The sequence below is a fragment of the Dendrobates tinctorius genome, unplaced genomic scaffold (genome assembly GCF_039654945.1).
Source record: "Dendrobates tinctorius isolate UK_male_01 unplaced genomic scaffold, ASM3965494v1 ptg000098l, whole genome shotgun sequence".
Lineage (NCBI taxonomy): Eukaryota > Metazoa > Chordata > Amphibia > Anura > Dendrobatidae > Dendrobates > Dendrobates tinctorius.
The window spans coordinates 23,756,271-23,817,218 of NW_027361766.1; the positions used below are offsets into that span (position 1 = coordinate 23,756,271).

At 45.4% G+C, this 60,948-nt stretch overlaps 1 protein-coding gene across 1 annotated transcript; it reads right to left on the reverse strand.

The window, feature by feature from the left end:
- Positions 1 to 16,733: 16,733 nt before the first annotated feature.
- Positions 16,734 to 60,389, reverse strand: RAB29 (RAB29, member RAS oncogene family). Its single transcript, XM_073587230.1, has 5 exons — positions 60,123 to 60,389; positions 58,817 to 58,888; positions 52,921 to 53,102; positions 34,662 to 34,783; positions 16,734 to 17,239 (listed from the first exon to the last, which is right to left on the reverse strand). The coding sequence occupies exons 1-5, from the start codon at positions 60,244 to 60,246 to the stop codon at positions 17,125 to 17,127; spliced, it is 615 nt and encodes a 204-aa protein (XP_073443331.1). The 5' UTR covers positions 60,247 to 60,389; the 3' UTR covers positions 16,734 to 17,124.
- Positions 60,390 to 60,948: the final 559 nt, after the last annotated feature.

Genomic DNA, 60,948 nt, shown 5'->3' on the forward strand with positions numbered 1-60,948 from the left:
TATGACGCGGTCAGGATCGCTGGTGCATCGCTTGGTGGTCGCTAGTGAGCTGCCACACAGGCAGATCTCACCAGCGACATCGCTGGGGACGGGGATCGCTACTTACCTGTCAGACGCGGCGATCCTGCGTCCTCCCGCCCGGCTCCACGCGTCGCTCGTCGTCACAGCAGGAAGCGCCACAGGAAGTGACCGACGAGGAATGGTCCAGCAGCTTCTCGCGCGATCAGCGATAACCAGCGGGGGGAGCCGGTCGGAGGTAAGTATCACATGTAGCGATATCGCTAGTAATATCGCTGCAACGTCACAAAATCGGTGACTTTACAGCGATATTGCTAGCGATATCGCAGTGTGTAACGGGGGCTTAAGACCTCACAGCTCACAGTGCATGTCAGACCAAATGAGAATCATGAGGTCAGAGAAACTGGCCAAGGAGCTCAGAGATAGAATTATGGCAAGGCACAGATCTGGCCAAGGTTACAAAACAATTTATGTAATACTAAAGGTTCCTAAGAGCACAGTGGCTTCCATAATCCTGAAATGGAAGACGTTTGGGACCACCAGTCTTCCTAGACCTTGCTGTCCAGCCAAACTGAACAATCATGGGAGAAGAGCCTTGGTGAGAGAGGTAAAGAAGAACCCCAAGATCACTGTGGCTGAGCTCCAAAGATGCAGTAAGGAGATGGGAGAAAGTTCCACAAAGTCAACTATCACTGCAGCCCACCACTTGTCCGGCCTTTATGACAGAGTGGCCCAACGGAAGCCTCTCCTCAATGCAAGATATATGAAAGCCCACATAGAGTTTGCTAGAAAACACATAAAGGACTTCCAGACTATGATAAATAAGATTCTCTGGTCTGATGAGACAAAAATAGAACTTTTTGATGATAATTCTAAGCAGTATGTGTGGAGAAAGCCAGTCACTGCTCATCACCTGCCCAATACAATCCCAACAGTGAAACATGGTGGTGGCAGCATCATGCTATGGGGGTGTTTTTCAGCTGTAGGTACAGAACTGGCTGCAATTGAAGGAAACATTAATGCGGCAAAGTACAGAGATATCCTTGATGAAAACCTCTTCCAGAGTGCTCCGGACCTCAGACTTGGCCGAAGGTTCCCCTTCCAACAAGACAATGACCCTAAGCTCACAGCTAAAATAACAAAGGAATGGCTTCAGAACAACTCTGTGACCATTCTTGATTGGCCTAGCCAGAGCCCTGACCTAAACCCAATTGAGCATCTCTGGAGAGACCTGAAAATGGCTGTCCATCAACGTTCACCATCCAACCTGACAGAACTGGAGGGGATCCCCAAATCCAGGTATGAAAAACTTGTTGCATCATTCCTAAGAAGACTCATGTCTGTACTAGCTCAAAAGGGTGCTTCTACTCAACACTGAGCAAAGGGTCTGAATACTTATGACCATGTGACATTTCAGTGTTTCTCTTTTGATAAATTTGCAAAAATTTCTACAATTGTTATTTTTCAGTCAAGATGGGGTGCAGAGTGTACATTAATGAGAAAAAATTTACTTTTTTGAATTTACCAAATGGCTGCAATGAAACAGAGTAAAAATTTAAAGGGGTTCAGTACACTATCATTCAAAAGTTTGGGGTCACCCAGACAATTTTGTGTTTCCATTAAAACTCATACTTTTATTAATCAAATGAGTTGCCAAAAAGACATTGACAAGGTTCAAAAAAATTTTTTTTTTATTTGAAATAATAATTTTCTCCTTCAAACTTTGCTTTCGTCCAAGAATGCTCCCTTTTAGCAATTCCAGCATTGCAGACCTTTGGCATTCTAGCAGTTAATTTGCTGAGGTAATCTGGAGAAATTTCACCCCATGCTTCCTGAAGCCCCTCCCACAAGTTGGTTTGGCTTGATGGGCACTTTTTGCGTACCATACAGTCAAGCTGCTCTCACAACAGCTCAATGGGGTTGAGATCTGGTGACTGCGCTGGCCACTCCATTACACATAGAATACCAGCTGCCTGCTTCTTCCCTAGCTCTTGCATAATTTGGAGGTGTGCTTTGGGTCATAGTCCTGTAGTAGGATGAAATTGGCTCCAATCAAGCGCTGTCCACAGGGTATGACGTTGCAAAATGGAGTGATAGCTGCAGGGACAGGATGACTGGTTTCAATTGAAGGAAACATGAATGCAGCCAAGTACAGAGATATCCTGGATGAAAACCTCCTCCAGAGTGCACTGGACCTCAGACTTGGCCAAAGGTTCACCTTCCAACAAGACAATGACCCTAAGCACACAGCTAAAATAACAAAGGTGGGCTGTAGTCCAAGCATCCTGTGCTGGAATAACAGCTGACAGGCGCCAGAAGTTGGTTGACGCTATGCAACATAGATGTGAAGTAGTTCTAAAAAAAAAACAACAAAAAGCTAGGTATACTACTAAATATTAGGTTAGTGAGTCACAGGAATGCTAAATCCTCCAAAAAAAAATAGAACATATTGTGATTTAGTTAAAAATGACATTTCTCTGCATGTTTTGAATTAGAAAACAGTGTGCAACATTCCCAAAGCATGTAAATAAAAACTAGAATAAAGATTGTGATTAACATGTTTAACACACTGCTATTATTTTGAACACTACTGTAGCTTTTCCAAAATAGGATTGATATATAATGCGTATGAGTGAAATAATCCAATATTCTGATGTAGTAACATAAAGGATGAACTTATCTTAAGGTAGAACTCCCCCTTAAGGTTCATCAGGGGATATATTTCGGGTAAAGAGCAGCATTATCATAATTCTGATGCCATCCAGACTGCATGCACCATAATGGAGCATTGCGTGCATTCCAGCATGCATGGGTCCCTTCTTAAATTGTCCCGCCGGCCTCTTACTGGAAATTATCTCAGATCTGGGTGGAAATTCATGCTGCCCTGCATCGCGGCATCGGAAATGACATCTATTGGAAGGTTCAGAAAGTTGTGGAAGCAGGGTGTGTTGCAGTCCGCGCTGCCAAGATTCACAAATCACCTGGGATACAAGATGTTATAGCAGTGTACTCCTTTATTTCCTCCTACGTGTTTCGGCGCCCTTCCTGGCACCTTCCTCAGGTGCCGAGGAAGGTGCCAGGAAGGGCGCCGAAACGCGTAGGAGGAAATAAAGGAGTACAATGCTATAACATCTTGTATCCCAGGTGATTTGTGAATCTCGGCAGCGCGGACTGCAACACACCCTGCTTCCCACAACTTTCTGAAGGTTTTTCCACGTGCGAGTGGTTGGTGGAGGTCCTGCAGCAGCTGATTCTGTGATATGCTCTCAAGCCAGTTGTGGGTTACACAACTGGAATAGGTGAGTGGAACTGTATTATTCCGCTCATACTTCAAGTGTCACTAGTGATAGGGCACTATTGCGCCTCTTGTTCCCCCCACCATTTTTGTATCTATTGGAAGGTGGAACACAAATGTGTTCCAACATACAGTGGAAGCTACCAGCAGTGACACATATTAGAAGGTGCGACGTAAACGCGCCTCACCAGAGAAACTGTAAGAGGGCACCAAACATACCATTAAACTACCAATGAAGGTATAGCTGGAAGGTTGACAGAAAGGTCCACTGAAAATACAGGGTAGGCCATTTATATGGATACACCTAAATAAAATGGGAATGGTTGGTGATATGAACTTCCTGTTTGCTATCAGTGTGTCAAGAGTGGGAGAAGAGGGTTGCATTGACAATCCAACACAATGGGCAGCACTTTGAACATATTTTATAAGTGGTCATAAACTTGTAAATAACTCATGAAAGAATAAAGTTCCGTTGAAACCAAGCACACCATTATTTTTCTTGTGAAATTCTCAATAAGTTTGATGTGTCACATGACCCTCTTCCCATTGAAAAAAATGAAGTTGGATCCAAAATGGCCGACTTCAAAATGGCCGCCATGGTCACCACCCATCTTGAAAAGTTTCCCCCCTCCCATATACTAATGTGCCACAAACAAGAAGTTGATATCATCAACCATTCTCATTTATTTAGGTTTATCCATATAAATGGCCCACCATTATTATTATTATTTATTTATATAGCATCATTGATTCCATGGTGCTGTACATGAGAAGGGGTTACATACAAATTACAGATATCACTTACAGTAAACATACTAACAATGACAGACTGATACAGAGGGGAGAGAAGACCCTGCCCTTTCGGGCTTACATGCTACAGGACGGTGGGGAAGGAGACAGTAGGTTGGTGGGTTGCAGCAGTTCCGGTGTTGGTTGAGGTGATATCACCGGTAGTGGTGAGAGAAGGAGGCAGCGGCGGGGATCATTGCAGGCTGTAGGCTTTCCTGAAGAGGTGGGTTTTCAGGTTCCGTCTGAAGGATCCAAATGTGGTTGATAGTCGGACATGTTGGGGCAAAGAATTCCAGAGGATAGGGGCTATTCGGGAGAAGTCTTGTAGGCGGTTGGGTGAGGAGCGAATAAGTGTGGAGGAGAGGAGGTCTTGGGAGGACCGGAGATTACGTGAGGGAAGGTATCGGGAGATTAGTTCAGAGATATAGGGAGGGGATAGGTTGTGGATGGCCTTGTAGGTCAGTATTAGTAATTTGAACTGGATACGCTGAGGGAATGGGGGCCAGTGAAGAGATTTGCAGAGGGGAGAAGCGGAGTAGCGAGGAGAGAGATGAATTAGTTGAACAGCAGAGTTAAGGATGGACTGGAGAGGTGCGAGGGTGTTAGCAGGGAGACCACATAAAAGGATGTTGCAGTAATCGAGGCAGGAGATGAGGGCATGCACAAGCATTTTAGTAGGTTGAGGAAAGGACGGATTCTGGAAATATTTTTGAGCTGGAGGCGACAGGAGGTAGAAAGAGCTTGGATGTGCGGTTGGAAGGACAGGGCAGAGTCAAAGGTTACTCCGAGGCAGCGGACTTCCGGTACTGGGGAAAAGCAGGATTACTTACCGGTAATGCTATTTTAATGAGTCCACGACAGCACCCACTGCAGAGAGGGATCCGCCCATAGGAACAAGAAACCTACAGAGATAAAAGAGGGCGGTCCGCCTCTCTTCCTCAGTTGGTTTTCAGAGTACCCGGAGGACCGCCAATTATTAGGCCATTATATTATTCAATATTTTAAATTTATCAATTTTATATCTAAGAAGGTGTATATAATTATGTTAACTTCTAGGGAGGGTAGTGAGCGGGTGCTGTCGTGGACTCATTAAAAGAGCATTACCGGTAAGTAATCCGGCTTTTTACCCTTCGCCACGATAGCACCTACTGGAGAGACTTTCAGAGACCTTCACCTGGGGGGACCATCGTGCTGAGGACCGCTTTACCAAAGGCTAGGTCAGATGAGCATGATAAATCAAGCCTATAGTGGATATAAAAAGTAGAGGGTGTCGACCAAGTTGCGGCCTTACATATAGTCTCGATTGTGATGTCTCCCCTCTCTGCCCACAAGGATGCCATAGCTCTGGCGGCATGTGCCCTGATACCCTCCGGAGGATCTTCATTTCTCACGGAGTATGCCAGACAGATCGCGTCCCTGATCCACCGAGACAGGGTACCCCCCTTGTGACTTTATATCCCTTCTTTTGGCCCTGGAAGGAAACAGAGCCCTACTCTTCCTCCAGCTGCTAGACCTCGATGTATTGTAATACCGCTCTTCTAACGTCTAGTGTATGGAATTTTTCTTCTGGAGTAGAAGGGTTACTGTAAAATGAAGGGGGTGGATCTCTTGCGACCTATGAAATTTCCCCGCTACTTTTGGCAGATATGAGGGGTCTGGTTTTAATTTCAACTGATCCTGGAATGTTATAAGGAACGGAGGTTGTATTGAAAGTGCTTGTATGTCGCTGACCCTTCTGGCTGAAGTTAGTGCCACTAGCAGTACCGTCTTAAGAGATAAGTGCTTAAGGGATATTGAGTCTAACGGTTCAAAGGGGGAGAGTGTTAGGGCATCTAGTACCAGATTCAAGTCCCAGGGAGGCACTCTGGGTATGTGTACTGGTTCGCTCCGCTCATAGGCAGAGATGAATCTGGTTATCCCTCTATTGCCTGCCACGTTATAACTACAGAAGGCCCCTAAAGCAGACACTTGCACTTTTAGTGTGTTGACGGATAGCCCTAGATCTCTCCCTTTTTGTAGAAATTCTAGAATGGGTGTTATCAGGATTTCTCTAGAGTCGGGAGCTGTGTGGAACTCTAGGAACTTCCCCCATACCCTGGTATAAATCTTTGTAGTAGCCAATTTTCGACTCTGTAGGAGGGTATTGACTAGTCCCTCCGTGAACCCCCTTGCTCTCAACATTTCCCTTTCAAGTTCCAAGCCATCAAGTGGAGATTGTCCACTTGAGGATGGAAGAATGACCCCTGAGAGAGGAGCTTGTGGGTTGAGGGGAGCACCCAAGGGTCTGTCACTGACATTGCTTGTAGGCACGAAAACCATGGCCTCCTGGGCCAAATGGCGCTATTAAGATTATTCTTGCCTTTTCTGCCTTGATCTTCCTGATAACCTGCAGTAGTATGATTGGGGGAAATGCATATGCCAATCTGAACTGCCACGGGGCTTGGAGGGCATCCAGAATTTCCAGTCTGTCACGTTCAGGGAGGCGAACCTTCGCCCCTGTTTAGTTTGGTGGCGACGAGATCTATCTGGGGGAAGACCCCACAGTGACACGATGTGTTTGAATATTTGCCGGCTCAGGGACCATTATCCTTGCCGTAATGTGTGGCGACTTTAGGAAGTCTGCTTCCGAATTATCTCTTCCTCTTATGTGGAGAGCCGAGAGAGACAAAAATAGCTTTTCGGCTAAGGATAAGATTTTTCTTGCAGAAGACATCAGGCTGTTTGATCGAGTTCCGCCTTGCCTGTTCAGATATGCTACCACTGTGGTGTTGTCTGAAAGGATTCTCACGTGTTCCCTTTGTAACTGTGGAAAGAAGTGATATAACGCATGACTAACCGCATTCAGCTCTTTAAGTTTGAGGAATCTTGTCTCTCGCTTATATCCCACTGGCCTTGGGAGAAGGTCCCTCCCTTATGAGCCCCCCATCATGTAGGGCTGGCATCAGTAGTAACTATACAGGAAGGTGTTATTACCCATGGCACTCCTCCCGATAGATCATTGTCATCTAACCACCATGCTACCATGCTAGGGAAGTTAGGACTGTGTGGGATAAGGTGATTTTCTTTGCCAAATTCCCTCGGACAATAGCCTTCTCTAGGACAATCTGGTGTTGCAGGTCCCTGGTGTGGAACTGGGCCCACTGAACTGCTGGGATGCAGGAGGTAAAGGACCCTAAGAGGGACATTGCTTCCCTCAAGGACATGCATGGTTTGTCCATTGCTAATGTGATATTTGTTTTGATCATTGCAATCTTTACCTGTGGTAGCAGACATTTTTGCTTTATGGAGTCTAGTTGGAGACCTAGGAAGGACTGGACGGATTGTGGCTCGACTCTGGACTTCTTGAAGTTTGTTATCTAACCTAGAGCCTGTAGGGATAAGATTGTGTCAGCAACTCGTCTATTACATTGTCGAGTTGAGTTCCCTATTATTAAGAAGTTGTCCAGATAGGGTATCATCAAGGTGTCTTTCTGGCGTAGGAAGGCCATTACTTCCAGCATCACCTTTGTAAAGACCCGTGGTGCGATGGAGAGGCCGAATGGCATGGCTGTGAACTGGTGTATGGTGCCATCGAGGGACACCGCCACTCTGAGGAATTTCTGATACCTGTAATGGATGGGAAGATGATAATAAGCATCCTTTAGATCTAGGCCCGCCATCATACAATTGGGGAAGAGAAGTTTAATTGTAGACCTAATAGACTCCATCTTAAATCATGGATTTTTGACAAATGTATTTAGCTTCTTCAGGTTGATGATTGTCCTGAAAGAGCCATCTGGCTTAGGTACCAGAAAAAGAGGGGAGTAAAATCCTCTCCCTTCCTGCCCTTTGGGCACATGGACCAATACTTTTCTGTCCAACAAGCTTAGAATCTCAAATTCAAGGGCCTGCTGTTGGATTGGTGAGTTGAGAGATGTTATAATAACTGAGTTATGGGGGACATGATGGAACTCTATCTTTAGCCCATTTCTAACAATGTCCAAAACCCAAGAACTGGCTGTGATTTTTTCCCATTCTCGGAGGAAAAATTTTAGTCTTCCTCCTACTGGAGGGACTAGTCCTTTACTTTCTGTCTCTACGGGACGAGGATCCCTTAAATATGACACCTTTGTTCTTGTCCTCCTTTGTGGCCCAACGATTCTGGTTTTCCGTTGGCCTTCCTCTGCCAAATGGCCATCTCCTAAACGCCCTTCTATAAAATGGGAGAGAGGGGTTAGGGAGGCCCTTTTTACTTTCTTTCGCCTTGGTGAGGATCTCATCTAAGGTTTTCCCGAACAGAAACTCACTGTTACGGTTGCTGTAGCGGGAAGGGACGTAGAGGCAACCCGGAAGTGAACCCTCTGGGTCACGGCTCCAGAGCCCCCGAGGGCGCGGACCACCCCCTATACAGGGAGTGTTAGGGGCAGACCCCCAGGGGATGGAACCGCGACAGCCGGAACCAAAGGGACGACTGGGGCTAGACACGAGTGGAGGCACAGGCATATCGTACAGTGAGCACAGGGGAGCACAGAAACCGTGGAGATCGGGCAAAGCGCAGGACCGGAGCGTAGCGGGTGGCAATGGCTGGAGGCTGCAAAAGAAGAGGCACGGATAAACACAAAGTGGGAGGATGGAAGAAGCAGGACAGGGAAGGAGTAAGGAGCAACAGAGGACTCCGTATAGCAGGAGAGCAGAGGGAGAACTGACGCAGGCAGCGCAGGCGGCGTCAAAGGGAGAGAGAGTCGAAGATACAGCACAAAGCAAAGGCAGAGGCAAGAATAGTGGAGCAAGGACCAGGAACACTGCGCAAACAGAGGCAGGGTAGAGGGGTCAGGAACACGGAGAGTGCTGCAATGTGACAGCGTCACCGTATTATAAGAACAGGCGTCTTACCTGTCCAGACGCCGGCCATAAGTAGCGCTGGGCGCTGCCATGTTGGAGGCGGGGCCAGCGTGTCATACTACCCAGGGGACTGCGTGCCAGGAGGGAGGCAGTGCGCAGGCGCCTGACACCGGGGGAGCCGGAGGCCGGGCACGGGGACGCGACGGAGAGCAGGAGCGCTCTGGGAAGTGCGCGCAGCAGGGTAAGTGGAGCCCGGGGGCGTAACAGTACCCCCCCTTTACGTCCCCCTCTCCTCACGCTGGAGAGAAATCGTCCCATGATGCGAGGAGCATCAATATTCTCTTGGGGTTCCCATCATCACTCCTCAGGACCGAAACCCTTCCAATCCACCAGAAACAGGGTCTTTCCCTTAATTGTCTTCATAGCCAATATATCCCGAACCTCAAAGGTGTTATCCGAGCTACAAGGTTGAGAGATTTGGGAAGGCGCAGAGTGGAATTGGTTTAATACTGCAGGTTTGAGGAGAGATACATGAAAGGTATTGGGAATCCTTAGTGAGGTGGGCAATTTCAATTTGCAGGCCACGTCATTGATTCGACTTAAGACCTCAAAGGGGCCAATGTAACGAGGACCTAATTTATAAGAGGGAATCTTCAATTTGACATGCCGAGAAGATAACCAAACTATCCCATGGGCAATACGGAGGTGCGTCTAGCCGACTTTTGTCAGCATACCTCTTCATCCTGAGGCTGGCATCCTCGAGGGCTACTTTGGTCTCCCTCCAAATCTGAGAGAAGTCCACGGACAAGGAGTCCGCTGCCGGTACACCCGAGGTAGGAGACACAGGAAGGGGAATGGCGGGGTGCTGACCAAAAACCACAAAAAAGGGGGATTTAGAGGAGGTTTCACTTGGATGGTTGTTATACGCAAACTCAGCCCAAGGAAGAAGTGAAACCCAATCATCTTGGTGCGCATTAGAAAAATGCCGAAGATAGGATGTTAGTGCCTGGTTGACTCACTCGACTTGACCATTAGACTGGGGGTGGTAGGCAGAGGAAAAATCCAAAGTGATCTTCAGCAACCCACAGAGGGCTCGCCAAAAACGGGAGGTAAACTGGTCTCCTCGATCCGAGACAATATGCTGAGGAAAACCATGGAGGCGAAAGACATGGAGCAGGAAGATCCTTGCCAACTCAGAAGCGGTAGGAAGACCAGGTAGAGCGATAAAGTGGGCCATTTTGGAAAATCAGTCCATGACTACCAAAATAACCGTACATTTAGAAGAAGGAGGCAAATCTGTGATGAAATCCATTGCAATATGAGTCCATGGATTGGTAGGTACAGGTAACGGATGTAGGAGTCCCGAAGGACGATGTCGATGTACCTTGTTCCGGGCACAAAAAGTGCAGGAGGCGATGAAGTCCTGGACGTCCCTGCGAAGCGAAGGCCACCAATAATGGCGGGAGGCAAGCGAGTCTTTTTAACTCCAGAATGTCCTGAAAATTTTGACAAGTGGCTCCAACGAAGAACCTTGAGTCTCTACTCCGAACAATGGTTTTACCAGATGGTGGGGAGACCAGGCTTAGTGGGGCCACGGTAAGGTTTTGGCGGGGTCGATGAGATGTGCTGGACCCTCCTCATTATCCACTGACTGGAACGACCGAGACAGGGCATCCACCTTGATATTCTTATCCCCGGGTCGGAAGTGGAGTTCGAAGTCAAAGCGTTCGAAGAACAAGGATCATCTGGCCTGCCGTGGGTTGAGCCTTTGGGCGGACTGAAAATAGGCCAAATTTTTGTGATCCCTAAAAATGATGAACGGATGGAGAGCACCCTCGAGAAGATGGCGCCACTCTTCAAGAGCCATTTTTATGGCCAAAAGTTCTCTATCTCCAACAGCATAGTTACGTTCGGGAGCGGAGAAAGCTTTTTAAAAGAATCCGCAGGTGAGAGTACGGCCGGAGGTCTTCTGCAGAAGAATGTTGTATGAATGTAGTATGTATGTCGTATGTAGTATGTATGTTGTATGAATGTAGTATGTAGCATGTATGTTGTATGTATGAATGTAGTATATATAGCATGTATGTATGTTGTATGAATGTAGTACATATGTAGTATGTATGGAGTATATATGTATGTTGTATGAATGTAGTATATATGTAGTATGTATGTAGTATATATGTATGTTGTATGAATGTAGTATGTATGTAGTATGCATGTATGTTGTATGAATGTAGTATGTATGTAGTATATATGTATGTTGTATGAATGTAGTATATATGTAGTATGTATGTATGTTGTATGAATGTAGTATATATGTAGTATGTATGTTGTATGAATGTAGTATATATGTTGTATGTATGTTGTATGAATGTAGTATATATGAAGTATGTATGTAGTATGTATATATATATATTTTTTTTTACATTCAACACATTAGCCGGATGATGGGACTACTACTGTCCCATCATTGGCTAATGTGTCAATCACTGTCAGTGTAGCAGGCATCGCCCGATGGGACTTGTAGTCCCATCGGACGATGCCTGCACACACACACGACCACCGGCAGGCCCGCACAGACCACCGGCAGCCGGCACAGACCACCGGCAGCCGGCACAGGCCCCCGGCACAGACCACCGACAGCCGGAACAGGCCCCCAAGAAGCCCGTACAGACCACCGGCAAGCCCCCACTGACCGCGCATCATGATACGCACAGACCGCGCATCATGATGACATCATTTCAGCAGCCAATCACAGCCATGCCAATAGTTAACATGCCTAACAGGATGTGCCCACACTTCTGAGGATTCCCATTGGCTGAATCAAATCGAGCGGGCTCATAGCATTATGGGAACTTCCGATTCCGGTATCCGATATAGAAAAAATATCGGTACTCGCTATCGGAATTCCGATACCCGATATTTGCAGTATCGGAATGCTCAACACTAGTAGTATGTATGTTGTATGAATGTAGTATCTATGTAGTATGTATGTATGTTGTATGAATGTTGTATATATGTAGTATGTATGGTTTTTTTTTTAATACATTCAACACATTAGCCGGATGATGGGACTACTACTGTCCCATCATTGGCTAATGTGTCAATCACTGTCATTGTAGCAGTTATAGCCTGATGGGACTTGTAGCCCCATCGGACGATGCCTGCACACACACACACAACCCCCGGTAGGCCCGCACAGACCCCCGGCAGGCCCGCACATCATGAAGACATCATTTCAGCAGCCAATCACAGCCACAACACTGGCTCATTGCATTATGGGAACTTCCAATTCCGGTATCTGATATTGTAAAAATATCGGTACTCGGTATTGGAATTCCGATACAGTGAATATCGGCCGATACCCGATATTTGCAGCATCGGAATGCTCAACACTACTCCTCAGGGTAGGCGCGGCTAATTTGCGCGTGTTCGGCCTGGTATACAGCCGCCGAGCTGCGCCGCTGAATATCGTCCTTTTTTTTTTTTCTTTTTCCTTGCAGCGTCTGCGGGGAGGGGGCGGGGAGCGCTTACATGCTTATGCGCGGTCTCACGATGCTCCTGAGACCGCGCGGGCACCCTGCCGCTGGAGATTCTCCGGTGACCCGGACATTCCCTTACCACTTCCGGTATCGGTGCTGCATGTGCGTCCTCCCTCTGGGCGCTGAAGCCATGGGAAGCCGGATTACAGCACTCCCCCGTCGCTGCTTCTGGATCGGAACCCCTGCCGTTCCCACAGACTGCACAGGCGGTTCCTTGGCCCAGGTATGTCTGTAGAAGAATCCTGCTGTTTCCCACAGGAACAGGTAAAGATCTGTGAGATGGAGGAAAGATGAGTTCATATTTGTCCACATTGAGCTTGAGGAAGTGAGAGGATATGGCTGATAGACACTCTGGGATTCTGGACAGCAGAGAGGTGACGTCTGGGCCAGAGAGGCAGATCTGAGTGTCATCAGCATAAAGGTGGTACTGCAATCCATGGGACTTTATGAGTTGCCCCAGACCAAGTGTATAGATTGAGAAGAGTAGGGTCCTAAAACAGAGCCTTGGGGGACTCCAACAGAGAGAGGGTGGGATGAGAAGGTAGTGTGGGAGATGCTGAATGTGCGGTTGGAGAGGTATGAGGAGATCCAGGATAGGGCAAGGTCTTTGATGCCAAAGGAGGAGATCTGTAGTAGGAGGCAGTGGTCAACTGTGTCAAATGCAGAGGACAGGTCTAGAAGCAGGAGTATAGAGCATTGTCCATTTGCTTTAGCTGTAAGTAGGCCGTTAGTAATTTTGGTCAGGGCTGTCTCAGTGGAGTGACGAGGGCGGAAACCATGTTGTAGATTGTCAAAGAGCAAGTTAGATGATAGGTGGGAGGAAAGTTCAACGTGGACGTGCTGCTCCAGGAGTTTGGAAGCAAATGGAAGCAGCGATATTGGGCAGTAGCTGGACATAGCGGTTGGGTCGAGGGTTTGCTTTTTAAGGATAGGCGTGATTGTGGCATGTTTAAAAGCAGAAGGGAAGGTACCGGACATTAGTAATAGGTTGAAGAGGTGGGTTAGGCATGGGATAAGTGTGGTGGTGAGGTTGGGGAGGAGGTGGGATGGGGTCGAGTGCACAGGTTGTGAGGTGCGATTTGGAGAAGAGACAATTAAGCGCCCCTTCAGTGATGTTGGAGAGTGAGGTTATGGGGTCTGGGCATTGGTCTGGTATACAAAGGGGTTGTGGTGGTTGAATGTAGACTTGCCTTGTTTGGTCAATCTTATTTTTGAAGTGTGTGGCAAAGTCCTCGGCAGAGATGAGGGAGGTTGGAGGGGGCAGTGTTGGGCGGAGGAGGGAGTTGAAAGTTCTGAATAACTGTTTGGGGTTGTAAGATAAGGAAGATATGACGGTTGTGAAGTAGGCTTGTTTAGCAGAGGTGAGGGCAGATTTGAAAGCGAATGTTGCCTGTTTGAATGCGGTGAAGTCGTCTTGCGAATTTTTCTTCCAACGCCGCTCTGCAATCCTGGACACTTGCCGGAGCTTTTTAGTGGTGTTATTGTGCCAGGGTTGTCTGTTGATACATCGCATTCTGCCATGAACGAGAGGGGCGACTGTATCAAGAGCTGATACGAGAGTGGCACGCAAGAGCCACAACGTTAAGCAAAGAAGAGGATGTCACCGAGACACCGGACGGCAACAGCCATCGGACCAAAACCGGACTGCCCCTGGGTGAGTATAATCTCTTTTTTCTTATCTTTCAGGTTACATCGGGGGCTTATCTACAGCATTACAGAATGCTGTAGATAATCCCCCTGACAGCAGTGACGGCAGCTGATAGTCAAGAAAAAAAAAAATGGGGTGACAGATTCCCTTTACCTGAAAACTTCTAACACTGATTACATAAGAACCATAAGATGGATTTTTTTTCACCCCATCTATCATTTTAATCATTGTAATATTATCATCATGACAATGCCTATAGTTAACTTGTTATGCTGGTGTCACACTTGCGTTTTTTTGCGCATAAATGCGCATGCGTTTTTTCCCTATACTTAACATGGGTACGCATAGTCATGTGTTTGTACACGTTTGTATCCACATGCGTTTTTTGGTAGTGCGCGCCCGGACGCACAAAATGCATCCTGTTGCTTTTTTTGTGCGCCCGACCTGTCTCAAAAAAACGCATGCGCGCACACAATGCACACGAAATTCACCCAAAAACACAGTCTATGGGTGCGCATGATGCGTTTTTATGCACATTTGCTCTGCGCACGCAGGGCAAAAATCGCAAGTGTGAAAAATGGATTGCTGGCTAATGTTATTTAATGGGTTACTTCTCATCTGCAATTTTTTTTCTTAGCCAATATTGGACTGAGAAAAAAAAATTGCAGCATGCTGCTATTGTCCTCGTATCTCAGACGAGACTCGCCAATACAAGCCTATGGGTGTGAGAAAGAAAAGAGTGCACATTGGTCAGACCATGTGAGTGCTGTCTGATTTTTTACACACCGGTGTCCTTTGAAAAGCTGGCAGTTCATGTGCCACATACAGTTAGGGTCCTTTTTCACTTAGCGACGCACTAGCAATCCCGACAACGATACGACCTGGTAGGGATCGCTGGTGCATTGCTAAATGATCGCTAGTAAGCTGCCAAACAGGCAGATCTCTTCAACGATGCAGCAATGATCCAGCAATAAAACAAAGTGATGCATGCTGGCCAGTGGGACGCCGACAACAAAAAAACGGCCCAGGACATTCCTGCATGATCAGCAATATCCAGCAGTGGGGCCAGTCACTGCTGCGTGTCACATGTAGCGAGATCGCTGTTGCGCCAAAATCGGTGACGCATTAGCGATCTCGCTATATGAGACGGGGCCTTAAAATCATAGTGACGGGTTAGAATAGATATATACACATAGAATACATAGATGTCAGAGACATATATATATATATATATATATATATACACACACATACACACATACATACACACACACAGATGGAAAGACAGCAATTCAGCAGCCATGTACTGTAAAATCACAGCAGGAGCTGATGGGATAGAATAGATGGATTACTTACAGCAAATACAAATAGAATAGGTAGCTATACAGATGTCTGTGACAAATACAATTAGTACAGTGTGTATAGCTTACTGTACATGTATTTAATAAGATAATTTTTCAGAAAAATTTGGCATGGACCCCACATAGTTTTCTTAACCAACAGAGGGAAAACTGATGGCTGGTGTTTATAGCCTGGGAAGGGGTAATACCCATGGAGCTTCCAGGGCTACTAGCACAAGCTCACAACTGTATACATAACCTTTACTGGCTATTAAAATGGGATGCCCAAAAAAAAAAAAAAAAAGTTATATAAATAACTATAATTAATAACCAGCAAAGGCCATGCAAGACAGCTGCAGGCTGATATAATAACCTAGGAAGGGGCCATGAATACTGGTCCCATCCCCCCCAGGCTTAAAACATCAGCTCTCAGCCGCCCCAGAAAAGACACATCTCTAAGATGCACCAATTCTGGTACTTAGCCTCGCTCTTCCGACTAGCTCTGTAATAGGTGGCAAGTGGGGTGATAGCTGAGGGGGTTGATGTCACCTTCGTATTGTCAGGTGACAAGCCCCGAGGTTAGTAATGGAAAGGCGTTAATAAGATACCCCCATTACTAACCCCAAAGTCCCATTGTAAGAAAACAGACACCCAGAATAAAGTCCTTTAATTGAAAGAAAGACAGACTCCTTTAATAAATCTTAATTAAACCATACTTACGACCTCTCCCATTCCATCTGCAAAAGAGTTAATAAAAAAAAAAAAAACCATATTCCTCACCTTTCCACAGAGATGCTGCTAATACATTTGTCCCACAACAGGTCTAGCTCTGCTACATATAGATGGCAGGCTGAATGGTTGCATGATGCAACCATACAGTCTGCCACCCAGCAGAGAAACTGAGCGCCATGTGGTCAGTGTCTCCCTGTGAACTTCTATTCCCTGTCTGAGGGCACCGCGAGCATGAGAAAGTTCTCCTGCTAGCAGTGCCAGACAACAGGTCCTGTGAGTACACAGCCAATGAACTCAATTCACCTGACGTTAGCGCAAGCACCGTGGGAAAATCTCAGAACATGAATTCTTATTTTATTTATATATTTTTTTTTAACACATCTGATTGTGGAACTTATTGCAAGAGCTATTAAAATGTACTTTATTCGTGGGACGAGCCCCCAGTAGCTGAAGTTATCTAGCCTCCCCCATCACACAGTATACTGTACATGGAATGCATATCAAAAAAAGGGGGGGGGGAAGCAAATTCAAAAAACATGACCATAGAGTAAAATTTATTACAGGTTATCCAACTTTAATTAAAAAAAATATGCATATAAATATGAAAACAGACAAAAAGAAAAGAAAATACATACAAGGTACCCGAGACATGCCTTTATGTCAGACATGTGTAATGATTTACAGACACATTTGCATTATGCAGAACATTAGCATAAAGTTAATAAAACAAAAACCTGATTGGATTCTTAGAATTACTACTAAACTAGCAATATATACATATATACAGACAATATAACAGTGGAGAAGGCTTCCATCGTAGTTCCACCTATCCAGAGTTCATTGCTCATGTATACCAGGATTCGAAAGAGATGATTGAGAATAAAGTTAAATATCATTTGGTAGTAGAAAAGTTACCCAGGACTGTCCTAACAAATCATGTCAGCAGCATCCTGATCCAGGCACAGAAATGTCATTTATGTTGATGTAATCCCCCTGTAGTGGGGAAGAGGAACGTCCAGATTCTCTTGCCTCCATCATTCTTTCAATAAGAACCCTGCATCACATATAAGATTAAAAAAAAAAAAAAAAAAAAAAAAGGATAATATATACAATTTTAATAAGAAGGTTCGGCAAAAATATATTAAGTATATATCACAGTCCTTGAGTTATGAAGAAAGGTAGGTTTGTATTCAACCCCTTCACCCCGAGTCTGTTTTCACCTTCATGACAAGGCCAAATTTTACAATTCTGACTAGAATTTATGAGGCAATATCTCTGGAACGCTTCAACGGATCTGAGATAAGGGTAAAATTTCTATGATGGGATTCGTGCTTATTTGTGAAAAAAACAGAAATGTGTCAAAAATGTTGCAATTTTCAAACTTAATTTTATGCCCTTAAATCAAAGTTATTTCACACAAATTAATAAATAACATTTTCCACTTTTTTTTTCACTAAATTTTAATTTAAACCCATTTTATTATTTTCACAAGGGCAACAGGAAACAATGGACCATAAAATTTGTTGTACAATTTTTCCTGAGCATGCAGATACTCTGTATGTGAGGGAAGGCCACAGTGGGGGAAGAAAAAAAAACTGTTTTTTGTGGTCCACCGCAATAACGGGCCGCAAAGAAGCTTGCGGAACGCCGAAATAGTATTGGAAAGAAAAAAGGTGTTTCGCAAAACCGGAAACCAAAACTTCCTTTTGTTTTCGTGGCCCCATTGAATTACAATGGGGGCCGTGTCCGTATGCCGTATAGAAGATCGAGCAAGCTCAATCTTTTATCACGGCCACAAAAACAGCCCTCACGGCCGTACGGCACACCGTGGAAATTTTGCAGCCCCATAGAAATTTATTGGGGGGGGGGGGGGGGGGGGTGTCGCAAAAAAAGGACAGCAAAAACACGGTAAGTGTAAAAGCAGCCTAACAGGAGAACATGAAACCTAAGGCTGTGTGCACACGCTGCGGATTCCGCTGCGGATTAATCCGCACGGATTTTGCAAAAACCGCAGATAATCCGCAGGTCCAAAGACCTGCGGATTATCTGCGGTTTTGCCTGCGGTTTGGTCCTGCGGATTCACTATCTCCACAATGGTGGAGATAGGAACCCGCAGCAGTTTCCGCAGAAAGAATTGACATGCAATTCTTTCTGCGGATTCAAAACCGCAGCAAATCCGCGCGGTTTTTTCCGCAGCGTCGGCACAGCGTTTTTTTTTTACCATTCAAATGAATGGTACTGTACACCGCAGCTAAAACTGCTGCGTGTCCGCAGCGGCCAAAACCGCTGCGGAAACGCAGCGGAATCCGCAGCGTGTGCACACAGCCTTAAATGTGTTATGCAATTTCTCCTGAGTACACCGATACCCCATATGTGGTTGAAAACGACTTTTGAGGCACAGTGCAAAGGTCAGAAGGGAAGAAGCGCCATATCGGAGTTCAGATTTTGCTGGAATGGTTTGAGGGTGCCATGTCAGATTTGCCACGAAAGCAGAACACCCCATAATTGACAACATTTTACAAACTACACTTCCCAATGAATTAATCTAGGGGTGCAGTAATCATACTGAAACCACAGGTGGATCACAGTATTTTATACTATTGGGCAGTGAAGAAAAAAACATTTACATTTTTACCACCAAAATTTTGTATTAGCCTCAGATTTTACATTTTCATACTGGGAAATGGGGAAAAAAATGGCACCAAAATTTGTCCCACAATTTCTGCTGAATGTAGAAATGCCCTATATATGGCTGTACAGTATTGCTTAGCCATACGGTGAGAATCGGGAGGGGCTGAGGGCTATTTGCCTCCTGGAGCACAGATTTTCCAAGAATAGTTTGTGGACTCCAGAGCCCCCAAGTGCTAGAAGAGCAAACTCTCCCCTGAAGTGACCCCAATTTGGAATGTATACACCTTTGGGAATTTATATACAGGTGTAATGATGATTTTGACTTCATGGGCATTTTCCAGAAAACAGCAACAGTGGATGCTGCTGAGTGAAATTTGCAAACTGCCATAGTGACCCATACTTAGTAGTGACCAGTACATTGTGCCCAGTTCATGCACCTGTAAATTACGCGAGCTCTCATCGCTACAGAAATGCCAAATATTGGGACGCCAATGGCAGAGAAGGCACACTGTGGGGCTCAGAAGGAGGGGGGCATTTGGATTTGGGAGCCCTGAATTTGTTTTGGGGAGGCGAGGAACCATTTTGTTTTTCCAGAGCCAGAGTGCGTGCACTTGGGGGATTCATAAGTCTGCAGCCATGTTAAGACCTGCGCAAAAGATCAACATTGCTCAGTGGCCATTTTAGTGCAGTCTTACCACAAATGTGTGTCAACGTACCACCATACAACCAGTGCCATATGTAGTCGAGAAAACCATTATGGCAACGGCTGTGATAAGCATTACCTTGGTCAACAGAAACTGCCTCATACAGATTGTCAGACAGAGGGAAGGGGCCTCTTCTGTCAACCATTTATACCATTACAATACAATTACTTGGGGCTAGTGTGTAGCAGGGGGTCCAAGAATGTTTTCCATAAGTGTGGTTTGTTTTGAAAAAGGATGTGTGCTAGGATATGAAATACATGTCATCAGTATTTAAAAAGAAACTACTTTTTTTGGCTCTTTACATGTTTTTGTGAAAATATTGATGTGAACCACTGCATTGGTCAGTATGCTGTCCGTATACCACTAACTTTGCATAATGTATCAAATCTTCTGAACAAGCCACTTAGCAATTATACAGATATTATATATATATATATATATATATATATATATATATATATATATGTGTATGTATGTGTGTGTGTATAATATATATATATATATATATATATATATATATACACACACACATACACATACATACACATACATACACACTCACTGGCCACTTTATTAGGTACACCATGCTAGTAACGGGTTGGACCCCCTTTTGCCTTCAGAACTGCCTCAATTCTTCGTGGCAGAGATTCAACAAGGTGCTGGAAGCATTCCTCAGAGATTTTGGACCATATTGACATGATGGCATCACACAGTTGGCGCAGATTTGTCGGCTGCACATCCCTGATGCGAATCTCCCGTTCCACCACATCCCAAAGATGCTCTATTGGATTGAGATCTGGTGACTGAGGAGGCCATTTGAGTACAGTGAACTCATTGTCATGTTCAAGAAACCAATCTGAGATGATTCGAGCTTTATGACATGGCGCATTATCCTGCTGAAAGTAGCCATCAGATGTTGGGTACATTGTGGTCATAAAGGGATGGACATGGTCAGCAACAATACTCAGGTAGGCTGTGGCGTTGCAACGATGCTCAATTGGCACCAAGGGGCCCAAAGAGTGCCAAGAAAAAATTCCCCACACCATGACACCACCACCACCAGCCTGAACCGTTGATACAAGGCAGGATGGATCCATGCTTTCATGTTGTTTATGCCAAATTCTGACCCTACCATCCAAATGTCGCAGCAGAAATCGAGACTCATCAGACCAGGCAACGTTTTTCCAATCTTCTACTGTCCAATTTCGATGAGCTTGTGCAAATTGTAGCCTCAGTTTCCTGTTCTTAGCTGAGAGGAGTGGTACCCAGTGTGGTCTTCTGCTGCTGTAGCCCATCTGCCTCAAAGTTCGACGCACTGTGCGTTCAGAGATGCTCTTCTGCCTACCTTGGTTGTAACGGGTGGCAATTTGAGTCACTGTTGCCTTTCTATCAGCTCGAACCAGTCTGCCCATTCTCCTCTGACCTCAACAAGGCATTTCCGGCCACAGAACTGCCGCTCACTGGATTTTTTTTCTTTTTCGGACCATTCTCTGTAAACCCTAGAGATGGTTGTGCGTGAAAATCCCAGTAGATCAGCAGTTTCTGAAATACTCAGACCAGCCCTTCTGGCACCAACAATCATGCCACGTTCAAAGGCACTCAAATCACCTTTCTTCCCCATACTGATGCTCGGTTTGAACTGCAGGAGATTGTCTTGACCATGTCTACATGCCTAAATGCACTGAGTTGCCGCCATGTGATTGGCTGATTAGAAATTAAGTCTTAACACACAGTTGGACAGGTGTACCTAATAAAGTGGCCAGTGAGTGAGTGTGTGTATATATATATATATATATATATATATATATATATATATATATATATATATATATATATTTCACTCATTCAGAAATATTTGGACAGTTGCAATCTTCTCGATTTGGCCTTAAACCACCAAGATCTAATTTAAGTGTAGACTTTCAGGTTTAATTAGAGGGGTTGACCAAAAATATCTTGTGAAATGTTTAGGAATTGCAATCATTTTTCTACAGGAGGATCGTCAGCAGACCCCCGGCTGTCATGACAACCCATCGCCACTCACGTGGCCGGGGTGCTGATGGGGCAGGATCAATGACGTGCTTCCTGTCTGCATGTTTAATGTCGCCGTCAGTGATTGACTAGGCATTTAACTGGTTAAAAGCCTTGGGTGGATAGCTGTTAGAGGCACTTTGTGGCTGATTGAATCTGCCACCAAGTGCGGTGAAAGAAGCGGGTTCAGCGTGCAAGCTTGAATCAAAGGCAGGTACACTGCCAATAACGTATATATACAGTTGTGAAGTGTGTAAGGTAGCTGTAGGACAAATAGATGGGAAATAAGCCTGGAGTAATGCTTTAGTACATATGGAACTAAAAGGGATAAAAAAAAAAAAAAAAAAAACAAAAACAAAAAAAAAACACGACCATGAAAGCTTGATTGTGAGCAGCTGAAGAGTTGGGAGAGACGGACGCTCACCTTATTTCCACCCCCGGGTGTGGTTCACTGTGTAAAATGAGACCTGCTTGTATAAAACAGTTCTGTGTGTATGTAGGTGTGCAGATCTCCTGGATTGAGTACCTTTGCTAAAAGACTAAGAAACTGGACTAAGCCAGGCAGTCTAACCAGCACTGTTGTATGGACTTGTTCCTTTATTTATCACTTTGTGGTGGACAAAGGCTGTATTTAAGTTTCTGTAATGAGGTTTATGAGGACTGAAATAAACCAGCCAGACTTTATATAGAAACGGTTTCTGTAATATCGCAGATCACTCCCAAAGGATTGTTAAATTTGGCATTTGAACTTCAGGCAGCATTCCCAGGGAACACCTGTGACTGCTACAGAAGTTCTGCATGTCGTGGGTGAAGGTGGCTATAGGCCAGGGAGCAGAGTCAGACAGAATGGAGGACCAGATTAAACACCTGGTGCAAGCTCAGCAGCAACAGCTGGCACAACAGGAGACAAATAAGCTGCTTATACAACAGCTCCAGCAGCACAAGGAACAGATTCAGCAGCAACACCAGCATCTAGAACAGCAGCAGCAGATTGATTTACACACAGGCGCTTCGTGGCATTGGGTCAGCGCCGACTCCAAAAGGTCAGCTGATGATTTTTCTGTCCGGATGGTGGTGAGGACAGCCTTGCAGAAAGTGATCCCGGGTGACGATAGAGGCCTTTTAAACAATTTTTTGATAGGGTCACCGATAGGGAAAAACTTGCAAGAGTGGGCGGAAGTCTTGGCACCATACTTAACAGGGGAGCCGCAAAAGGCCTACTATGATTTAACCTTACAGGATCTCAAAGAATATGCAAAATTGAAAACAGAAATTTTGGTGCACTTGGGGGTGGGTCAATGTCTGTCAGGGCACAACGGGTCCACTGCTGGACATATCACCGTGACAAACCCACTCAATCCCAAAAGTTTGATTTGCTGCACCTCGTCCAAAAGTGGTTGCAGCCGGAGTCCTTTACCTCAGAGTAGATGGTAGAGCAGAGTTGTAATGGACAGGTTCGTGCACTCACTTCCAAGCTGGATGCAGACTTGGTTTTCCCAGGGAGATCCCCAGAATGCCAATTACTGGGCTGGACTGGTTGAAAGGTATCAGTTAGCCAATGGTTCCTTGGGAAGGCAAACCACTCCATACTGGGGTTCCCATCAGGTGGAGGAGGCTAAAAAGGGAGTGGACCATCCAAAGTCATGCTGGGGGTTTCATCAAGGGATGCAATTGCTAGAGATGTCACAGCCCAGATTATAAAGCTGCCAATTGTCCCCTGACCAATGAACTGTAGCATGAGACTTCTGTGTTCATTCTACGCACATCCGGCTTGCAGTGTGGACTGCAGTGTGTCCGGAGAGGGGCCACAGGCCTGTCTTGTAAAAGTGAATGGTCTGCAAATCACTGGACTACTAGACTCCGGGAGTTTGGTGACCCTCATGAGGGCAACACTCCCTCTTCAACTGATCCCTGCTAAGAAGATGGGCGTCCGCTGCATTCACAGGGATGCTAATGACTATCCAGTGGCCTGAGTGGTCATTGAGACAGCCCAAGATACTGAGTCCTATGTGGTCTGGGTGGTCCAAGATTTATTGCATCCAATTATCAATAGGCCAGGACTTCATGTTGTTTTGGGACTTGTAGGGGCATAGATCTTGATTCAGGTTGGCCCTAAAGAAGTCTCACCAACTCTGTAGCCTGACGCATTTCCCTTCTGTGTAATGGTGGGAGATAAGAAGGCAGTATTCCCACTGCCCAACATTCCTTAGATAGGGGTGACCAGAGAAAACTATAGGTCCGCCTATCATAGGGACCCAACTCTAAAAGAAGTGTTAAATAATGTAATGGATATAAACGGCATAACACAGGAACCGGTGGCAGACACCAGATTTCCTTATTTTATGGTGAGTGGGGACTTATTGTACCAGGTTACTAATGTCAGAGGAAATAGTGGAGCAATTGTTGGTACCACGACCCTATAGACTGAGGGTGTTGGACATGGCCCATTCACATGTCTTGGGTGGCCATCTGGGTGTTGACAAAACCCAAGAACGCGTAAGACGGCAGTTCTATTGGCCCGAATGTCATCAGGAAATACCAAGGTATTGCAAGTGCTGTCCCACTTGCCAATTAACCACTCCCACCTCTCACTTTTGTAATCCCCTCATGCCACTACCCATCAAGGAATGACAAGAGAGTTACATCATTGAAACTCCACCGTTGTTGGTTAAGCCAGAAGTGGACATTGAAGACGTCACAATAGTAGAGACACTGTTGGAAGTTCCCAAAACCGCAAGGTCGGGAATTGCTGCAGCAAAATTTGACCTGTTCTCAGATTTGTCAGGGTGAACAGATGTCAGAACACGATGTTTCGACGGGAACCCCATATGAGGGTGAATTCAAAGCCCTACCGAATTCCAGAGGCCAGCTGAGAACTGGGCTCCAAGGAAGTGAAGTGTATGCTGAATCTCTAAGTCACTGAGGAATCGAAGAGCAGGTGGTCTAACCCAATTGGCCTTGATCCAAAACCAAACAGAGAAGGAGTTTCTGTAATGATTATGGGAAGCTGAAAGAAGTCACCAAGTTTGACACATATCAGATGGAGCGTGCTGATTAGCTTATGGAGTGACATGGGCCAGCAAGTTACGCAACCACCTTGGATCTAACAAAAGGATATAAGCAAATCCCTATGTCACAACGAGCCAAGGAGAAAACTGCTTTCTCTATGCCCGGCGGTTGCTTCCAATATGTCCGGATGATGTTCAGACTATAGGGAGCTCTAGCCACCTTCCAGAGAGCCATGGACCAGATCCTGGGACACCAAAAGAATTACGCTACGGCATACCTGGACAATATCGTAATCTTCAGCCCAGATTGAGGGAAGAATCATGTGGGAACGGTCCAGGCGGTGTTTGATGCTCTCAGGAAGGTGTTGGTTCTCTATAAATCCAAGAAGATGTGCCATTTGTCGGAAACACCGCAATGAACTTGCTCACTGAGCCAGTGCTTGTGTCCTGAGTAAAGCGAACTGTGATACCTGTGGAGCGGACAGCAGCCGAGTAGATGCGTACTTCAGCCGCAGGACCTGAAGCACGTGACTGCTAGGGACGTGGCCTAAACTCCAGAGAGCTAGGAGCTGCAAGAGAACGCCTAGCAGGGTAACTGCGAGACAAAGTTACCAAGGGGCATAGACAGGGAGGATAGTCAGGACGTAGCCAATGAGTCATACACAGAGATAGCTGCAAGGTACAAAAGGGGCGAGCAGAGAGTAGTCAGATCACAGGCAATGAGTCATACACAGAAAGGATAGCACAGTACAGAATCAATAGGCAAACTCACAACGGGAAACAGAACCGGGTCATAAACAAGCTATAGCAACGAACAGGCACACAGAGGTCAGCACACTCGGCCAAAGGCAAAAGTATAACTGGCAGGGATTGGAGCTCTCCCAGAACCAGAAAGAGGCCACAATCATTAACCCCAGGTGTGCAAGTCAAAACCTGCACTGAGCTCCAGACATTAACCCCTAACGTGCAGCTCAAAAACCTGCACTGGGATCATGACACCATTGTTTAAGAGGAGGCAAAATACTTTGGATATGTAGTTGGTAGAGGCAAAATCACACCCTAAATCAATAAAGTGGGGCAGTCCAGAACTGGCTGAAACCACTTTCAAAAAAAGCAAGTCAGCGCCTTTCTGGGAATCATGGAGTATTACAGGTTCATTCCAAATTTTTCCATGGTGATCTCACCCCTGACCAACCTCCTCCAGGGGAGAAAATGGAAGTTGGAGGCAAAGATGGCCTTTTAAGAACTGAAAGTAGCTCTGTGTAAACTTTAGATCTTGGTTTCCCCTGACTTTAAGAAGGAATTTGTACTCCAATCTAACGCCTCAGAAGTCAGATTAGGAGCGATCCTCTCAGGAGATACACGAAAAGAAGTATCCTATTCTCTGTCCGAGTAGGAAACTGTCAGCATGTGAGAAAAATTATTCCATTGTAGAAAAGAAATGCTTGGCCATAAAGTGGGCGGTGGACACAATGAGATATGATGTATTAGGGTGAAAATTTAAATTGGTGTCAGACCATGCCCCACTCAGGCGGATGACTGAGAAAAAGGGGAAAAAAATGCTCATGTTACCAGCTGGTTTCTAGCCCTGCAGAATTTCCACTTCCATGTGAACAGAGCCAGGGGTTACATGATAATGCTGATGCCCTCAAGAGCAGTGGTCCCCAGCCTTTCTTGCACCAGGAACTGGCTTCAAGCAAGACCATTCTTCCATGGCCCAGCAGGGCGGGGATGGAGGTGTGGCAGGGGGCGTGAATTTGGTCATATGGGAACAGGGCTATGGACGGCGTTGTAGTATGTATAGCAAGATGATTCCACACATATAATCCCCCCATGTATAGTATGATGGCCCAACAAAGTGTATATACAGTCATATGTTAAAGTTTGGGCACCCCTATTAATGTTAACCTTTTTTCTTTATAACAATTTTGGTTTTTGCAACAGCTATTTCAGTTTCATATATCTAATAACTGATGGACTCAGTTATATTTCTGGATTCAAATGAGGTTTATTGTACTAACAGAAAATGTGCAATCTGCATTTAAACAAAATTTGACCGGTGCAAAGTATGGGCACCCTTATCATTTTCTTGATTTGAACACTCCTAACTACTTTTTACTGACTTCCTGAAGCACTAAATTGGTTTTATAACCTCATTGAGCTTTGAACTTCATAGCCAGGTGTATCAAATCATGAGAAAAGGTATTTAAGGTGGCCACTTGCAAGTAGTTCTCCTATTTGATTCTCCTATGAAGAGTGGCATCATGGGCTCCTCAAAACAACTCTCAAATGATCTGAAAACAAAGATTATTCAACATAGCTTTTCAGGGGAAGGATACAAAAAGTTGTCTCAGAGATTTAACCTGTCAGTTTCCACTGTGAGGAACATAGAAAGGAAATGGAAGAACACAGGTACAGTTCTTGTTAAGCCCAGAAGTGGCAGGCCAAGAAAAATATCAGAAAGGCAGAGAAGAAGAATGGTGAGAACAGTCAAGGACAATCCACAGACCACCTCCAAAGACCTGCAGCATCATCTTGCTGCAGATGGTGTCACTGTGCATCGGTCAACAATACAGTGGACTTTGCACAAGGAGAAGCTGTATGGCAGAGTAAAGCGAAAGAAGCCTTTTCTGCAAGCACGCCACAAACAGTCGCCTGAGGTATGCAAAAGCACATTTGGACAAGCCAGTTACATTTTGGAAGAAGGTCCTGTGGACTGATGAAACAAAGATTGAGTTGTTTGGTCATACAAAAAGGCATTATGCATGGAGGCTAAAAAACACAGCATTCCAAGAAAAAACACTTGCTACCCACAGTAAAATTTGGTGGAGGTTCCATCATGCTTTGGGGCTGTGTGGCCAATGCCGGCACCGGGAATCTTGTTATAGTTGAGTGTCGCATGGATTCAACTCAGTATCAGCAGATTCTTGACAATAATGTGCAAGAATCAGTGACGAAGTTGAAGTTACGCAGGGGATGGATATTTCAGCAAGACAATGATCCAAAACACCGCTCCAAATCTACTCAGGCATTCATGCAGAGGAACAATTGCAATGTTCTGGAATGGCCATCCCAGTCCCCAGACCTGAATATCATTGAACATCTGTGGGATGATTTGAAGCAGGCTGTCCATGCTCGGCGACCATCAAACTTAACTGAACTGGAATTGTTTTGTAAACAGGAATGGTCACAAATACCTTCATCCAGGATCCAGGAACTCATTAATAGCTACAGGAAGCGACTAGAGGCTGTTATTTTTGCAAAAGGAGGATCTATAAAATATTAAATGTCACTTTTATGTTGAGGTGCCCATACTTTTGACCGGTCAAATCTTGTTTAAATGCAGATTGCACATTTTCTGTTAGTACAATAAACCTCATTTGAATCCAGAAATATAACTGAGTCCATCAGTTATTAGATATATGAAACTGAAATAGCTGTTGCAAAACCCAAAATTGTTATAAAGAAAAAAGGTTAACATTAATAGGGGTGCCCAAACTTTAACATATGACTGTATATATACACACAAAATATATATATATATATATATATATATATATATATATATATTTATTTATTTTTTTTTTTTTCCTTCAAATTTTTGAGTATAAGCTAAGCCGACCAGAGTATAAGCCAAGGCACCTAATTTTGCCACGGAAAACTGGGTAAGCTTATTGACTCGAGTATAAGCTGGATATGCATTGTCCCCTCCATTCCTATCCCGGTATGTGCGTGGCTCCCACTCTCCCAGCCTGGCGTGCGTGGCTCCCACTCTCCCAGCCTGGCGTGCGTGGCTCCCACTCTCCCAGCCTGGCGTGCGTGGCTCCCACTCTCCCAGCCTGGCGTGCGTGGCTCCCACTCTCCCAGCCTGGCATGCGTGGCTCCCACTCTCCCAGCCTGGCATGCATGGCTCCCACTCTCCCAGCCTGGCATGCATGGCTCCCACTCTCCCAGCCTGGCATGCATGGCTCCCACTCTCCCAGCCTGGCATGCATGGCTCCCACTCTCCCAGCCTGGCATGCATGGCTCCCACTCTCCCAGCCTGGCATGCATGGCTCCCACTCTCCCAGCCTGGCATGCATGGCTCCCACTCTCCCAGCCTGGCATGCATGGCTCCCACTCTCCCAGCCTGGCATGCATGGCTCCCACTCTCCCAGCCTGGCATGCATGGCTCCCACTCTCCCAGCCTGGCATGCATGGCTCCCACTCTCCCAGCCTGGCATGCATGGCTCCCACTCTCCCAGCCTGGCATGCATGGCTCCCACTCTCCCAGCCTGGCATGCATGGCTCCCACTCTCCCAGCCTGGCATGCATGGCTCCCACTCTCCCAGCCTGGCATGCATGGCTCCCACTCTCCCAGCCTGGCATGCATGGCTCCCACTCTCCCAGCCTGGCATGCATGGCTCCCACTCTCCCAGCCTGGCATGCATGGCTCCCACTCTCCCAGCCTGGCATGCATGGCTCCCACTCTCCCAGCCTGGCATGCATGGCTCCCACTCTCCCAGCCTGGCATGCATGGCTCCCACTCTCCCAGCCTGGCATGCATGGCTCCCACTCTCCCAGCCTGGCATGCATGGCTCCCACTCTCCCAGCCTGGCATGCATGGCTCCCACTCTCCCAGCCTGGCATGCATGGCTCCCACTCTCCCAGCCTGGCATGCATGGCTCCCACTCTCCCAGCCTGGCATGCATGGCTCCCACTCTCCCAGCCTGGCATGCATGGCTCCCACTCTCCCAGCCTGGCATGCATGGCTCCCACTCTCCCAGCCTGGCATGCATGGCTCCCACTCTCCCAGCCTGGCATGCATGGCTCCCACTCTCCCAGCCTGGCATGCATGGCTCCCACTCTCCCAGCCTGGCATGCATGGCTCCCACTCTCCCAGCCTGGCATGCATGGCTCCCACTCTCCCAGCCTGGCATGCATGGCTCCCACTCTCCCAGCCTGGCATGCATGGCTCCCACTCTCCCAGCCTGGCATGCATGGCTCCCACTCTCCCAGCCTGGCATGCATGGCTCCCACTCTCCCAGCCTGGCATGCATGGCTCCCACTCTCCCAGCCTGGCATGCATGGCTCCCACTCTCCCAGCCTGGCATGCATGGCTCCCACTCTCCCATCCTGGCATGCATGGCTCCCACTCTCCCATCCTGGCATGCATGGCTCCCACTCTCCCATCCTGGCATGCATGGCTCCCACTCTCCCATCCTGGCATGCATGGCTCCCACTCTCCCATCCTGGCATGCATGGCTCCCACTCTCCCATCCTGGCATGCATGGCTCCCACTCTCCCATCCTGGCATGCATGGCTCCCACTCTCCCATCCTGGCATGCATGGCTCCCACTCTCCCATCCTGGCATGCATGGCTCCCACTCTCCCATCCTGGCATGCATGGCTCCCACTCTCCCATCCTGGCATGCATGGCTCCCACTCTCCCATCCTGGCATGCATGGCTCCCACTCTCCCATCCTGGCATGCATGGCTCCCACTCTCCCATCCTGGCATGCATGGCTCCCACTCTCCCATCCTGGCATGCATGGCTCCCACTCTCCCATCCTGGCATGCATGGCTCCCACTCTCCCATCCTGGCATGCATGGCTCCCACTCTCCCATCCTGGCATGCATGGCTCCCACTCTCCCATCCTGGCATGCATGGCTCCCACTCTCCCATCCTGGCATGCATGGCTCCCACTCTCCCATCCTGGCATGCATGGCTCCCACTCTCCCATCCTGGCATGCATGGCTCCCACTCTCCCATCCTGGCATGCATGGCTCCCACTCTCCCATCCTGGCATGCATGGCTCCCACTCTCCCATCCTGGCATGCATGGCTCCCACTCTCCCATCCTGGCATGCATGGCTCCCACTCTCCCATCCTGGCATGCATGGCTCCCACTCTCCCATCCTGGCATGCATGGCTCCCACTCTCCCATCCTGGCATGCATGGCTCCCACTCTCCCATCCTGGCATGCATGGCTCCCACTCTCCCATCCTGGCATGCATGGCTCCCACTCTCCCATCCTGGCATGCATGGCTCCCACTCTCCCATCCTGGCATGCATGGCTCCCACTCTCCCATCCTGGCATGCATGGCTCCCACTCTCCCATCCTGGCATGCATGGCTCCCACTCTCCCATCCTGGCATGCATGGCTCCCACTCTCCCATCCTGGCATGCATGGCTCCCACTCTCCCATCCTGGCATGCATGGCTCCCACTCTCCCATCCTGGCATGCATGGCTCCCACTCTCCCATCCTGGCATGCATGGCTCCCACTCTCCCATCCTGGCATGCATGGCTCCCACTCTCCCATCCTGGCATGCATGGCTCCCACTCTCCCATCCTGGCATGCATGGCTCCCACTCTCCCATCCTGGCATGCATGGCTCCCACTCTCCCATCCTGGCATGCATGGCTCCCACTCTCCCATCCTTGTATGCATGGCTCCCACTCTCCCATCCTTGTATGCATGGCTCCCACTCTCCCATCCTTGTATGCATGGCTCCCACTCTCCCATCCTTGTATGCATGGCTCCCCCTCTCCCATCCTTGTATGCATGGCTCCCCCTGTCCCATCCTTGTATGCATGGCTCCCCCTGTCCCATCCTTGTATGCATGGCTCCCCCTGTCCCATCCTTGTATGCATGGCTCCCACTCTCCCATCCTTGTATGCATGGCTCCCCCTGTCCCATCCTTGTATGCATGGCTCCCCCTGTCCCATCCTTGTATGCATGGCTCCCCCTGTCCCATCCTTGTATGCATGGCTCCCCCTGTCCCATCCTTGTATGCATGGCTCCCCTGTCCCATCCTTGTATGCATGGCTCCCCTGTCCCATCCTTGTATGCATGGCTCCCCTAGCCCATCCTTGTATGCATGGCTCCCCTGGCCCATCCTTGTATGCAGGATGGGACAGTGGGAGCAGAGCCCACTGGGCTCCCCCATCATACTTTCCCTGACGCAGTCGCTGCACGTCCCTTCATCTCTATGCCGGCACGTCAGCTTCTTCCTGTGAGGAGCGGTCATGTGGTACCGCTCATTAAGATCATGAATATGGACGCCACGCCTATGGGAGAGGAGTGGCGTCCATATTCATGACCTTATTGAGCAGTACTACGAGAGAGCTCAGCACAGGATGAAGCTGCCACGCCGGGACAAGGATGCAGGGACGGAAGGTGAGTATCGATGACTTCTGGAAGCCGGCGGCTGCAGCTGTCACTACAATGCTACAGCCGCCGGCTCCCCGTGTGTCCAGCATTTGAGCCTGGCACCGCGGACCGGCAACAGAAGTGGGCTGCAGACCGGTGGTTAGTGGACCCCTGCTCTAGAGAATCCCATGTCTAGTGGCAGAAGGTGCCAAGAATAAGGCTTTACGCAGAAGGGGAAGGTATGTAAGGTGGCTGTAGGACACCTAGTATATGGGAGATAAACCTAGAGTAATGCTTTAGTACATAGTTAAAAATAGGGGGACCCCACTTTTTTTATGGTGGGGATCCTACTATTTTTGATAACCATCCAAGGTAAGCAGACTGCTGAGGTCTGGTAAGGTGACCTGGAGATAGGTCATGTTATCATGCCATCTCCAGGTCGCAGAAGCAGCTCAGCATTCAGAAAGACAAGGATGACAGCAGTGTGAACAGTTTTTTAAGTCTCTGCATCATTGGTATCCAATGATAATCATCCAGTATCAAAATATCCACTGGGGCACATCTTCCTACACGTGATGAGGGGTTAGAGCCTTCTGTTGAAGCAACAAATATGAACCTAGCACTCAACTTAAAGGTATTTGTAAGGCGGTTTATTGTAGTACACGAAAAAGACGTTTCGGTCAATGTGACCTTCTTCAGTTACGTGTGGTATATAGATTGTGTAGAGCTTATAGGCATCTATCAGAAAGGACGATGGTGCTTTAGGCATCTGATGGCCGGTGGACACCGCATCTGGAGGCACGTTTGCCCCTCTCCTATATACTGACAAGCTCATTACCTTAGAGAGATCATTCTTCTCAATGCCTAAAGCACCATCATCCTTTCTGATAGATGCCTGTAAGCGCTACACAATCTATATACCACACGTAACTGAAGAAGGTCACATTGACCGAAACGTCTTTCGTGTACTACACTAAACCGCCTTACAAATACCTTTAAGTTGAGTGCTAGGTTCATATTTGTTGCTTTAACGGTTTGGGAACCTAACCTTAGCACCATCTTGAGTTGTGCTCACGGTGTTCTTTCTATAAGAGCCTTCTGTTGGACACGCTCACAGATATTTTCCTTATTAATAGGGAGCTTAACAGCTGATACATGCTGCCCGTGGATCAGGAAGCATGAATTAGATGCTAACTGCATGTTTTCAGCCATATAAGTTTAACTCTGACACGCTGAGATATTTCAGAGAGAAACATGTTTTAATAGCCACCGGGGACTGAGCCACACAGAAGACTATTTGGATGCATACAGGGATAGACTCGTCACTCCTGAACAGTGGCTTGAGAAAAGCCTCTGGGGGACCTGTTCAACTAGCTGCAGCGTTTCAGAATTAACCATATATGGCTCAAGCATGCAGCCAGTGTCTGGTACATGCTGCCTGCTGATTGAGCAGAATTTGTCAGCTGTCACCTTCTCTTTAACGTTCTAGGACAGATTTCTGTGAATGAGACTGTGGTCATTTTGATGTACTATAATGATCATCTCCCTAGACGAACATGATAGGATAATAAAAGCTTGGAGTAACAGAAGAGTTTCTGAAGTCTGCAAGGAAATCAGCAGCAATATACAGTTTGTTGTAGGTCTACAGCCTTTGGACCTCTCTGCAGATAAGCGGTGTAAGGCCCCCGTCACACCCGCGATCCCAACAACGATATGACCTTGTCAGGATCACTGGTGTGTCGCTACATGATCGCTGGTGAGCTGCCAAACAGGCAGATCTCAGCAGTGATCAGGACAGGGACGACGCGAGTAACAAGCGCGCATGTCGCTTAGTTACCCGCTGTGTACCTTAGATACCAGCGTGCTGGTGCAGGGAGCTGGTATCCAAGGTAAACAGCAGGCTTCCAAGAGCCGCGTGGCGCTTAGAAACCAAGTGTTTACCTTGGTTACCAGCTCCCTGCACCAGCACGCTGGTATCTAAGGTACACAGTGGGTTTCTAAGCGCCGCGGTCGCTGATACCTATCACGTCCTAAAAAACTTGTGGCTCAGCAGCGATCTCGCTGTGTGTGACAGGGGCTTAAGATATACGCAACAAATCAAGTGTTTGTGAATATACTCTTAGGAGTCCAAATGATTAGAAGCCCATTATTCACTAGAATGAGGGAGCCACAGTGCTAGTAAAGAACGGCAGCCCATTATGACCAGCTACTGTAAAGCAACCTACAAATAACCTTAGATAGCCATCTCCTATACACAGGAGCGCTTGCTTTGCCAAACAATCATGTGTTCTCTATGAGAGAGCTGCTACCAGATGATATCTCTAGCAGCTTTCTCTAAAGGGCATGTCACACTAAGAGATATCGCTAGCAATATCGCTATAACTAGTGACGTTATAGCGATATTGCTAGCGATATCTCTGTGTCTGATACTTACCTACGACCGGCTCCCCCGCTGGTTATCGCTGATCGCGCGAGAACGTTCAGGACTGTTTCTCGTCGTCAGCTTCCTGTGGCGCTTCCTGCTGTGAGGACGAGCGACGCGTGGAGCCGGGCGGGAGGACGCAGGATCGCCTGGTGTGACAGGTAAGTAGCGATCCCCGTCCCCAGCGATGTCGCTAGTGAGATCTGCCTATGTGGCAGCTCACTAGCGACCACTTAGCGATGTACCAGCGATCCTGACCGCGTCATATCGCTGGTCGGGATCGCTGGTACATCGCTAAGTGTGACAGTACCTTTAGAGAACAAAAGAATTGGCAGATCGAAATAAGACCTACCAACCAGATCTTTCTATCCCAAGACATGATTTATCATTTTTGAGGCCCCCCAAACATATTAGACTATCGGCTGTCACGTTGATATTGGCAAGTTCGTCTGACTTCAGTCTATATGTCTGTGGTGGCTTTAACGGTGAAGCAGCTAAATACTATTCACCACACGCTTTAACAATCTGCATTGAAGAGTGGCTGGTTCACCTCATTGATTCATTGATGTTTTTATTTTCCTTGACCGAGGTTTCTGTCCATCCAATGAAATTATTTTCCTTACTGAATTTATCAATTTGCTCTTTAGTCACTGCCCATGGTGAAAGATCACACTGAAAAGACAGAAAAGTAAAAATTAATTATGTCAGTATTTCTAAAAGATCATAAAGGAACGGGTGTGGGGTGGTGGATTGGAAAGTTCTGGCCTATCTCCACAACAAATGCCATTTTATGTTTGTTTTTTTTTTAACAAATCGCAGTAAACAGTGCTAAAAAATAGAACTTACCGTAATTCCAATTCCAGTGCAATTAAAAAATGAATGACATCTTGAATTTCATCCAGCAATATTGTATACATTTCCTATGCATATCTGTAAACCATTCCTTAATCATGGATGATTAATTTTTAAATTGCACTGGAATAAATTTCTATTTTTTTCCTGGATCTCTGGCTGGAGGAGTTTTCTTTTGTATAGATAATGTAACACTCAAACTGCCAATACCACCTGCTCTGGCCAAAGTCACTAGTTCATAATATTACTAGTTTGTTGAGCCTGCACTGCCTGCATGCTAAACTTGTCAAAGACGATAGGCCATGCCACCCACAACGTCACCACTTAAAGCACACTGTTCTGAGAGTTGCTGGCAGACATGCAGGAGCTGTGCTTGACTGATCAGCTACATTTGGTTTAAAGGATAGATAAGAACTGTACAGTATGGCTACAGGACTATGTAATAGGGCAGGAGCAATATTAGCAACAATTAAATTAAGTTTCTTCACGTCACAGTTTACAATGTTTTATTCTGTCTAATTTATAGCACAGAAAACTGTTCAAATAACATATTTTGAAAATAGAATGGAAGTGCCATTTTCAAATTCCTTAAACTGAAAATTGAAAGAAAAAAAAAAAAAAAAAAAAAAAAAAGGGCTAATCAATAACATTTTAAAACGTATGACGAAAAAAAAATTGTTTTTGTCCTTTAACATTCACAACCCTAAGGCTTACAGGGGTTGTTCGCTTTCAATTAATTTTTCCTCCTAGTTAGTTTGATTAAAAAAAAAAAAAAAGTTATCACCTTCATCGTGTGAACTGAAGAGTCTGCCTCTTGCTGCGGCGCTGGCATCACATTGAAAGCTCAGCAGCCAATCAGTGATCACAGCAGCTCTAGCAGGTCGCTCCGGTGTAGACTCAATACTTTTATTCACTAATGTTTTAATTGGCAGATGTTCTAGTGAGGCACACGTCTATATGGGCAGAAACACAGTGCCCATTTATCCAATATTACCGTTACTACCTAAAGCTGGACCAAACATCTAATCGTCAGCTACAATTGAGGTCTCATTCTGACGCCATTTTTTTTTCTTTTTTAAAGTTAAAATTGTTTTTATTCTTATTGTTCATTGGACAGGGTGAATAGTTTGGGTGATTATGAAGACGACAATGACCGCATAATACAGTACAGACCAAAAGTTTGGACACACCTCATTCAAAAGAGTTTTCTTTATTTTCAAGACTATGAAAATTGTAGTTTCACTCTGAAGGCATCAAAACTATGAACTAACATGTGGAATTATATAATTAACAAAAAAAGTGTGAAACAACTGAAAATATGTCTTATATTTTAGGTTCTTCAAAGTAGCCACCTTTTGCTTTGATTACTGCTTTGCACACACTTGGCATTCTCTTGATGAGCTTCCAGAGGAAGTCACCGGAAATGTTTTTCACTTCACAGGTGTGCCCTGTCAGGTTTAATAAATGGGATTTCTTGCCTTATAAATGGGGTTGGGTCCATCAATTGTGTTGTGCAGAAGTCTGGTGGATACACAGCTGAAAGTCCTACTGAATAGACTGTTAGAATTTGTATTATGTCAACAAAAAAAGCAGCTAAGAAAAACGAGTGGCCATCATTACTTTAAGAAATGAAGGTCAGTTAGTCCGAAAAATTGGGAAAACTTTGAAAGTGTCCCCAAGTGCAGTGGCAAAAACCATCAAGCGCTACAAGGAAACTGCCTCACATGAGGACTGCCCTAGGAAAGGAAGACTGTTGTGAATTCGCTTTCTGGCCTACCTCTGGTTACTACTGAAGGTTGTGGAGCTGGTCAAATTGACAGAGGGGTTGCAAGTTCTCTTTCTGGGCTCCCTCTGGTGGTTACTGGAGGTAATGGAGCTAATCTGATTAACAGAGGCTTGCCACCTGATAATGAGGACGACGATTGGAGATCTGGGGTGTCAGTCTGGATTTAAGACAGCCGACTCCCTCTATCCCTCCTGGTGATTTTTTCCTGCCTCCTGAGGTCTTAGTTTCCAGATCAGTCCCTGCATGCTCAGCTAAGTGTTCTTTTGCTATTCTGTTCACATTTGATCTGGTTTTGTCTATTTCAGTTTTGTGTGGGTCAGCAAGCTCCGGCTGGGGCTGTGCTGAATCACCATCCATATGTTACTGCTTGTGCCAGTTTGTTTTTGTCCCTTATTAGATTGGCCTCTTTTTGCTCTGCTTTCAGAATATACCAGAGTGCTGATATAGTGTGCGAAGTCGTGCGACTTCAGTATTTTTGCATCAGACGTGTTGGACTTTTGCAGGGTTTTTTGTGTGATTGCAGACAGTGTCTTTCCTTTCCTGTCCTGTCTAGTTAGTGTGGGCCCCATCGTTTGCTCAGTCTATTTTCCTACCTGCGCTTGTGTTTTCATCTTGTCTCACCGACAATATATGTTTGGGGGCTATCTATTCCTTTGGGGTCTGCTCTGGGGCAGTTTAGATTTCCCCTTTCTTGCTTTAGGCTTAGTTAGCTCTCCGAGTGTGCCGAGGCGTCTAGGATCATCGTAGGCATGCTCCAAGGCTACTGCTAGTTGTGTGGCTAGGATCAGGGGTCTGCAATCCGCTTAGTTACCAACCTCTCTGGTTTTCTGTGGCTTAGCTTGGGTTTGCTCTCCTCCTCGGTGACCCAATCTTAACAGAAGACCATGAGTCACCTCTGCTGCGGAGGATAAGTTAATCCGAGTCACCGGCTTCAGAAATCGCAGGTTAACAGCAGCTCAGATTAGAGACCAGGTCAATGTCACACAGTTCTAGCAGCAGACACATCTCTACAACAACTGTGAAGAGGAGACTTTGTGCAGCAGGCCTTCATGGTAAAATAGCTGCTAGGAAACCACTGCTGAGGACAGGCAACAAGCAGCAGAGACTTGTTTGGGCTAAAGAACCCAAGGAATGGACATTAGACCAGTGGAAATCTGTGCTTTTGTCTGATGAGTCCAAATTTGAGATCTTTGGTTCCAACCTCGGTGTCTTTGTGCGACGCAGAAAAGGTGAACGGATGGATGCTACATGCCTGGTTCCCACCGTGAAGCATGGAGGAGGTGGTGTGAAGGGTGCTTTGCTGGTGACACTGTTGGGGATTTATTCAAAATTGAAGGCATTCTGAACCAGCATGGCTACCGCAGCATCTTGCAGCGGCATGCTATTCCATCCAATTTGCGTTTAGTTGGAGCATCATTTATTTTTCAACAGGACAATGACCCCAAACACACCTCCAGGCTGTGTAAGGGCTATTTGACCAAGAAGGAGAGTGATGGGGTGCTACGCCAGATGACCTGGCCTCCACAGTCACCAGACCTGAACCCAATCGAGATGATTTGGGGTGAGCTGGACTGCAGAGTGAAGGCAAAAGGGCCAACAAGTGCTAAGCATCTCTGGGAACTCCTTCAAGACTGTTGGAAGACCACTTCCGGTGACTACCTCTTGAAGCTCATCAAGAGAATGCCAAGAGTGTGCAAAGCAGTAATCAAAGCAAAAGGTGGCTACTTTGAAGAACCTAGAATATGACACGGTATTTTCAGTTGTGTCACACTTTTTTGTTAATTATATAATTCCACATGTGTTAATTTATAGTTTTGATGCCTTCAGATTGAATCTACAATTTTCATAGTCATGAAAATAAAGAAAACTCTTTGAATGAGAAGGTGTGTCCAAACTTTTGGTCTGTGCTGTATGTATAGTTTCTTTATATTGTATTACAACAGAATATGTTGAAACGTAAAACTAAGAGCCATATTTTTTTTTGTTACATTTTTTTTTGCCAATGTAGTCATGTGTGAACTGTATAAGTCTTGTATTCATGTGACTTGATTGTAACCTTCCCTCAAAACAATTAAGTAAAACACAAAGAAACAGCAATTCCAGCTTTGCTTTTACCATTTTACTTAGTCACACTGTGGGACATGAAAACTTAACAGTTTATTTAATATCTTTACTCATACAAATAAAACCCCATCACACTCCATCTAGTAGACCCTGTTGCCAGCAGGTCCTAATAAACTTCTGTAGCTGCCAGACTCTGAGGCCACTGCTAAGCCTCAGGTTACCAAGGTAACGATCAGCACACCACAATCGTTGATATAGAGGGAGCCCCTTTTGTACACCAGCTAAATGCATCAGTACCCATAGACTGTGGCATTTAAAGGGTTAAATTTCAGTAGGGTGTAAGCTGTATGCAACAGCAGGAATTCCCTACCACGCAGTGATTGTCTTCAGTAAGGGGCCCTCGAACTGTCCCTGGAACTGGGCTCCTAACTATCCCTGTCCCAGGGTTACTCAAAAGTTAGAGGCCCAAGTGTTATGAATGGGTCACTGAGGAGAAAAAAAACAAAACAAGCTAAGCCACAGAAAACCAGAGAAGTTGGTAACTATGCAGATTGCAGATCCCTGATCTTACCACACAACTAGCAGTAGCCGTGGAGCATGCCTACGATGGTCCTAGACACCTCGTCACGGCCGGAGGACTACATAAGCCTAAAGCAAGAAAAGGGAAAACTAACTGCCCCAGAGCAGACCCAAAAGGAATAGATAGCCCCCCACACATGTACTGACGGTGAAACAAGATGAAGGCACAAACACAGGCAGGAAAATAGGCTGAGCAAATGATGGGACCCAAACTAACTAGACAGGAAAGGAAAGGCAAGTCACTGTCTGCAACCTGCAAAAAACCCTACAAAAATCACGTCCAACACTTCTGATAGCAAAATTAACCCTGAAGTCACTAGACTTCTCCAACTATATCAGCACTCTGGAATATTCTGAGACAGCAAAAAGAGACCGAACTAGTAAGGGACAAAAAGCCAATTGGCAAAATACTGATAAATAAGAGTGGAAATTCAGCTCAGCCCCCAGCCAGGGCTGGCAGACCACACAAAAAAACTGAATAGACCAACAAAATCAAGTGTGAACATTAGCAGGAAAACTTAGCTTTAGATGACTGGAACAGAGCTGAAAACCAAGCGCTGACAAGCCAGAAGGAATCACCAGCAACTGAATAGGGCGTTGGCTGTCTTAAATCCAATCTGAGAATCCTGAGATCCAATCATCATCCTCACGTGGCAGATCTCCACAGATCAAACCAGCCGCACCACCTCCCGAACCAGAGAATGAACTCACAACACCCAAGTATCTGACCTTACTAGGCTCCTGTTAAACCCTGATCTGTTCCCTCCCCCACTCCATGAGACAAGGGGCAGAAATGTTAAAGTAAACAAGACACAAAACAAGGATAACAGAAAGAAACAAAAAGGTAGAGAGGTATATAGGGAAGGGTAGGAATATACCAGCCAAATTGGAATAGGAAAATGAGGAAAGACACACAAAACAGCATGCAGCAACTCTTAAATTCAGCACAGAGTCTCCAAGGAGCTAGGAAGCAAAGCTATCACTGGCAAGGCAGAGAAAGTCTGGCCAGGTTTTATAGGGAGAGGTAATGACCAGATCAGAAGCAGTTGAAATAAAGCTGAAAGTTTCTGAGCAGCAAAGAAAGTGTCATTAAACTCATCAGCACCAAAGGAAACAAAATCCATTTAATATGAGACACAAACACACAGGCTAAATGGAAAATCTGCGATTCACAATACGTAGTGATCTTCTAACCCCAGCTCTCCCAGAGGACGCGACACTAGTGACATCCACTCCTTCACATGTGGGCTCAACTACTGAGCCCGCATGAAGGAACTGCTGTAAACATATGACTTTGCATTAAATCCCACATGGGAACAAAGTAGTACATCCCCAATATTACCAGTGAAACACTAATTTCTTCCAAGAAACATTTATTTTTTTTCTTTCGATATAGCCATTTATGGTACGAGTTTTTGGTTTTGAAATTAGACCACTGATTTCGCCATATCATGTACTGAAAGTAAAGAAGAAAGATTCCAAGGGAAGAAAAAAATGTTTTTTACAGCATTCATGAGCTATAAAAATTACCTCACAACATGACTTGTCAAGTCAGTACATCCACAATCCACGGTACTACCACACTTAAAGGGATTTCCCACTACAATGACAATCTCCTTTTCAATTCGTTCACACACGTGTATAACTCAGAAAAGTGAAAACCGATAACGTATCCATAAAAATCAGACGCCATATGGACCATCAGTGTGGATTCCGATTTTTAGAGATACATTATAATTCTGTAATTGTAGAAGAGAAATTAGGGGTCTCAATTTGTTTAGGTGGTAATAGTTGGGGTTCAGTTCTTGGGAATTTTCAATAAAATGAAGGAATCTCATTACGGCTTCATAATGGGCTCAGAAGATGACAGCTGCAAATACAGGGGAATACTGTGGACAGATTGTTGCCCAGTATGAGCGGAGGGCTTTTTTTTTTTTAAATTTCAGGAGATCCAGGAACGGTAATGAAAGGCAGTGGGTTTTTGGGAGATACATTGTCATCCATATACAGTCATATGTAAAAGTTTGGGCACCCCTATTACTGTTAACCTTTTTTCTTTATAACAATTTTGGTTTTTGCAACAGCTATTTCAGTTTCATATATCTAATAACTGATGGACTCAGTTATATTTCTGGATTCAAATGAGGTTTATTGTACTAACAGAAAATGTGCAATCTGCATTTAAACAAAATTTGACCAGTGCAAAAGTATGGGCACCCTTATCATTTTCTTGATTTGAACACTCCTAACTACTTTTTACTGACTTCCTGAAGCACTAAATTGGTTTTGTAACCTCATTGAGCTTTGAACTTCATAGCCAGGTGTATCAAATCATGAGAAAAGGTATTTAAGGTGGCCACTTGCAAGTAGTTCTCCTATTTGATTCTCCTATGAAGAGTGGCATCATGGGCTCCTCAAAACAACTCTCAAATGATCTGAAAACAAAGATTATTCAACATAGCTTTTCAGGGGAAGGATACAAAAAGTTGTCTCAGAGATTTAACCTGTCAGTTTCCACTGTGAGGAACATAGTAAGGAAATGGAAGAACACAGGTAGAGTTCTTGTTAAGCCCAGAAGTGGCAGGCCAAGAAAAATATCAGAAAGGCAGAGAAGAAGAATGGTGAGAACAGTCAAGGACAATCCACAGACCACCTCCAAAGACCTGCAGCATCATCTTGCTGCAGATGGTGTCACTGTGCATCGGTCAACAATACAGCGCACTTTGCACAAGGAGAAGCTGTATGGGAGAGTGATGCGAAAGAAGCCGTTTCTGCAAGCACGCCACAAACAGTCGCCTGAGGTATGCAAAAGCACATTTGGACAAGCCAGTTACATTTTGGAATAAGGTCCTGTGGACTGACGAAACAAAGATTGAGTTGTTTGGTCATACAAAAAGGCGTTATGCATGGAGGCTAAAAAACACAGCATTCCAAGAAAAACACTTGCTACCCACAGTAAAATTTGGTGGAGGTTCCATCATGCTTTGGGGCTGTGTGGCCAGTGCCGGCACCGGGAATCTTGTTATAGTTGAGGGTCGCATGGATTCAACTCAGTATCAGCAGATTCTTGACAATAATGTGCAAGAAACAGTGACGAAGTTGAAGTTACGCAGGGGATGGATATTTCAGCAAGACAATGATCCAAAACCCCGCTCCAAATCTACTCAGGCATTCATGCAGAGGAACAATTACAATGTTCTGGAATGGCCATCCCAGTCCCCAGACCTGAATATCATTGAACATCTGTGGGATGATTTGAAGCAGGCTGTCCATGCTCGGCGTCCATCAAACTTAACTGAAATTGTTTTGTAAACAGGAATGGTCACAAATACCTTCATCCAGGATCTCATTAATAGCTACAGGAAGCGACTGGAGGCTGTTATTTTTGCAAAAGGAGGATCTACGAAATATTAATGTCACTTTTATGTTGAGGTGCCCATACTTTTGCACCGGTCAAATTTTGTTAAAATGCAGATTGCACATTTTCTGTTAGTACAATAAACCTCATTTGAATCCAGAAATATAACTGAGTCCATCAGTTATTAGATATATGAAACTGAAATAGCTATTGCAAAAAACAAAATTGTTATAAAGAAAAAAGGTTAACATTAATAGGGGTGCCCAAACTTTAACATATGACTGTAAATTGGTTTGGTGGTCAATCAATTGTAAAACTTCTGAGGTAACAAGTTTTGGGGGAAAAAAAAAAAAAAAAAAAAAAAGAGTGAAAGGGGGTAAAATTGGTGACATTAATTTTATTCTTGGGGCTGCTAAAAAAGGGGGGGGGGGAAATTTGAGGGGGAAAATGATTTAATGATTTCTTGTCATACCACAGCCATAGAGGGACTGCAGCCATTGGTCCTGCCTCTGAAGCTTCAGCAATGATGACTGACTCGGACTGACTTTCCTGCGGGCTGTGGGCTCATATAGAGGAAGAGTCGTCACTCTCTTGAAATTGCTCTACTTCAGAGGCAGATTCAGTTTCACTACTGGAGCCAAGCAGGCTGTACGCTTGCTCCGCACTGAATTTTCTGCGGGCCATTGCTTTATTTGTCTGCCGAACAAAAAAACGAAACCTAATAACATTACTAGCCCTAAACCTAATCTAACATTTGTATTTTTTTTTTTTTCCCACTTTGGAAAGACTGCTTAGCTCTAACCCTAGTAAACCTAACCCTACCCCCCCATAACCCCGCCTACAAAAAAAATTAAAGAAAAAAAAATGGAATCAGACAAGGGGATGACACAGAAGTAGGGAGGGGGTGATCAGTAAGATTTAGAGGGATTTACAGACACTGAGGTAGAAATTTGATTTTTTTTCCAGTTTCTATTCACCGACAGGGGAGCACTCAAACATAGTCTCGCTCTCTTCTCTCCCAGAACTACAACAAAAGGGACACAGACTCCACAGCCTTGTCCGACACTACTGCTGGTCATTCAATCCAGTCCCCCCCACTGTATACCAAACTTTGCAATGGCCCCCTTTTGATGTACGGTATATCTTTTTTCCTCTCACAATGGTGGTGTTTAAGCAGCTCACAATCTCTTCAACTGACGAAATAGTTCATGACAACTAGGGTTTAGCTATGGTCTTTCTGGTATGATAGAGTATTTTAGCTATAGCCAGTTGTAATGGGGATGAATTACCAATTTCTCGTACCTATCCCAACATACACACTTTAAGGCTAAGAGACATTTGAGTTTTAACCCTTCACCCCCCCCAAGGGTGGTTTGCACGTTCATGACCGAGCCAATTTTTACAATTCTGACCACTGTCCCTTTATGAGGTTATAATTCTGGAACTCTTCAACGGATCTAGGCGATTCTGAGACTGTTTTCTCGTGACATATTGTACTTCACGTTAGTGGTAAAATTTTTTCGCTATAACTTTAAACGGAGAAATATGTGACACAAAATAGTTACTAAACAACATTTCCCACATGTCTACTTTACATCAGCACAGTTTGGGAAACTTTTTTTGCTAGGAAGTTATAAGGGTTAAAAGTTGACCAGCGATTTCTCATTTTTACAACAAAACCATTTTTTTTTAGGGACCACCTTACATTTGAAGTCATTTTGAGGGGTCTATATGGCAGAAAATACCCAAAAGTGACATCATTCTAAAATCTGCACCCCTGAAGCTACTCAAAATTACATTCAAGAAGATTATTAAACCTTCAGGTGCTTCACAGGAGCAGAAGCAACGTGGAAGGAAAAACATTAACATTTAGTCACAAAAATGATATTTTAGCAACAATTTTTTTATTTTCCCAAGGGTAACAAGAGAAATTGGACCCCAAAAGTTGTTGTCCAATTTGGACCGAGTACGCTGATACCAAATATGTGTGTGTGGGGGGGGGGGGGAAACCACTGTTTGGGCACATGGCAGGGCTCAGAAGGGAAGGAGCCCCGTTTGACTTCTTCAACCTAAAATTGGCTGGAATTGAGATCGGACGCCATGTCGCATTTGATGAGCGTCTGCTGTGCCTAAACAGTGGAAACCCCCCACAAGTGACCCCATTTTGGAAACTAGACCCCCTAAGGAACTTATCTAGATGTGTGGTGAATGAGCACTTTGAACCCCGAAGTGTTTTACTAAAGAACTAAAGATTATAATGCCCAGGCGTGAAAATATAAAATCCTGTTTTGTTCCCACATAAATGATCATTTAGTCCCCAATTTTTAATTTTTCCAAGAGTAACAGGAAAAATTGGACCCCAAAAGTCATTGTCCAATTTGTCCTGAGTACTCTGGTACCCCACATGTGGGGAAAAGACCATTTAGGCACACGTCGGGGCTCGAAAGGGAAGTAGTATCGTTTTGGAATGCAGACTTTTATGGTCTGCTGGCGTCATGTTCCGTATGTAGAGCCCCTGATGTGCCTAAACAGGAAAAAAAAAAAAAAACATGTGTGACATCATTTTGGATACTAGACCGCCAAAGAACAAATCTAGATGTGCCCCCAACTAATCTAATGTAAATTAGTAGTGCATGGAGGTGTGGTACAATTTGAAGCAATCCTTCATACACAGGCCAGGTTTTTCGAGGCAGGTGTAGCATTGATAAGTGGTGTCCCTGCGTATTCCTTTTTTGTAACACACTCGACACCTTTTCTGCGACTTACCTTTTCTTGGGGTTGGCGGGACCACCCCCGGAAAATGCTGACCTGGTACAATACGAGCACCTTCAGTTCCAGAAGTACTGGGGCCCGCTCCTTCCTGAGCGCCAAACATCAGGGCCTTAACCACTACCTCCTGGAACTGAAGGTTCGACGTATCGCTGGGGCATGCACATTGTGACAGCAGGAATGCGTTGAGCATTGCCATTTCGACGATGTGCACAGCCAGCTTTTTATACCACACCTTGGCCTTCCTCAATGCATTGTACGGTTGGAGGAGTTGATCGGAGAGATCAACGCCCCCATGTTTTTGTTGTACCCCACTACACATCGGTTTGCGGACCTGTGTAGAGGTACCCCGTACAGTGCAGAGGGTACTGCCATCACCGTGTATGGTGGTCAAGAGATGGACATCTCTCGTCCTTGACCACCAGCAGGTGGTCGCTACATTGGGCTCTGCTCTCACCTTTTCGGAGCATCTGCCCAAGTAGCGTCTTCGGGAAGCCTCTCTGATTTTTGCGGTACGTCGCTCAGAGAGGGATGCTGGTATAAAAGTTATCAGTGTAGAGGTGATAACCTTTATCCAGCAGTGGGTGCACCAAATCCCACACAATTTTCCCACTCACTCCCAGGAAAGGAGGACACTCAGGGGGTTCAATCCGGGTGTCCTTCCCTTCGTAAACTCTAAACCTGTGGATGTACCCAGAGGTATTCTCACACAGCTTATAGAGTTTGATTCCGTACCTGGCCCTCTTACTGGGCAGGTATTGACGGAATCGCAGCCTTCCCTTGAAGTGAACCAAGGACTCATCCACGCAGATGTCCCTTTGGGGCACGTACACTTCAGCAAACTTTTTGTTGAAGAAATGTTTGATGACCGGCCGAACTTTGAAAAGATGGTCAAAGTTGGGGTCATCTCGTGCGGGACACTGTGCATTATCAGTATAATGCAGAAACTTGTGGATGGCTTCAAAACGCGTCCGGACCATTCGGAACACTGGAGTGTTGTATAAAATATCAACACTCCAATATTGCCGAATTTCCAGCTTCTTCAGTATCCCCATATGGAGGCCCAGGTCCCAAAACTGCGTCATTTCAACTGCGTCTACAGGAGACCAGTTTGAAAGTGATGAACGCGGGTTTTGCTCCAAAAATTGACGAGCGTACAAATTAGTTTGCCATGAGGTTAACAAAATCCTGAGAAAAAGACTTTGAAAAAGTCAATTTCTGTGTGTCAAACTTGATTCCTGATTCTGCCACAAAATCAGGAATCGGTGGCTCGTAATTTTCAGGGGGCGAGGTCCATACGGGGAGCACTGGGTCAGCTGCGGGTATGGTGGGCGCTGCCTCATCTTCTGTCCTGGAGCATCTGCGTGGCGGTTCCGCAGGACCCGAGGAGGAAGATGAGGAGGGGGAAGAGGATGAAGAATCCGAAAAATAAAGAAAAGTGGGATCGCCATCCTCGCTATCAGTGTCGGAGGCAAGTATAGCATATGCCTCCTCCATTGAATAGTGCTGTTGGGATGAATTTGATGACATTTTTGTTTAAATATGGTGCTTAGGTGTACACTTTATTGAAAACTGTATGTGTAGGAGGGGGGGTGAAGATAGATTGGGCAGGAGATCAGGAACACTTACGGTTGGCGGTTTTTTTCTGCAGGGATTGTGATGCTACAAGTTGTGGCACCACAATACCCAGCACAGGAGCTTTTGCTGCGTCTGACCTCTCTGCAGGAATCCTCAGCTAGAGTGAGGATCCCTGCAGACAGGTCAGAGGCAAGTCACATCGCTGCTGTGACCTGTCATTGGTGGAATCGAATGATTACATCGATCCACCAATCCCTGATCTGCCTGGTGACTATGGCAACTGCCTAAGATCGGAGCTCACAGCTCCGATTCCTAGGCAGGTCATGCCCAGGTCACCAGCAGGGCACAGAGCGGTCACATCGTGACCGCAGCTGTGCCCTGTGGTTGGCGCCATCGCCAATCTAATCGATCGCGCCAGTCAACTCCTGCAGGCCCTGCACCATTCTCCAGCCTAGGATCGGTGCTAATATAGCACCGATCCGGGCCGGTACTGGCAGGGCACAGCGGCGATATAGCGCCGCTGTGCGCTGCGATTGGCGCGATCGATTAGATCAGCGATCGCGCCAATCCAGGGGCTTTTTGCCAGTGCCTGGCATTGCCAGGCACCGGCTCTAGGATCGAGTACATCGGTACTCCGATCCTAGGACATCATTGTTTCAGCCAAGCTGATTGGCAGAAACAACGAGAAACGCTGCGATTGGCTGTTCAGAATTGAACAGCCAATCACAGCGCTCTGGATGCCGGGGAGGGTGGGCTCGCAGCCCGGGAGGCCGTCGCCATCTTCTGTAAGGTGAGATAGCGTCGGAATTTTAATGCGATCACCGCGGTATCGCATTAAAGGGCCCGACGTACTATCCCGTCCACGGTCATATGGGCCCGGGTACCTTGGACGGGATAGTACGTCGGATGTCAGAAAGGGGTTAAAGACCTCAAAAATTAAAGTAAAAAACAACAAATATATCAATCTACCCACATCCTCCTACAACCCAACCAAGTGTGAGCAGGACTAGAACATATGGACCACGTCTGAACCATCTTCCCTACAACATAGGCAACAATCCTCTTTCCTATCCTGTATAGTACTTTTGGAGTTCTATATACTCTGAGCTGTAATTATCAATACTTGCTCCCTGTACCACTTCCAAAGTCCAGCCAAATGAGTATTGAAATTGAGAGGCTAATAAATAACCTCAAGTATGCAGTGAGGCCAATCTCTCCACCTCCAAAATTTTTAGACAGCTGTAGCTTCTACAACTTTATTCTAAGTATATCCATTTTCCCTAAAAATTTTATGTATCTTCCTAAGCCAATATTTGGGAATCCAGACTGGAGAATTATGCAGTTTGTATAGAATGCCAGGCATAAGGCATATTTTTTTTTTTTTTTTATAAGATTTGTTCTTCCCAAAGCTGAGAGCAGAAATTTCCCCCATGCTTCAACTTTATTTCTGGGCCTAATCACCATTAGATTCAAATTTTAAGGGGCTATAATCTTTTGTCTGGTAATATATATGCAAAGAAATTTAAATTTTGAGATTACTCATACCAAAAAAACTACTTAGTCCTGAGATGTCTATCGTCCAAGGGAAGCAGTGCAGACTTTGACCAATTTATGGTCAATCCCGAGAAGGCCCCAAAATCTCTCTACAGTTTTCATTAGAATTGGAAGCAAAATATTTATATTAACTAATAGTATGATCGTCTGCATATAGAGCAATATTTTCTTCTCGATTCCCACATTTAACCCCTTAACGACCGCCGATACGCCTTTTAACGGCGGTAATTAAGGGTACTTAAACCACAGTATGAAGTAAATAGCGCCCCCCAGTGTCGGATTTTCTCCGGGCTCTCGGCTGCAGGGGGTAGCAGAGACCCCAGAGAACATGAATCGGGTCGGTTTTTACCGACCCCGCTTTCGCGATCGCCGTTATTAACCCTATAACGGCAACCGCAAAAAAAAAAAAAAAAAAAAAGCCGCGATTTTGCATTTAAATTCTTTCTTCTGATGTGATCGCACATCAAAGAGAGAAATAGGTCCCCGATTCCCCCCCCCCCCCCCCGGTACCTCTCCGTGCTCCAGGGTCCCCTCCCGGTGGTCCTGCGTCCCGCCGGTATCCTCCGGTGGGCGCCGCCATCTTGGATCCGGAGAAAAAGGCAGGCGCAGTGCGCCCGCCGGGAATCTGCAGGCTCCGGCTGGCAGATTCCATTCATTCATTTTGATTACTATGATAAACTATCATAGTGATCAAAATAAAAAAATAGTAAATAACCCCCCCGTTTATCACCCCCTTAGGCAGGCAAACATAATAAAATAAAGAAAATATTTTTTTTTTTTCATTTTTCCATTAGGGTTAGGGCGAATTAGGGTTAGAATTAGGGTTGGTCAAAACATTCCTGGATCCACACAAGGATCTTAAAGTGTTTCCTGACCTCTCCAAGGAGACTCTGGGCCTACACCGATCATTCAAAAGCATAACATCAGCACTGAAGGAGAAAGGCATCCTTTACAAATGGGGATTCCCCGTGAAGCTGCTGGTTTTCTACAGAGGGAGGACAATACCTCTGTTCTCAATGGAAGAAGGAACAGACTTCCTCAGGTCTATTAAAGAAGCTCAATCTAACCATGGCAAATGACTTAGGCCTACGCCATGGAAGATTACCTTGTTTTAACAGGCAGCTTTGGCCTGATTAACCTCGTATTGGAGGTTTTCTCTTTTTTCCCGTCCACATTCTGGACCCCATTGTAAGGAGGTAGTTTCGTAATTGAACTACTTGAACAATTTCTTTATTGCATTAACCCTTTCGTTGCAGCTAAATTCAAAGTTGACGACAAGTTAACTAAAGGTTTGGTAGTCAGCAAAGTTCTAAAAGTTTTGGTGTTGCTATATCAACCTTCTCCTTGAGCATCCAGCGTAACTCCGCTGCAGACTAACCTTAGTAAGTCACACCGCATTGTAACCATGAGCTTAAAGTGGCATCGTACAATGTCAGGGGCTTGAATAGTCCAAGAAAGAGGCATATCCTCTGGAAGGAACTCAGATTCTCGTGTAGACATTGCCTGTATCCAGGAATCAAAATTCCTACACGAGAATCACCCTTACTTTAATCATCATAAATATCTGCATATTTTCGAGTCCTGTAACTCGAAAAAGAAAGCTGGAGTATTGACAATGATTGGGAGTTCTATCCCCTTCGAAGCCTTGGAGGAACACAAGGACGAGGGGGGTAGATTCCATATCTTGGTGTGCAGACTGAATGATCAGGTATGTACACTGGTCAAGATCTATGCTCCTAACCGAGATCAAGTGTCATTCCTCAACAAAGTCATGAAAAAGGTGTCTATTGTGAAAAGAGGTGATTTATTCCTTTTAGGTGACTTCAACATCACTCCCAACAATATTATGGATTCTTCTTCAAGCTCAAGACCTAATCACGATAACCTCAATGCATGGTTAGATAAAAAATGAGTTACTGGATGCTTTCAGGTGTTTAAATTCCACATCGAGGGAATATTCACATTTCTCTGAGGTGCATCAATCCACATCCAGGATTGATTTCATTGTTACAAATGTATTTTCTCTCACTAGATTTAAGGAAATCTCCATTGGAAACAGAACCATTTCTGACCACGCTCCGGTTTTTGGCAAACTTTTATTGGGTCTTCCCTTGAAGAATGCCAAACTCTGGAAGTGTAGTGCAAACATTTTACATAATCCAATCCACAAGACTGTCATCCAGGAAGCTTTAGATAACTTCTTTAGAGAGAATAGAGCTGAAGTGACAAACCCGTTCACTAATTGGTGTGCTCACAAGGCAGTTGTGAGAGGCGTCATTATTAGCATTACGTCTAAATTAAAGAAAGAGAATAGAGAAAAAATTAACGCCACTCTATCAATCCGTAAACTTGAAAGTACCATTGTGAACCTTGCCTCACCATCTCCCACCCTAAAATTAGAACTTGCTAAACTAAGACAAGAACTCAGGACTCAGCTGAATTCCCCCTATGAAGCAATAGTAAAATCTTCTAAGTATAACTATTACACATCTCTCAATAAACCCACGAGGTACATGGCCAACCGAATCAAAAACAAAAGAATTCATAATAAAAATTAATAGAACTCGATTAATGAATGAATGTGTCTATGCAGATGTCAGCGTGTTTTCACGGACCATGTGTCCATGTGCAAAACGCGCTGACATGTCCGTTTTTGTGCAGCAGCATGGATCACACGGACCCATACAAGTCAATGGGTCCGTGTAAACACGTACCACACACGGATGCAGTCCGTGCGAGATCCGTGTGCGTTTTTAAGAGTCAAAGGGTTAACATTGAAAATAATTTTTCAAAAACACAGACACGGACAGCATACGGATGGTACACACGGACATACGGATAGCACATGGATGTCACACGGATGGCATACGTATGCACACGGACAGCTCCGGTACCGGAATTATCTGGACGTGTGAAACTGCCCTAAAAGACGCTTTTTATTGTAAAAATAGTTTTTGCATCACCACATTTTGAGCGCTATAATTTTTCCGTATTTTGACCCACCGAGTCATGTGAGGTCTTATTTTTTGCGGGACGAGTTGACATTTTTATTGGTACCATTTTCGGGCACGTGACATTTTTTGATCGCTTTTTATTCCGATTTTTGGGATGCAGAATGAACAAAAAAAACAGCATTTCATGAATTTCTTTTTTTTTTTGGGGGGGGGGGGGGGGGGGGGGAAGGACGGTTACACCATTCCGCTTGTGGTAAAATTGATAAAGCGGTTGCATTTTACGGGTCAGTACGATTGCAGCGATACCTCATTTATATCTTTATGTTTTGGCGCTTTTATACAATAAAAACAATTTTATATAAAAAATTAATTTTTGCATCGCTTTATTCTGCGAGCTATAACTTTTATATTTTTTTGCTGATGACGCTGTATGGCAGCTTGTTTTTTGCAGGACAAGATGCAGTTTTCAGCGGTACCATGGTTATTTATATACGTCTTTTTGATTGCGCGTTATTGAACTTTTTGTTCGCTGGTGTGATGATAAAGCTTTTTTTGTTTGTTTTTTATTTTTTAAAGGGTTCGCTAAAGGGGTTAACTAGTGGCACAGCTTTATAGGGTGGGTCATTACAGACGCGGCGATACTAAACGTGTACTTTTATTGTTTTGTTTATTTACAAAAAAAAGAATTAGGGAATTTTTTTTATTTGGGAATTTAGTAATTATTTTTACACTTTTTTTTTTACTTTATTATATTGTCCCAGTGTGGGACAATACAATAAAGTGTCAGATCGTTGATCTGACACTGTGCAGTGTCAGATAAGCGATCTGACAGGCACTGCTGCAGGCTCTCAGCGCCTGCTCTCAGCAGGCACTGAGAAAGCCGCCTCCCTGCAGGACCCCGAAGGCCCCCGCAGCGATCTTGGATCCGGGGGCCTGCAGGGAGGAGGACCTCGGAACAGCGCAATCACATCGCGCTGTTCCGAGGGTCTCAGGGAAGCACGCAGGGAGCTCCCTCCCTGCATGCTTCTTCCCCGTGCCCCCGGTACACTGCGATCATGTTTGATCACAGTGTGCCTGGGGTTAGGGTGCCGGTCCGTGACCGCCCCGGCACATAGTGCCGGGTGTCAGCTATGATAATCAGCTGACACCCGGCCGCGATCAGCGGCGCTCCCCCCGTGAGCGCCGCTGATCATGGTGGCGTACTATCCCGCCCCGGTCACATGGGCCCGGGTACCGTGTACAGGATAGTATGTCACGTCAGAAAGGGGTTAAATTTGCCAAAGATTACAATTAGTGAATTACTACATAAATTTACCTTGTTTGCCAGAAGTATGCATGGCACAGGATCACCATTTGATAGAGTAACCTTATTGTCCAGATCACTTTTCCACATTTGACAACTTCGGAAAGAGTCAGCACTGGTGAGGTCAAACATGATTATACAACCAGAAGCCTGTTTATAGTAAAGTCTGGTCATAGACGTAAATCGCTCCTGACCTGTTGACAAGAAAAGAAATAGAATATATTTGTACTAATGGGTGACCTGGATGGTTTTAGTGATTGGGTGCAACTGGTTTATAAAAAACACCACGAGAGATTTGCTCATCATTCTTGTTAGTAGACATACACAAATTATATAATCACAGCCTAATGTAAATGGTAATATGCAATGATAATATTAGTATTCAAAAACAGGAAATATATAAGCCTGATTATGCAGCTAATAGAAGCATGTACAGTTATCCACATTCACCACCAAACCCTTTGTTTTCTGAAGGCAAAGGGTGGTCACACTAAATATTAATTTGAATTAGATTTTCAATTGCATTAGTTCACAAAATGCAAAGCGAGTGAACAACCTATTAAACATTTATTTTTTTTACGTTACAGCATTTTTTTCCCCTCGAACCCTCCTAAAACTTTTATATGGTAGTGCATAGTGACTCCAATTCTGGCTTTAGTTTATAAATTACAATGATCTATTGCACTCATCAGTACTATATGGACCTCTCCATAATGTGGTCCATTGGATCCATTGTGGTTTCTGCCCAGTAAGCTTGGAGCATCTGTGGGCAGTGTGAATAAATAGGACATATAACATACTGCAAGACAGGGGTCCCAAATATGTAGCTCACAGGCCCAAGATGTGTGGCTCACAGCTATCTGCCAGTGTGGGTCATTAGCATCTGGTATAGTAACTAACCCTAAACAGAATGTCTCCAGTTAGTGACTTCTATGTGTAGCCCTCAGTGGTTAGCACTGCAGCACTGGGTTCAAATCCCACCAAGGAAAACATCTGCAAGGAGTTTGTATGTTCTCCCCGTGTTTGTGTGGGTTTTCTCCCACACACACCGATAGGGAATTTAGATTGTAGGGCTCCTTTTGCATCAATTACTACATCAATGCAGCGTGGCATGGAGGCGATCAGCCTGTGGAACTGCTGAGGTGTTATGGAAGCCCATGTTGCTTTGATAGCAGCCTTCGGTTCGTCAGCATATTGGGTCTGGTGTCTCATCTTCCTCTTAACAATACCAGGTCAGGTGAGCTTGCTGGCCAATCAAGCACAGTGAAACTGTTGTTTTTAAACCAGGTATTGGTACTTTTGGCAATGTGGACAGGTTCCAAGCCCTGCTGGAGAATGAAATTTCCATCTCCAAAAATCTTGTCAGCAGAGGGAAGCATGAAGTGCTCTAAAATTTCCTGGTAGACAGCTGCGCTGGCTTTGGTCTAGATAAAATAGTGGACCTACACCAGCAGATGACACAGCTCCCCAATCACTGATTGTGGAAACTTCACACTAGACCTCAAGCAGCTTGGATTGTGGCCTCTCCACTCTTCCTCCAGGCTCTGGGACCTCGATTTCTAAAAGAAATGCAAAGTTTACTTCTATCTGAAAACAACACTTTGGACCACTGAGCAACAATCCAATTCCTTTTCTCCATGGCCCAGGTAAGACGCTTCTGGCGTTGTCTATTGGTCATGAGTGGCTTGACACAAGGAATGTGACACTTGTAGCCCATGTCCTGGATACGTCTGTGTGCGGTGGCTCTTGAGCAATGACTCCAGCAGCAGTCCACTCCTTGTGAACCTCACCCAAAATTTTTGAATAGCCTTTTCTTAATCGTTTCAAGGCTGTGGTTATCCTGGTTGTTGTGCACCTTTTTCTACCACACTTGGATGCAATTATACTGCTTATATAGGAAAGGGGTACAAGATCTGTGTGCTTTCTGTGGATAAACTTTGGCTGTCATACCAGTGGTGGGCTCTGAGTGTCACTACTTACTGTGGGAATTTGGGGGTGATGGATATGGCTCTAGACCATCTATAAAAAATGAGCCTTTTGATGCGGTTTTGATTCTGAGTGTTTTCCCTGGTCAAAAACGCAGTGTCTTACAATTCCAGCAAAGCGGATGGCATTCCTAAAAATCTCATGCCCACTTCATTTCTTATTTATGCTGCATAAACTCACCTGCGGTGCGTTTTTCTAATTCACAATATGTCAATTTCTCTTGGGTACATTGAGTTTTATATGCAGATTTTCCCCATAGACATATTATTTGCAGATAATCCACAGGTTAAAAAAACGCATATTTTTTGCGCATTTCCAAAGTGTAAACATGTAATCCGCACCTACGCATGTCAATCAAGTTCAGTAATATCAAGATACCAGACTGTTACAAAAACAAGGCAGCGTTACTTAAAGATTGACACATGATGCATCTGTGTTGCACAATATGAAGATTGTATTTGAGGAAGCAAAACTTGAGTTTATAAATGGCAGAGGTAAGAAAGTCTGCAAGATTCCCCTTCTCATGCAATTGAAGAATTACAACTGGCTGAGGTCCCTGTAGAAAAGCACCCAGAACAGATGTCACACGTGTCCATAATAGGAGCCCACGGTTCATGAGGTGCTGTGACAAGTCACTTCTCCTGCAGCTTTATGGCCACTTACACTAGGGAGAATTCTGTACCAAGCAATAACCTTAGTGGGTCTAAAAAAAAAAACAGAAGTAGTGCAAGTCTTCCCATTATGTTTCACCATTAGTTCTGTTTTTTAGATACTCGTGTGAAAGGCCTCAGAACATGAATGGAATAGTATATTAATATAAAGCCCTATACTGAGTGCTAAACGGAGAAAAAAAAATGTACTCCTGATCTTAATCCAGTTGTATTTCCAGTAAATAATTACAATGAATTAGTTTTCAGTTAAAAACACACACGCATATATGTGCGTGTATATATATATATATATATATATATATATATATATATATATATATATACATACACACACACACACACACATATATATACACACACATTATATATATATATATATATATATATATATATATATATATATATATATATATATATATATATATATATATATATTTTTTTTTTTTTTTTTTTAATTATGTATTGCGCGTTCAGCAGCCTTCAAGTCTATTTTTAAATATCTTTGCCTGCTGCCAGTGGATGAAAGCTTAGACGTTTATATCCAGATGATGAAAACTGTTCAGACCCAATAAAAATCCGACAATTGAAAACTACATCCGACTGTGTCCACTCTAGGCAATGCTCGGTGAGTTTTAATCATTTAAACCTCTGATCTGCTCTGGGATTTTCGGCCCAGGGATTGACAGTTTTCGTTCTATAATTGTGCATGTAGAAATAGCTAACAAATCTCTGATAGGACTGGCTATATTACCAAAAATCCAAGAACATCCAGAGATTTAAATGATGGAAATACAGGTTAGGCCGGGGGTCGCACGACCATATAGTCGGTCATCCAAGAGAACTGGATCGATTATGTAATGGATATGTGGATTAAACGCTGATCAGAGTTTGTTTCGAGTGTCAGCTTGGTGTGAGCAGATTTTCTCGGACTAGAGAATCGTAGCATAGGCGAGGAGAAGATGGAGAACAAGAATTCTCCAATGTGCGAGTCGGTGGAAATCGAACTGTACTCTGTTTTCCATGCACCCATAGACTTGAATGGGTGAGCGAGATTAGATTTGCACAGAATTCTCAGAGTTTTTTCTGATCTGAACTGGCATTACAAAAAAAAAAAAAAAAGCTGATCAGCACTGCCCCATAGAACAAAACTGCCCCGAGTGATATCCAATAAAACATCGGCTAGCACTCGTCCGACGTATACGCTTGTGTGAGCGAGCCCTCATAGTCAATCTTTCTCAAGTCTCATATCGATCTCTTCAGCTCCCAGTTCTATAACTCGATCCCTGTACATTGGTCTGCATGTTCGTGGTGACAGGTTCTCTCTAAATGCATGTATTTGGTGCTAAAAAATCAAGTCTTGCAATTTGGTTTCAATAAAAGTTTTGCACTGTTTGGCTTTTACAGGTGCCTTCTTTCCCTGCACATTAAACCAATAGACATAAACCGGCTGTGAAGAGCACAAAAAATACAAAACCACTAAAAAAATAAATATATTTATATATAAATAAATGGTTAGAAACTTTGTACTTGGATTGTCATGATGAGCTCACCGATGCTCAAAGAGTTCAATTGAATGGGATGTCCAGCCATACACTACTGATAACCTGGGTCACACTGGCAGATCGGTGGGCGTCTGACCCTCAGGAATCAGCTGTTTGAGTTTTTTGCTGTCAGATGTAAAACTCTTGACAAAGAGCTACAGCTTGCAGCTCCAGTCAAAGTTGGCTGCTATCGCAGCACAGCTTTTCTGCAAAAGAATAGTGCTGCAGCAGCCAACATCAGATGCACTTGGAATGGAGCTGCCCTCATTGACTCCGTTTAGTGTATTTACATGCAGCCGATCAGTGGGGGCACCTGGTAACAGACCACCAATGAATTGCTATTTTTTATGAGCCATCCTGCAGATGGGTTTTCCAGGCATAACTGCAAAAATTTTAATAAATGCCAGTTACAAAAAAAAAAACAACAAACAAACAAACATTTTTAGCCCAAAATACATGCATTTAAGTAAGGAACAAAATGCCCCCCAAGGTGGACAATCCCATTAAGGCTATGTGCACACGTAGCGTTTTAAAACGCTCACTAAAAACCGCACTCCTTCCCAGAAATCGCGCGGTTTTTTCCGCGCGATTTTACCGCGATTATGCCACGCGATATTCAAGCACTTTCCAAGCGATTTGAAGCATCGCTTGGAAAGTGATTGACAGGTTGGTCACACTCGTCAAACATAGTGTTTGACAAGTGTTACCAGGTTTTTACTATTGAGGCCGCCTATGCGGCATCAATAGTAAAAGATAGGATGTTAAAATGCTAAAAAAAAAATAAAAAAAAAATCGGGGTATATTTACCTTCCGGCGTCCCGCGATGCATTCCCGGGCCTCAGCGTTCCCAGTAATGCCTTGCGAGACCTGTGATGACGTAGTCTCACGTTGCTATAGCGATCTCGCGAGACCGCTAGAGTCACGCGAGACTACGTCATTACTGGACCGTGCCGCAAGGCATTACTGGGAACGCTAGGCCCGGGAATGCATCGCGGGACGCCGGAAGGTAAATATACCCCGATTTTTTATTTTTTATTCTTTTTTTACAGGGGTATGGTACCCAGGGCCTGGAGGACAGTGTCCTCTCCTCCACACCGTGGGTACCAACCGCACATGAGACGCTTAACTTCCCGCATGGTGGGCATAGCCACGTGCGGGAAGTAAGCGATTCTCATGCATTCCTATGGGTGCGGAATCGTGGCAATTCTTTGTGATTCCGCACAAAAGAATGAGCATGCTGCGATTTTTTCCGCGATGCGATTCCGCCGCGGAAAAAAGCGCAGCATTAGCACAGCATGTGCGGAATGCCATAGGAATGCATGGGGGGCGTTCTGTACACGATTTTTAAGCGTTTTTGCGCCGAAAATCGCGGCAAAAACGCTTAAAAATCGCTACGTGTGCACATAGCCTAAGGCGACCTCAATAGTAAAAACCTGGTCACACTCGTCAAACACTATGTTTGACGAGTGTGACCAACCTGTCAATCACTTTCCAAGCGATGCTTCAAATCGCTTGGAAAGTGCTTGAATATCACATGCGAAAATCGCGGCAAAATCGCGATCATAATCGCTGTAAAATCGCGGTGAAATCGCATGGAAAAAACCGCGCGATTTCTGGGAAGGAGTCCGGTTTTTAGTGAGCGTTTTAAAACGCTACGTGTGCCCACAGCCTAAATGACGTTAAAAGTAAAAAACAACACGTGACACATACCTGCAATATCCCATAGCTGAAGCCGGACCATTTCAGTATCGGACCACTGGACGACCTTCAGTGCAAAATCCACTAGCAAAAGAAGGATGCGTGTAAGAAGAAAAGGACACAAGGAGTCAGACTGATTTACAGAGCTTACATTTGACAAAAAGGGATGGCGAACTCTGATCGGAGGACAAGGTTTGTGGATTTTACGACTCATCTAAGGCTTAAATTCATACTTTCAGCAAAAAAAAAACCAAAACTTGATGCCTGCAAAAACTGCACCCGTGATAGCGACAGATGCCACCACAGGTGGTCTGCATCGTCTTGGGGGCATGCAGCGCCCGTATAGTGCCATACTGCTAGCCTGGGTACACAGCCCGTATAGTGCCATACTGCTAACCTGGGTACACAGCCCGTATAGTGCCATACTGCTAACCTGGGTACACAGCCCGTATAGTGCCATACTGCTAACCTGGGTACACAGCCCGTATAGTGCCATACTGCTAACCTGGGTACACAGCCCGTATAGTGCCATACTGCTAACCTGGGTACACAGCCCGTATAGTGCCATACTGCTAACCTGGGTACACAGCCCGTATAGTGCCATACTGCTAACCTGGGTACACAGCCCGTATAGTGCCATACTGCTAACCTGGGTACACAGCCCGTATAGTGCCATACTGCTAACCTGGGTACACAGCCCGTATAGTGCCATACTGCTAACCTGGGTACACAGCCCGTATAGTGCCATACTGCTAACCTGGGTACACAGCCCGTATAGTGCCATACTGCTAACCTGGGTACACAGCCCGTATAGTGCCATACTGCTAACCTGGGTACACAGCCCGTATAGTGCCATACTGCTAACCTGGGTACACAGCCCGTATAGTGCCATACTGCTAACCTGGGTACACAGCCCGTATAGTGCCATACTGCTAACCTGGGTACACAGCCCGTATAGTGCCATACTGCTAACCTGGGTACACAGCCCGTATAGTGCCATACTGCTAACTTGGGTACACAGCCCGTATAGTGCCATACTGCTAACCTGGGTACACAGCCCGTATAGTGCCATACTGCTAACCTGGGTACACAGCCCGTATAGTGCCATACTGCTAACCTGGGTACACAGCCCGTATAGTGCCATACTGCTAACCTGGGTACACAGAACACTGGGAGCCTATCACCCTGGATCATAAGCGCGGGGATCGCCATCGCTGCCTATAGGGCCAGCAATTACAGGGAATTAGCAGCCACAGAAAGGCCAGTAGTCACTGAGAGGAGCAGACAAGCCACCACCAGCCCCAGGAATGCCACTCACCTCCCATGGTCATTTTGTACTCCTTGCCAAATACGTCATGGACGTACCTATTTAATAGTGAGGTCTTTCCGACTGTTGAGTCCCCCACAACAAGCACCTTAAACAAATAGTCAAAGCTCCCCATACCGCCGGCCCCGCACTATGGACGCATCGCAGCGCACAGCCGGCACCCCGCTGCTACTGCCTGTAGACTGGGACGAAAGCAGCCTGTCACGTGAGGCTTTCCACTCTGTATGCGAGGAAGGAAAACTACACTTCCCAGCGACCACAGCGGCGGAAATACGCAATGTGGGCGAGGCAGTTTCAGCACATATAAAAGGATGTACTTACGGCGTGGTCAGCTCACTAGAGTAGTAGTACTCCAGCGGCTTTGTTTTGTTCGTGAAAGAGGCGGGACTGATACGGGTATTCCATTTGTAGTTCACTTGCTGTCCTCTCAGACTGAGGGTTTCAGGAACGTTTTCCCGCCGTTTGTGCCTCACACAAATTGCCGCCTTTCTGAAGAGAAGTGTGACGAGCTTTCTTTTCGGTTTCACTAGGACAATAGATGTTTTTGGGAGGATAAATGAAATGTGCAGGAACTATTTGCCCTCCATGGCAACGTCTAGGAGGCCACGTCATGCTTTACATGAAAGCCCCTCCTGTTACATTTCCATAGTGACCGCTCACTGTCTTCATACAGTTCTGTCTTCATTGAGAAATGCAGCAACTATTGCAACTCCAATGTCTTGCTGGCCTCAGCCATGAAGACCTCTTGGGGAGGGCCGGTTTTGGACAAAGTGGGGCCCCAGATGCTCATATATTGCTCCATCACTCAAAGATTTTG

Coding starts and splice junctions, on each gene's coding strand:
- RAB29 (XM_073587230.1), bottom strand. CDS start 60,246: ATGGGGAGCTTTGACTATTTGTTTAAGGTGCTTGTTGTGGGGGACTCA. Junction 34,784..52,920: donor GCATACTTCTGGCAAACAAG/GTAAATTTATGT, acceptor CTGTCTTTTCAG/TGTGATCTTTCACCATGGGC. Junction 17,240..34,661: donor AACATCAATGAATCAATGAG/GTGAACCAGCCA, acceptor TATGTGATGCAG/GGTTCTTATTGAAAGAATGA.